Source organism: Peromyscus maniculatus, chromosome 2 (genome assembly GCF_049852395.1).
Source record: "Peromyscus maniculatus bairdii isolate BWxNUB_F1_BW_parent chromosome 2, HU_Pman_BW_mat_3.1, whole genome shotgun sequence".
NCBI classification, from domain to species: domain Eukaryota; kingdom Metazoa; phylum Chordata; class Mammalia; order Rodentia; family Cricetidae; genus Peromyscus; species Peromyscus maniculatus.
Window position 1 is genome coordinate 130,350,686 of NC_134853.1, and position 72,089 is coordinate 130,422,774.

General features: G+C 42.4%; 1 protein-coding gene and 1 long non-coding RNA gene across 3 annotated transcripts; one reads left to right on the forward strand and one right to left on the reverse strand.

Annotated features, from left to right (window-relative positions):
- Positions 1–12,269: 12,269 nt before the first annotated feature.
- C2H1orf185 (chromosome 2 C1orf185 homolog) lies at positions 12,270–46,365 on the reverse strand. Of its 2 annotated transcripts, none has more exons than XM_076564727.1 (5): positions 46,215–46,365; positions 26,222–26,327; positions 21,699–21,834; positions 17,541–17,577; positions 12,270–12,791 (listed from the first exon to the last, which is right to left on the reverse strand). In XM_076564727.1, exons 1-5 carry the CDS (start codon positions 46,321–46,323, stop codon positions 12,406–12,408), a joined length of 774 nt encoding a protein of 257 aa, XP_076420842.1. In that variant the 5' UTR covers positions 46,324–46,365; the 3' UTR covers positions 12,270–12,405. The 2 variants fall into 2 exon arrangements, with proteins under 2 accessions (XP_076420842.1, XP_042127534.1); XM_042271600.2 differs by lacking the exon at positions 46,215–46,365 and adding an exon at positions 28,652–28,785.
- Positions 45,940–48,143, forward strand: LOC143271935 (uncharacterized). The gene is made up of 2 exons (XR_013049276.1): positions 45,940–46,560; positions 47,203–48,143. It is a non-coding gene; the product is annotated as an uncharacterized LOC143271935 (long non-coding RNA).
- The last annotated feature ends 23,946 nt before the right edge of the window (positions 48,144–72,089 follow it).

Below are 72,089 nucleotides of genomic sequence, written 5' to 3' on the forward strand. Positions count from 1 at the left end.
TCATACTTTGTAGTCTGGGCTGAATTGGAACTCATCGTGTAGCCCAGACTGGCCTCAGGCCCATGTTGATCCTCCTGCCTCAGCTTCTGGATTACAAACGTGTACCTCCACGCTTAGCTATGGTTTTCTTAAAAAACAAAACAAGAATGACTGTAAAGATCCAGAGACAGCTCCGGGAGCATCAAATGACTGCTGTTTGGCTGCTGCATTGCCAACAGAGGGAGCCCTTGCTACAAACCTAAGGCAGTCCCTACAGACTTGAGGGTGGTGGACGGCCCGTGGATGGAGGTAAGAAATAGAAGAGGAAGGCTCAAGTGTTAGGAAGGTTGGTGTTGGGAATCAGGAATCTTTTCCCCCTTTCTTCTCTATATTTTATTTTTTTTCCTTTTTAAAAGTTTTATTCATTTATTTTATGTATGAGTGTTTTGTGTGTATGTATGTTTGTGCACCAATGTGTGCCTGAAGTGTCAAAGGCCAGAAGAGGGTATGGGATCCCCTGGGACTGGAGTTAGAGACAACTGTGAGATACCATGTAGGTGCTGGGAATTGAACCTGGATCTCCAGGAAAAATAGCCAGTGTTCTTAACCACTGAGCCATCTCTCCAGCCCTGGGATCTATTTCTTGAATGATGATGTTAGTTACAAAGGGATAATGTTAAGTTACAGGTATTTTGAAATAGTGTGTGCATGTGTATGTAAGTGTGTGTGTATATATATATATATATATATATATATATATATATATATAACATATATAATTTATAAACATACATAATAGTGTGTATATGTATGTGTGAATATATACTATATACACAAATATTAATATACTAATACATAGTTTTTGAAAAGCCCTTACAAGCAACAGCATAATAATAAAAAGCCTACATGCTGATACAATGATCTCCTTTCCTCTCTCCCTCTCTTCCCTTCTTTCCTGTGGACATGAGCTGATCAGACAACCAAATAAAATACCAGGACACTCTGGCAATAGACCTACATTACTCAAAATAAAACTGTCTCTTTTGTGTCCTCTTGCAACTCCAATTGTAGTTGTGTTCCATGTTTGCATAAATGCGTGATTCGAATTCTCCAATGATGCTATAACATTTGAGCGGATTCAGTGGTTATGGGTTACTTTCCCCAAAGTTTTAATGTACATGACGTTCCCATGGAAGCTGCTGAAATGAGATTCCTGGAGTCTGTTCTCAGACATTCAGTGCTGGCTGATGAAGGTCAAGAACCTGTTGTTGTCTTTGGCGTTATGGGTTGAAACCAAAGCCTCATTGGTTCTCTGTGCTAAACAGTCACTCTGGTACTGTGCTGTGGAATAATCCGTTTGTACACAGTGAAGATTTGTCGCTGTGATTGGTTTAATAAACAAGCTGACTGGCCAATAGCTGAACAGGATAAAGTTAGGTGGGAAAGCCAAACTGAGAATGATGGGAAGAAGGAGGATGGAGTCAGGGGAGTCACCAGCAGATGCAGAGAGAAACAAGATGAGCATGCTGTGTTGAGAAAAGGTACCAAGCCATGTGGCAAGGCATAGATAAGAAATATGAGTTACTGGGGAGAGAGCTTTTGTTTTCACAGGAAATGAGAGGCTATGGATTTATTCTGGGTTAAGGAAAATCAGGTTTGATTGCAGAAGACCCCCTGAAATCCTGACTATAGAAGAAATAAACCTAGACGAACTACAAAACACATGGTGTATATTTTACCTGCTCAAACATAAAACAAAAAAATCACCTTAGGCTGACTTGTGTACAATGCACAGTCTATACTTGTATTAATGCAGATATGTATGCTACCTTTAAAGTTTATGAATTTTCAGAACTTTATGAATTTTCAGAGCAAGGAGACCAGACACCAGTGAGAATAAATGGCCCCGGTGACCCAGCCTCTCAGATGCCTCTGTTACAGTCTTCTCAGAATTCTACATCCAGAACAGCTTCAAGGCTGCTGGCTGAGAGGATCCAGTCTCACAGACACTCCAGTCAGGACTTGACCATAATCCTGAATTTTCTCAGGGTCCACCAAAGATTACCAGTGCCCCCAATCAACAGGAAGTACTCTAGAGAACACATCCATATTCCAAAAAAAATGCATTATGGATATTTACTATCATTTAAGGGGGGTTGGTTACAAGTTATTATTGGTAATGATCAGGAAAAAGCTGAACAAAGGATATTAGATTCAGGGATCTTGTTCTGAAAAAGAAAAGGGGGGATATAGAAATGATAGGATAAGCTGGGCGGTGGTGGCGCACGCCTTTAATCCCAGCACTCAGGAGGCAGAACCAGGTGAATCTTTGTGAGTTCGAGGCCAGCCTGATCTACAAAGTAAGATCCAGGACAGGCTCCAAAGCTACACAGAGAAACCCTGTCTTGAAAAAACAAACAAACAAACAAACAAACAAACAAAAAAGGAAATGATAGGATAAAGGGGCAGATTATTGAATCACTTTAATTAAAAAAAAACTATTAATCTTAAATATTTTACATTGGTGTGGATTTTGGTTTATTGATACAATTTTTTTGTTGTTTTTTTGAGACAGGGTTTCTCTGTGTAACTTTGGTACCTATCCTGGAACTCACTCTGTAGCCCAGGCTGGCCTTGAACTCACAGATATCTGCCTGCCTCTGCCTCCTGAATACTGGGATTGAAGGCGTGTGCCACCACCGCCCAGCTATTGATATAAATTTAAAATTAATTTTGTTATACTGTATGTATATTTCTATTCTTTTTTGGGGGTATTGTGTTTATGCTGTTCATTTAAAAATGTAATATATAATTAAAAATATAGATTAATAGTCATCTATAATAGTCAAACTTATAGTCATGTTAGGTATGTTTTCAAGGTCATACACAGATATATTTAGATAGATAGATGGTCTTCAAACACTTCAAAGACCTACAGAATATGGCATTTGATATGTTTAATAACCTAAGTCTTTTCATGACAGTGAGACACATCTGCTCCTGGCAGCACCAATCTACTTCAGAGAAGATAATGGGCATCGAAGAAACTCCATATGGAGTTTGTTTTCTTTATGGCAAAAGCTAGCAATGTGGGCAAAGAACTGCCTTTGCCTCAGTTGCTGACATTATACTGTCCAAACTGGACCAGCAGGATGCAAGAAAGGCAATTGCTAAACTTTACCAGGATAAGGTAGGATAGTCCCCAGAATTCCTTGCTTCACAGGAAAGTCTGAAGTGTTAATTTAACTAATCTTTATCAATAAAAACTCAGGAGTCAGATATCTGGGTAAAAACCTGAAAGATCAGAGAAGCAGGGGGGCAGCCACAGTTGCTTCACACCTATTTAGTTCCTCCATCCAAAAAGGCCGAGATCCTCTTTCAGCCCCGCCTTGCTGCTACTCCTGTATGCTATCTGTCCTCAATCCTCCAAACCTCTATGGTCAACTAGTGGCTAGCTCTGCCCTCTGACTCCAGACAAGCTTTATTTTCCAGAAAACAATCAAAATATCATACAATAAAAGTCTGTCAGATATACTAGGCCTGTAGGCCAGAGGTGGATGCCCCAATGTTACAGAGAAACTTTGAGCCACTGACCAGGCAGTCTGATGTCCCTGTCATTAGGTAATATTTCATCCTTCTGGGGTCTTTGATCGAGTTAAAGATGAAATAGTTAAACTTGCAGTCTTCCTTAGTTATGATAGAAAGCAAATTAGGTGTAAAATTTTAGACTCACCAGGAAAAGATAGATAGTATTTTCTCTAATTTTGCCAAACACAAATGGAATAGATATTGTAACTGTAATTCTTTTTTTTTTTTCTTTTCCAAGACAGAGTTTCTCTGTGTAGCTTTAGAGACTGTCTTGGAACTCACTCTATAGACCAGGCTGGCCTTGAACTCACAGAGATCTGCCTGCCTCTGCTTCCTGAGTGCTGGGATTAAAGGTGTGTGCCACCACCGCCTGGCTGTAACTGTAATTTTTACTTAATAATTGTTTTTGTAGTATATAATCTTACTACATTAAAGTTAAAACTTTACTTTTTAATTAGACAAAAAGGGGGTTGGGGATTTAGCTCAGTGGTAAAGCGCTTGCCTAGCAAGCTCAAGGCCCTGGGTTCGATCCTCAGCTCTTTAAAAAAAAAAAAGGCAAAAAAAGGGGTGTGTGTGGGGGAATGCTATGGAGTAAACCTTTTGTACACTGTGAAGATTTGTCACTGTGATTGGTTTAATACAGAAGCTGACTGGCCAATAGCTGAACAGAATAAAGTTAGGTGGGAAAGCAAAACTGAGAATGATGGGAAGAAGGGCAGAGTCAGCAGAATTGCCAACAGACACAGGGAGAAGCAAGATGAGCATGCCGTATTGAGAAAAGGTACCAAGCCACATGGCAAAGCATAGATAAGAAATATGGGTTAATTTAAATGTCAGAGTTGGCTAATAACAAGCCTGAGCTATTGGCCGAGCATTTATAAGTAATCTTAAGTCTCCTTGTTGATTATTTGAGAGCAAGGGGTCAGGACAGGAAAACTCCACCTACAGTTCTGAGCCCAGTTGTAGTACAAGCCATAGTGGCTTTTTTCCCCCAGAGGGCACAGACCAGAAACTTTGATAGTATCAGCAGTCTGACTTCTGAAGGCATACAGGAGGCATGGGATGAGGGGATGTGACTGTCTTCATTTGTAAGTTGACAGATAGAGCCACCAGGAACCCTGAGTGGCTTCAACTTAAGAGTCTCAAGGCATGAAGTAGAGGCTTAGTAGAGGAGAAGCCCGTGAGAGAGCCTCTGTCACATAGATCCCAAGCAAAGCACCCCAGCAGCACCTTCTGCCAAGCTATGGGGGTCTAGGAGGCAGTACACAAAGCCAAAGAAATCCAAACGAGCCTTAAGAGCTCTGACTTGTAGTTTGGATGGAATGTGACCCATTTCTACTCTCTTTGTATATATGTCTCAGCACAACACACACACACACTTGACAGTCTCTGTTCTCTCCTATTTATCCCTTTAGAATGAACATGTCTATCCTATACCCATTCTGTATTTGTATTTTGGAAGCATATGATACTTTTCTTTCTTTTTTTTTTTTCTTCTCCTATTTTATGTACATAGGTGTTTTGCCTGAATGCATGTCTGTGTGGAGGTGTCAGATCCTCTGGAACAGGAGTTTACAGACAGTTGTGAGCTGCCGTGTGAGTGCTGGGAATTGAACCTGGCTCCTCTGGAAGAGCAGCCAGTGCTCTTAACCACTGAGCCATCTCTCCAGCCTTTTCTTTTTCTTTTTTTGTTTGTTTTTGTTTTTTGTTTTTTTCGAGACAGGGTTTCTCTGTGTAGTTTTGCACCTTTACTGGATCTCGCTCTGTAGACCAGGCTGGCCTCAAACTCACAAAGATCCTCCTGGCTCTGCCTCCTGAATGCTGGGATTAAGGGCATGTGCCACTGCCCGGCCCCAAAACTAGTAATTGTCTTTTTCTTTTTTTCTTTTCTTTTTTTTTTCCCTCCTAGAGCTGAGGACCGAACCCAGGGCCTTGTGCTTGCTAGGCAAGTGCTCTACCACTGAGCTAAATCCCCAATATGATGCTTTTTTATGAGTTCATAGCCGGAAAGAACTTTGCCTCTGTATGGAGAGTGCCTTGAATCTCTCCCACATCTGTTTGAGCCTGGTACTCAAATGGTTCAGCCTGACTTTGAGCTTGAATTCTTTAGCTTTCCTAGTGCTGGGGTTTACAGGAATGTGTCACATCTGATTTTGATGACATTATGAGAAACTTTGGATTTTGGCCTTTTCTTTTTCCTTCCTTCCTTCCTTCCTTCCTTCCTTCCTTCCTTCCTTCCTTCCTTCCTTCCTCCCTCCCTCCCTCCCTCCCTCCCTCCCTCCCTCCCTTCCTTCCTTCCTTCCTTCCTTCCTCCCTCCCTTTCCTCCCTTCCTCTTCCTCCTTTTTTGAGTGCTAGAGATTGGACCCAGGGCCTCTCCCATGTTATGGGAGTGTTCTATTCCTGATCTACATTGCAGGTTCCTGGGTTTTAGGGTTGATAATGGAATGACTTAAGACTAGGAAATATTGGGATATACTGAATGAACTTAGCATATGAGAAGGACATGGATTTGAGGGAGCTAGAGGTGGAATGATGCTGGCTATGTGTTTATGGCCTTCAAAATTTGTATGCTGAAATCCTAGCTGCCATTGACTAGCAAGTGATTTGGTCTTGATGGCTCTGTCCTCATAAATGGGATAAATAAAAAAGACCCCAAAGCCAGATATGATGGCATACTGGACTATAGTCCCAGCACTCAGGAGGTGGAGGCAGGAAGAGCAGGAGTTTGAGACCAATCTGGGATAAAAGTTTGTTTGTTTTTTAAACAAAGGCTCTAGAACAGTGGTTCTCAAACTGTGGGTTAGGACCCCTTGGAGGTCAGACGACCCTTTCACAGGGGTCACCTAAGACCATCAGAAAACATATTTACATTATGATTCATAACAGTAGTAAAATTACAGTTATTAGGTAGCAACGAAATAATGTTATGGTTGGGCATCACCACAACATGACGAACTATATTAAAGGGTCGCAGCATTAAGAAGGCTGAGAACCACTGCTCTTGGGAGCTTGGGATGTAGCTTAGTGGTAGAGCACTAACCTCATGTACCCAAAGTCCTAGGAATGGGGAGCAGGAAGCCTCAGCTCTTGAGTCTTCAGCCAAATGCTGATGCAATAAAAAGACAACTTTCTCTCTCTTTCTTTCTTCTTTGCTCTTAGTTTTTTCCCTTTTCTTGGTAGTACTGGGGATTGAATTCAAGGCCTCATACATGCTAAATGCATATTCTACATTGAGCTACACCCCCAAACCTAAGACAACCTTCTATAAACCAGGAAGCATATCCTCACTGGCACCTCTGCCAGTGCCCTGGGAGAACACTTCTGCTGTTATAAACCACATAGTCTATACTATTTTGTTATGGAAACCTGAATGGACGAAGATGGTCTCTATAAATTTTTTAAAATGTCAGCATGAGCTCATGGATTCTTTTTTATTTTATTTTTTGTGAAACATAGTCTCATGATGTAGCTTGGCTGGCCTGGAGCTTGCCATATAAATCAGGCTGGCCTTGAACTCATGGAGGTCTGATTGTCTCTGCCTTCTGAGTGCTGGGATTAAAGATGTGTACCAGGTCCTGATTTGATTCTTCTTTTTCCTCCTCCTCCTCTTTTGTTTTGTTGAGACAGGGTTTCTCTGTGTAGCTGTGGTAATTTGAAAGTAATTGGCCCCATAGGGAGTGGCACTATTAGGAGGTGTGGCTTTATTGGAGTGGCTTCCTTGTTGGAGGAAGTATGTCACAGTAGGGGTGGGCTTTGCAGTTTCCTATGTTCAGAATACTGCCCACTGTCTCAGTTGACTTCCTGTGGCCTGCAAGATATAAGACTCTCAGCTATTCCTCCAGCACCACGTCTGCCTGCACGCTGCCATGCTCCCCTTCATGATGATAATGGACTGAACCTCTGAGACTGTAAACCACTACACTTAAATATTTTCCTTTATAAGAATTGCCATGGTCACGGTGTCTCTTCACAGCAATAAAAACCTTAACTAAGACAGAAGTTGGTACCAGGGACTGGGGTATTGCTGTGATGTGTTTGTTTGGAGGAAAGCAGAGGAATGCTTTAAGCACTGCTTAATGGGCTGTGCTAGTAGAGTATGGAAGACAGAGGTGCTAAGAGTTATTTGAACTGTTGAGGCCTCACTCAAGAAGATTCAGAGAAGATCTTTAGTATGCCTAAGGATCTTTCTCGTGGTATTTTGGTGAAGAAAGTGGCTGCTTTTTGCTTTTGTCTGAAGACTCTGATGTATTGGGTTTCTCTTTGGGCCACCAGCTCACAAATAATAGCATGGAGACTTCTTATTGATTATGAAAGCTTGGCCTATAGCTTAGGCTTGTTCCTAACTAGCTCTTATAACTTAAATTAATCCATTTATATTAATGTATATTCTATCACGTGGCATTACCTCTCTTACATCTTGCATCTCCTGTTTCCTCTCTGTGTCTCTTGGTGTCTCCCACATGCCTAGATTCCTCCTCCTCCTCATTTCTCTCCTTGGAAATCCAGCTATTACCTCTTACATAGCTATTGGTCATTGAGCTCTTTATTAAACCAGTCAGAAGGTACCTTGGCAAAGACACATCTTCACAGTGCACAAATATTCTGCAACAGCCGGGCGGTGGTGGCACACGCCTTTAATCCCAGCACTCGGGAGGCAGAGGCAGGTGGATCTCTGTGAGTTCGAGGCCAGCCTGGGCTACCAAGTGAGCTCCAGGAAAGGCGCAAAGCTACACAGAGAAACCCTGTCTCGAAAAACAAACAAACAAACAAAAAAAAAAAACAAAAAACAAATATTCTGCAACAGTCTGATTGAGGCTAAAGTGAAGAATTTTGAATTAATTCTGTTGGCAGAGGAAATCTCAAAATAGCCTAGGATAGACTCTATCATGTGGTTTTCAGTGGTAACTCCAGTGAAGATTTATAACGAAAAGGAGCAAGCTGAGCAGGGTAAATTACAAAATGTAATTGAAGAGAAAAAGAGCACCAGGAAGTGGAATAGAGCTAAATTCTGTGTTCAAGGAGATAAATGGATTAAGAAATGTAATAAATGGTGTAATAAATGTGTAAATGGTGACCTCGGGGCAAGATCTCACCCAGCTAGTGGAAAGGAACTAAAGCTTAGAGTCAGATGTGGTGGCACATACCTCTAATCCCAGCACTGGGAAGGCAGAAGATGATGGATCTCTGAGTTTGAGGCCAGCCTGGTCTACAGAGCAAGTTTCAGGACAGCCAAGCTTAGGCAGTGAAGGACAGAAAGCTGGTAAAGATGTAATTGAATGAGGGGACCATGTTCCAGGCCCTAGCAAGCAGCAGAACTTGGCAGCTTTGACCACGTGGTTCTGGCTTTAGAGTCAAGGGATAGAAGAAACGGGTTATGAAATTTGCCTCTGTGCCTAAAGAAAGCCACTGAGGCCAGGCGTGTGTCAGGGGTGTACCTGAGTGGAGGCCTAGTAGAGAGAACATTGCATGAAGCTGTGAAGTTGACCCCAAGATGTTAGCGATGCTAGAATTGAGGGATACCTGCTGAGGAAAGCTGCTAACAGGGAGTGGAACCAGCCCAAGAGAAGTGTGTTGAAGTCAACAAAACTGAATAGATTTGGAGATCTGAAGAGTGTTTTGACATCAGACATTGGAGTTTGCCCAGCTGGTTTTTGGTCTTGCTTTGGTCCAGTATTTCCTCACTATGCTCCTTTCTCTATGTTTTGGAATGGTAACATATATTCTTTGGCACAATATTTTGGAAGTATGTTATAGATGTAACAGTCTGTCCCCCTTCCCCCCAGACCTGGTTTCTCTGTGTAGCTTTGCGCCTTTCCTGGATCTTACCCTGTAGACCAGGCTGGCTTCGAATTCACAGAGATCCACCTGCCTCTGCTGGGATTAAAGTTGTGTGCCACCACCGCCCAGCATGTAACAGTCTTATTAAATAAGAAACACAGAGCCAAATGCAGAGTTAAAAGCCCAAGAGGTCAGAGCAGTAGCTAAGAGCTGAGACTTAAAACCCTTCGCTGATGCTGCCGTCCTTCCCCTGAGAAAGAGGCCTACTTCCTGTGTGTCTGTCTTTTTACTGACTTTCTGTTCTGCCTTCTCATTGGTTGTAAACCCAACCACATGACCTCCTTGTCACTGCCTGTCTATACAGATTTCCAAGTCTTCTATGGTTTGTATTGAGATTAAAGGCATGTGTCTCCATGCTGATGGTGTCCTTGAACACACAGAGATCTGCCTGTCATGTGACCAGGATTAAGGGCGTGTGCTGCCACTGCCAGACTTCTGCTATGGCTTGCTATTACCTCTGACCCCCAGGTAACTTTATTAACATACAAATAAAAATCACATTTCAGCACAAAGAAAATATAGTATATGATCTGTTTTTTGATTTTACAGGGGATTACAGTTAAGAGATTTTGTGAGTCTCAGAAGAGACTTTGAACTTTGGACTTTTAAACATCATTGAGACCGTGATAGACTATGGGGACTTTTGTAATTGGACTAAATATATTTTGCATTATGATATTGTTACAAGCTTATGGGGGCCAGGGAGTAAGAATATGGTAGTTTGAATATAATTGATCCCCATAATCTCATAGGGAGTGGCATTATCAGGAGGTGTGACTTTGTTCACTTTCCTATTGCCTGCAAGATGTAGGACTCACAGCGATTCCTCCAGCATGCCACCATGCTCCCCTTTATGATGATAATGGACTGAACCTCAAAAACTGTAAGCAGCCACCTCAGTTCAATGTTTTTCTTTATAAGAGTTGCCATGGTTATCATGTCTGTTCAGAGCAATAAAAACCCTAAGACAGTAGTCCTGAAACTTTCTCTCTAGACCAGGCTGGCCTTGAACTCAGAGATCTGCCTGCCTCTACCTCTGTCCCCCAAATGCTGGGATTAAAGATGTGTGCCACCATAGCCCCACATTTTGGATTCTTCTTTTTTAAGATTTTTAATTATGGTATGTGTTTGTGTGGCAGAAGGGCAGGGTTATGTGTGCCTGCAGAGCCCAGCAGATGATGGTGGATCTCCTGAAGCTGGAGATCTAGGATGAATTACCAGTATAATAGATACAGTATGAATATATAGGTTTGGATATATCATAGAAAATAAATGTACCATTGTGAGCCACAGGATGGAGGCACTGGGAACCAAACTTAGGTCCTCTGCAGGAACAGGAGGAGTTGTTAACTGTGGAGCTATTTTTCTAGCCCCTCGTGGATTCTTTATAATTCAATATATTATTATATTATAAACTTCTGCAGTGTGCATAATAAACATAACCATTTAAAATATTTAAAATTTTTATTTTGTATATCCCCCAATTTGAACAGAGGAATCTTTTCATAGTGGCTCAGGTGTCTCTTTGGCTGGGTACAAACAATTTACAAGCACTTTATCCAAGAGGACACATGCTAGGATTTCTCTCGGCTTTCTTTGGTCTGGCTATGCTAACAGCCGTTTCTCAGCAGAGAAATGTCATAGTGGATAACAGTTTTCACCAAGATCCGAGCATTGCCTGTGTCCATGGCCACTGGGAAGAATCAGTATCAGTATAACGGATACAGTATGGATAGATGGGTTTAGATACATCGGAGAAAACGAACAGTAAACATACAGACGCATAATGCACGCACAGACACCCTGCTGCCTCTCTAATTCCAATGCAGTACCACACTGCCGTGTCCTTTGGATCCTGCTTTGTGTGATGGTCAGCCTAAGTCTCTTTTAGAAACCAACACTTGTGATGAACTTGAAATATTCAAGAGCCAGTCATGCAAAACTCTAGAAACAGATGTTTAGAGTCAGAAGGAAGAGCAAGCACAAAAGCCCGAGGCGGAAACAAACAGTGTTTGAGAAGCAGACCAGCCAGTGTGGCCGGATCGTGCCGACTTCCCGAAGAGAATGGTTTGAAACGAAATCAACCCCTCAGGAAGGAAATGCTGTATATGAAGCTGTGTACGATAGAACAAAGATGCTTAGAAGTATTTTAGTAAACTATGAAGATGCCGCAAGGTTTTAAGAAGAGGCTGTGGCCGGGCGTTGGTGGCGCACGCCTTTAATCCCAGCACTCGGGAGGCAGAGCCAGGCGGATCTCTGTGTGTTCGAGGCCAGCCTGGGCTACCAAGTGAGCTCCAGGAAAGGCGCAAAGCTACACAGAGAAACCCTGTCTCGAAAAACCAAAAAAAAAAAAAAAAAAAAAAAAAGAAGAGGCTGTGGTGACTTTTTTTTTTTTTTGTCTCAAAAGATGACTTTGGTCATTGTATAAAGAGTGAACTGTTAAAGAAGAAGCACAGATGATGAGGAGACTTGTGGTAATCTAGGCAAATGGACGACATCGATGAGGGTAGCAGCAGATGATGCAGAAAGAAAAGAACAAATTGGTGTCCCTGAAGGTAGAGACGTACTGATTCTGAATCCTCAAGTGAATTCTGGATGTATATGTCTATTGCATGCTGTCCTTGCATGAAGTTCTCAAGTCAAAATATCAAGCAAAGATACAAGTGGGCTGGAGAGATGGCTCAGTGGTTAAGAGCACTGGCTGCTCTTCCAGAGGACCCAGGTCAAGTCCCAGCACCCAGATGGTGGCTCACAACTGTCTGTAACTCCAGTTCCAGGGGATGACACCCTCATACAGACATACATTCAGGCAAAACACAAATGCACACAAAATAATAATAAATAATTTAAAAATAAAAACCAGTAAGGGCTAGAATCACTTTATGGTAAAGAACAAGAAAAGCAAGATTAGTAAGGACATGGTAGGAGGCTCAGAAGTTCACAATTCAGATTCAACTTCCCCTGATTTCACTGGATACCAGGTTCCAAAAGAGAAAAAGTCATTCAATATCATACTGAAGGCTGCGGATGCCGACCTCTGCATTTGTTTGTGTAAACATTTCCTTAATGCTGTCATCTTTTTGATTGCTACAAAATGTCACATTCATTGTGTTTCCAGGCCATTCTTCTAATGAAATGGTTGACAGGTATGCCAACACCTTTTCTGCCAGGGGTTCCCCAAGTAAAGGCTCTGGGGGATGCTTGGCTCCTAGAGAATCGTCGGAAAACCAGTCATCAGCTGCTTCCACACTTTGGCTGCAATAAGAACTAGTGACTGACGTTGACAAGCTCAGTGTCACACTGCTGCCATTTGCTCCTGAGGTCATCTCAGGCAACTCACGGTCAGCGGGGTCTGGAAGGCAGACTTCATCTTCAGAGTTGACGGCTGTTTAAAAAAAAAAAAAAGCCTACTATTACATATTGACAAGTCAAGTCATCTTTTCTTTCTTTCTTTCTTCTTTTTTTTTTAAATACAGGGTTTCCTCTGTGTAGCCCCAAAACTCACTCTATAGACCAGACTGGCCTCAAACTCAGAGACTGCCTCTGCTTCTCGGGATCCGGGATTAAAGGTGTGGACCACCATGCCCGGCTTTTTCAAAATGACTATGTATTTATCTATTTATTTATTTGTTTTGGTTTTTTTGAGACAGGGTTTCACTGTGAAGCTCTGGCTGTCCTGGAACTAGCTCTGTAAACCAGGCTGGCCTCAAACTCAGAGATCCACCTGCCAAGTGCTGGGATTATAGGTGTGCACCACCATGCCCAACAGACAAGTCTTAATTAAGAGTATTTTTAGGGCTATCATGGGTAAGACAATGCTAGAAGGGAAAACACCAAGTTGCTATCATCTGTACAATATTAAATATATGATATTTAAGTATTCTAATCCAGGAAAATATTCTAATTAGGTCAGAAACCTCAGTTCTACAGTGTACCTTTAAAAAGTTTCTTAGAGCCAGGAGGTGGTAGCACACACCTTTAATCCCAGTACTTGGGAGTCAGCGGAGGTGGATCTTCAAGTCTGAGGTCAGCCTGGTCTACAGAGTGAGTTCCAGGACAGCCAGAGCTGTTATACAGAGAAACTCTGTCACGAAAAACCAAAAACCAAAAACCAAAAACCAAAACCAAAACCAGACAAAAAAAATTCTGGTACCACTATAGAAAACCACAACCAATCAAAACTCAGCATTGTCGAGCACAGTCCCAATGGATACGTCTATAAAACACTCCAAGACCTAAGGCTCAGGGAACACTGTGGAAAAGGGAGTGGAAAAACGACAAAACCCAGAGGATCTGGGGGTTTGCCGTGACAGTGTGTCTGAAGCTGCACCCATGAAGTCTCACCAACATGATGGCCCAAGCATGAGCTGAACACGGATGTCACCTATGGGCATGTCAAAGTGGATGGGAACAGCCCCCAAGGCCTCAACCCTACACGAAGAACTATAGGAAGCAGAGGGAAGCTGGGTGCAGGAGAGATGCTCTTCCCCGGGAAGAGCACACCAGTTGGTTGTCCAATATCAGATGGTCAGTCCTGGAAACACAAGTAATGCTCCAGGGACTGAACAGGTTGTGCTTAGGAACATATATGGATAGCCATATAAATATTTGCAGACAATAACAATGAAAAAAGAGGAGGTCATGGATTTGAAGGAAATTGGGGAGAGATCCATGGGAGAATTTGCAGAGAGGAAAGGGAAAGGAGAAATGTAATTATAATTGTTTTTTTAAGCGGTGTCCCGGGCCTGGAGAAATAGCTCAGTGGTTAAGAACACACATTGCTCTTGGGGAGGACTTAAGTTAGTTTCCCAGCACTCTAGTCACGTGGCTTACATCCACCTGTAACTCCAGCTCTAGGAGATCTGACACCTTCTTCTGGACTCCATGGGTGACTAAACTCACTTACACCCTCCCACCCCCACCATTAAATTTTTTTTTTTTCAGATAGGGTTTCTCTATGTAGTTTTGAGTGGCGTACTGGCCTTTAACTATGTAGACCATGCTGGCCTAACTCAGAGAGATCATCTTTTCTCTTCCTCCCAAGGTGCTCGGGTTAAAGGCATGCACCATCAAGCCTGCCTTAATCTTTTTTGTTTTTTTTTTTAACTTTTATTCTTTGTGGATTTCACATCATGTATTTCGATCCCACTTACCTCCCTGTCCCCTTGCATCCGCCCTCTTGCAATGCCCACCCCCCAACAAAACCAAATTTAAAGGAAAAACAAAATCCAAGCAATACAAAGAAACAGAACAAAAATAAAAACAAAAACAAACAAACAAACAAAAAAGAAGAATCTTGTCGTGGAAGCTGTGGTGTGGTCTCTTGAGACACAGTTCACCCTTTAGTCTGTTCGTCTTTACTGGCAAGTGTTCATTACCACTAGTCATTGGTCTGGCTCGAGGCCTCTGGTTTCTGCTACACCACCGGTCATGGGCTCTCCCTGGGCTTCCTCTTGGATATTCTGTTGTGGTCCTGTGTCATGGAGATCCTGCTATTTTTTGTATCTGTAGGTTTGTCTTAACAGTTCATAGATCTGGTGGATGTTGGGGTGGGCCAGCTCGTAGTCCTGGTTCCGGGTCTGGGTGGTAGCTGGGTTGGTCTGCTCGCTAGCTTTTCCTCATCATCATCACTACCTGGATAAGCTCTTTCTTCAGCGTCACCTTGGCTAGCTCACCCAATGCAGCCTACAGCAAGGAGGGGCGGGGGAGTTCTCCTGTTCTGGGGTCCTCACATCTGGGTCCCCCACATTCACATCACCAGAGCCGGCTCTACTGTTTTGTCCAGGCAAGGTGCAGGACCCTCTACCCCGATTGCTGTAGGGAACATGGAGGGGCCTGGGGTCAGCTCTCCTGCTCTCGGGGCTGGCTCACCTGTGACCCCGACAACAGGGTCAGCTCTAGTGTGCTGCCCAGGCAGAAATCAGAGGCTGCTTTCTCTGCAACCCGGTGAGAGTCAGAGCTAGCTCTCCTACTCTTGTGACCCCAGGGTCACCTCTCTCACTTGCCACAGGAGGTAATAGGTGGGTGGGGAGGGCGTCTTTCTCTCACCCATGCTACCACATGGGAGATTGGGGGAGGGGGCGGGGTCAGCTCTCCTAATCTCATGCCCTCAGGGTCGGCTCACCTGTGTCCCCGACCACAGGGTCAACTCTAGTGTGCTTCCCAGGTGAGGTGCACACCCATAGTGAGGGGTGGGGCCATCTTTCCCGAATACAGGGGCAAGCTGTCCCCTGAGGGGTAGGGACAGCTTACCTGCTGCAGTCCAGCAAGGGTCAGGGCCAGCCACCCCAGGGCCAGTGAAGGGCAGGGATGGCTCAGCACAGCATGGTTCCAATGACCTCCATGCTAACACAGTCCGTGGACATCACTACAGACCCCAGTTGCAGCAGGACCATGGACCCAGACATGGCCCTGAGCAGCAGCTCTGACTCAGATGCCACCACGGCCCAGCAGCCCCATGGCCCTCGGGCATCAACATGGTCCCAGGTTGCTGGCCAGACCCCGGGCATCTGCAGAGGCCTTGGTGTCAACTGGAGCCATGGACACCACCCCAGATCCTGACCTCCCCAGATCCATGGACCCAGACATGGCCCTAGGCAGTGGCCTGTGCCCAGACATCTCCATGGCTCCAGGTGGCAGCACCATAATTTTTTTTAAGCTTAATTTTTTCCTTAATGATTTATAGTTGAATATTGCATTTTTTTATATCAATGAGTGGGATTATAAATAAAAAAAGCCATTTGGTCCACAGTGAGTGGTAAGAATCCATGCATGGAGGCATTGCTTCTTTTTAAACTTTCCTTCTTCCTTCCATCTTTCTTTCCTTCCTTCCTGTCCTTATTTGTTTATTTGCTTGTTTATGTATGTATGTATGTATGTATGTATGTATGTATGTATGTATGTATGTATCTTGAGACAGAGTCTCTCTACATAGGTGTGGCTGTCCCAGAACACACTGTATATCAGGCTGGCCTTGAACTGATAGAGATCCTCCTGCCTCTGCCTCCTGAGTCCTAGGATTAAAGGAATGTGCTACCAAGACCAGCTTTGAATTAAAAAAAGAAATATTTATTTTGTTTTGTGTGTGTGAGTCTTGGTGTTCTTGGAGGTCAGAAGAGGGTGGCAGATCTCTTGGGGCTGGAGTTATGGAAGGTTGTGAGCTGCCATGTAGGTGATGGGAATCAAACCCTGGTCCTCTAAAAGAGTAGCTGATTCTCTTAACTGCTGAGCCATTTCTCCAGCCCCAGTAGGTATTTCTACAGAGCTTTGTGGTCTACAAAGCATCTTTTCATCCCAGATCTTACTATTATCTGAACAATTCTTCAGGGAGTTATTGTTGGTGCCACTTCACAAACGAGCAAACCGTGACACAGAGAAACCACCCACCATCAATTAGACACAAGGTGGATGTCAACCTAGATAGTAAGTTGCGTGCTTTTCCTATTAGACTCCACAGTGGACACTTTAAAATGTGTGTGGCTGGGAGTGTTGGTGCGATCCCTGCCCTTGGGAGGCCAAGGCAGATCAGAGTTAGAGACCATTGCTCCAGGCCGGCTAGTGGTAAGTAGTGAGATTCTGTCCCCAAACAAAACAAACAAAGCCAAAAATGAAAAACAACATTAAAAAAAAAAAAAAACAAGTAAAACCCCCCAAAACCCAAAAGTTAAGTTTTAGAAAATATCACAAAATTCCTAAAATACATTTTATAAGACTTTACATGTTAATCTTTTAACATATTTTTTTCACATTAAATTCAAAATTGTTTAAAATATATTCTATATTCGTTCCTAAAATTACATAGGACAAGTTTTGAGATATAAAGACATGGCATAAACATCTAAATACCCAAAGTTTTTGTCCCATACCCTGACTCATTTCAACCCTCGGCTTTACTGCATGGTCACCATTATGCCTTTGAATTCAAATAAGAAAAATTTTTTTTCACATTTTAAGACAGGTTACTACATTTTCTTTTCTTAAAAAAATATGCCAATTCACATACTAGTAGATTGATATTTCTTTTGAATTTTCATGGAACATAAATAAGATTTAGGATAGCCTCTTGATTCTTTAAGATTTAAGAAAATATTTGCTACACAAATACTTCTAACAATTTCTTGAAAATAAAAAGTACCTTTTATTTGTGTTGTTTCCCTTTCTCTTTTCTCCGCCTACAAAAAAGTCATTTGCATTTTTTAAAAACAAAGCAAATTTGTATAGCTTCTATAATATATTTATATATTTATATTAGTAAGAGATGCAATATTACGAATTTTTGATAGAAATGTTTTTTCTACAATATGTTCTTTTTTCTCCCAAAATATTTTAACAGAAAAGAAAACCAGTTATTTGAAAATCTGGAGAGATGGCTTGTCGGCTAAGAGCATACACTGCACAGTATTCCTTTTCCACCCCTGTGACACCTGGTCCACTCTGAGAGACTGCATCGTCCACTCACGTGAGTGAGGCGCCTGCAGGAGCTCTACCTCCTAAGGCTCCTGCCACCTCAGTGCTGTCCTTCGAGGACCAGTCTTTGAGCTCATGACCATCCGGGAGACGGGCCACCTCTAAATGTTGGGAGCAACTGAACTGCATCTCAATGAAGCTGTTATGTGCAAAACAAAAGTATTCTGAAAATAAAGCTTTTCAAAGAGAAAGCAAATATAATCCTTGAGCTCTATTGTTAGTCTGACTTTTGGAACATTTTATTAACAGTATGACCCAAGAAATAAAAACAGAAATTAAGCAGGGTGGTGGTGGCGGTGGCTCTTGCCTTTAATCCCAGCACATGGGAGGCAGAAGCAGGAGGATCTCTGAGTTGGAGGCCAGTCTGGTCTACAGAGAGAGTTCCAGGACAGCCAGGGCTACACAGGTTCACCACCACCTCCCGGCTCCACAATATATGAAGAACTCTTAATTTCAATGTTAAGAAAATAATCCAATTAGAAAATATAAGAGATTTAAAGATATGAAAAGATATGCCAAACCACTTACTGGGAAATAAAAATTGAAATATATATATATATATATATATATATATATATATATATATATATATTATGTTGTCTTATACAGAGAGGAACATGGATCTTGCCTTGGTGTGGACTACTTCTGACTGATCTGGGTAGTGGCTGCTAAAGGCTTGGATGGCTATGGAGACTTTTTTATTCTTATTATATTTGTGTGTGTGTGTGTGTGTGTGCACTCACGTGCTTGCTTCCGTGCAATTGCACACACGTAGAGGTCAGAAGACCCCTTTTTGGACTTGATTCTCTCCTTGCACTGTGTGTATCCTGGGGACAGAACTGAGGTCATCAGACAGGGTTGCAAGCACCTTTACCCACTGAGACATCTTACTGGCTCCAAATTTCTTAGAGTAAGATAATGAAGGGGCTGGGGTGGCGCTAGTGGTGGAACGCTTGCCTAGCATGCACAAGGCACTAGCACTGCAGGTCAGGATTGAACATACACATGCTCATGCATGCACACCTACCCCCACCCCCAACATGGGTTGGTCACCATAGATGACTCCTCTTTTCATTAAATCTTTTTCTGTAGCATGGAGAACTTTACCTTGTTGCTATTCTGTCATCTACATTTATGTAATATTCTGAATTCTTTTGTTGTGGTTTCAACAATGTTCATCGCATCTAAATCAGGGGTAAACCCCATCTCAAGAAACCACTTTGGAGAGATTCTGGGTTTGACGGAGGACTAGACGCTGCTTCAGTGTGATCAAGTGAGGAAGAACTGTGATGTGTAAGCACAGAGAGTATGCCAAAGAACAGAAGCGAGGGAAGAGCTTCACCACAAGAGGTGCTGGGCCAGCGGTGAAGTGTGGAGAACCAGGAGGGGGAGGCATCAACCCGAAGGCCAAGCCCAACACAGCTCCACCTCCAGGCTCCCAGCAGAGGGAGGGGAAGCAGAAGCTTCTTCCAGCAGGTCATCCAGGGGGTCCTGGCGAGAGGCCACTGGCATTCCTGCTCACAGGCTACATTCACAGCTCTCGCAAACCTCAAAACCAGTGACTTCTCTTGTGGGATGGGTCAGCAGTGGGAAGGGATTTCCCTGACTCAAAGGGCTGAGGCTGAGTGTCATCTTTAGAGGGGACATACTGTTTAAAACCGAACTACCCTTGGGTCCTGAGAACAGAAGCTAATTATGTCAGCGGCCTGAATTCAATCTGTCACAGCCCCAGCCTGAGAGACGGCTGTAGGAGGCCACTGTAGGGTGTGGAAGGCACACACTGAGAAGCCCCAAAGGGCAGGCGTCTGTTAGCTCCGCCAGTGGTCCCTGGGGGCAGATATTATCAATATAACTTGGAAGTCAGCAGGCAAATCAACTTCTGGAGTCACCTGTCTGCGTGAGGTTAACTACTGTCGAGTCTGTGCACCTTGAAACTCCAGCTAGCGCTTTTCTAGAGGACCCAGGTTCCCAAGTCAAGTGACTCAACAACCACCTGTAACTCCAGCTCCGGAGGATTTGAACCCTCCGGCTAAGACCACGCACACATGTGCCTGCACACAGACAATTAAAAGTCAAGATTTATTTTAATTTACAATTTTGTGTATGTGTGCCTCTCTGTATGTGTGCAGTACTCACAGGGGCCAGAAGAAGGCATTGGATCTCTGATCCTCTGCAATAATGCCATGTGCACCCAGCCATCTCTCCAGCCCTGCTAAGTGGATTTTGAGAAGATGAACACGGGTTTGCCTGTATGGAGCTCAGTGCTATGGATGCTTCCCCTACCTCTGGTGAAACAGGCAGAAAGAAACCACTCAACTGGAACCTTCACCATCTAGAGGGTATGAATTGGGAACTCTTGGGATGGTGGGAGACTCTGTCCAGCTCACAGACTGAAAAGGCTAAGTGTGTCCAGCAGATGCCTGTGGTACCCAGAGAAGGAACACTACTGACGTGCAGATGGCCCTGGCTGACATCAGACATTCGTACAGTACTGACTCCTCAGCACCAGCATAAATCACGGTCAACAGAGCTCAGATCCACAGTTTAACCGGCCCCAGCCCTAGACACATATTCAACATCATACGTGCATGGAGAACTGTGACGACTGTGAGCAGTTACTCTGCTTCTCTTCTAATGGTGAATGCTAAAAACACTGAGAGCAGCCAGTGTTGATGTGGATGCATGGTGAAAGAATGGTTCTCCTTCCTGGCCAGTGGGGATGCAACATAGACAGTTTCTCATAAAACCACACATACAATATGATTAATAACAATTCTCTCTGGTATCTTCCCAAGTGAGTTGAAAAGTCATGCCCATACAAAAGCCTCCACAAAAGTGTTTGTAGCACCTTCGCTCATAATGGCCCAAACTTTGAAGCAACCAGGATGTCCTTCTGTGGGTGAAAGGACAAACTGAGCTGATAGTTCCTTTTTCTTCTATCTTGACTGTAGTCTATCTAGGTCTGGGATCACTTCTTTTTGTCTGTGTAGGCTCCATGGCAAAACAGTGTTGCCAGATGGTTACTAGACACGTGGTTGCTAAGTTCAACTTGAATTCAAGGCGAAGGCTGTGTAACCAAGGCCTGCCATCTTATCTGTCATCAGTCTTTATCTGAGTGCCGTCAGCCCATCAATTCCTTTGTTTAGCTCGGCTCTGTCATAGCTTTCCATTTTTACCTTGCCATGCTCTACTTTGTCCTTCTGATGCTGTTTTGACACAGAACATTGTTAATTGTGGTCCTGCTTTTCTCATCAGTACCACACAAGCATCTTGAAAGTAGGGGCAATATCTTAATCTCCCCAGCAGGGGAGGGGCAAGATCTTCAAATATAATATGATATGGATTAGTAGATCTTTACCAAATTGAATTAAATTACACTTAAGTGGTTTGGTCGGGCTATCTGGTTATCTGAGCATTTCTTATCTCCAAATTTCTTTTTTTCTTCTAGTCCCAAGAATGTTTTTGCATGCACCCCCCCCAACAGGCCATTATCTTTGTCCCTCTTCTAAGCCTAGTATGGAGAGTATAGGGTTTTGTTTGTTTGTTTTTTGCTGAAAGGTATATAAAAGCAACTGGAGATAGAATATATTTTCATTTAATTTTTCTGTTCTTTTAAAAACTTTATCACCCTCCAGAATATAAAAGAAAACCAGTTTTCCTATTGTATGAACCTTTGGTTTGGATAACTTAAATTTTAGCTCCATGCTTTTGTATCTTAAACTAAAACATAATAATAGTGGGTCTATTAGCCTTCTAATGGAAAGACAAAATGCTGGTAACATGGTCTAGGGATCTCCAAGGAGTCTGTCTTAAAACATGACGCTACCTGTGGTTGAGGTTGGCCAGCATGAAAGTTTCGGGAAATGAAAACACACTGAGAATGAGATTTAATCTTCGGTTTGGATGGTCTTTGCTTCAGCTTTTCATCAGCTAATTTAACTTGGGAACCTTGAAATATTTCCCTGGAAAACATTGTACAGAAAATATTATTAAACAGGAATCAGATTATATGATTATATATGCCAATTGAGATAATCATCTCTAACACTTTTACACAGGAGTTTGAAGTCAGAATGTTGCAGACCTTTAAAAGCAGCCATCCAGCCTCGTGGACTGAGCAGCTACTGGGTTCTTAGACTTTCCTTTGAGAGACAACCATTGTTGGACTAGTCAGACTCTAACCTGTGAGACATTCTAATAAACCACACACACACACACACACACACACACACACACACACACACACATACACACATACACACACATACATATACACACATACATATACACATATATAATGTATGTGTATAAAACCATATATATGTACATATAAACAATATATACAATATATACACATTATTATATGGTATATAATATATAATATACATATACACATATATATTCATTATATCAGTTCTGTTTCTCTTGATAACCCGGACTACTAACAGTATTTTAAAAAATGATGCCAGAGAATGAACACTATTCAGTGATACAAAGAAAGGAGTCATCAAGCCACAAAAAGACACAGAGAAGAGCTGGACATAGTGACTCACTGTCTAAGAAAAAGTCTGAGAAGGCTACATTCTGTATGATTTGACATCTGGTTGCAACTCTATGAACTCACTCTGGAAAAGACTGAACTACTGAGACCTGGAAAGACCAGTGATCGCCAGGGTTTAGGGAGGGGGAGGGGCGGATAGATGAAGCACAGAGGAATTTTAGGGCAATGACAAAACTCTGGCTGATACTGTAACTGTATGTGCAAGTCACTCTACATTTGTGAAAACCATGAAATATACATGAAGAGGAAATCTTCATGTCAGATGGATGTTAACAACCCGTTGACATAAGTTCTTCAGTTTTAACTCCCCCCAAACAATAATAATGGGGCCATCTATTTTTCCAGAGGTACTAGAAGTTTCCAAGTTAGTTCTAGAGATCATCACATTGGATTCCTTCATAAGACATGAACAATTAAGATCCAGTCACTCATTGAATTCAATCCACTGAACAAGCATTTAACCTATATGTCAGAAATGTTGGATGTTGAATATTTAAGAGTGTGCTGGGGGCCTGTACTAATAAGGAAGATAGACACTACGAGAAGATGAATTATGGCTGTGGGAAGTGCCTTTGAGGGAAGTTACCAGGTGCTGTGTGTGAGTTTGTACAAAGGGAATCAACCTGGCTAGGGTGGTCGTGAAGGGTTTCCCGAGGAAAGGGTGATTGAACTAGGCTGCTAAAGAGTAAGACTAGCGGTTAGGTCAAATCTGGTAGAAAGGGAGAGATGTGGAAGAGACGTTATTCTAGGCAGATGAAATATCAAACACAAAGCTATGAGGGCCGGAGTTCTACCATGAAGGAGAAACACAAAAAACAAGACAGAAAATAGAAGACAGAGTGAGGAGTGTGAAGGGGCAGATCACGTGGGGCCTGAAAAGACAGGCCACTTGGGTTTCTCCTCAAACCAATGGGAAGTCCTCTGAAAAACAGTGGGCATGGGAGAGAAGAGGCGAGCGATCTGATGAGATTTGCATGTGGGAAACATATGGCTGAAGTGTGGAGAAGACATGAACTTGACATTGAAGGCAGGGTCAGCTATGAACCCCGGTGCAGCTGTCCCAGTGGAGGATGAGGAAGATGCGAAGGGTACAGCAGCGGCTGACGGAATGAAATGGATGTGAGCCGTTTACAAGGGGGAAAAATTGAACTTGGCGATAGTTCAAGTGTGTTAGGGTGGGAAACAAGAGAGACCTGTCGGGGTGTCTTCTGCTTTGAGAAGAAAAGCATCCCTTCTTTGACTCTTGTTACGATGACTCACATCTGAAATGTCACCCACAAACTCATGCTTTGATGACGCTGCTTGGGGGAGGCTGCGGGACCCTTAGGAAGTGGAGCTTGATAGCTTTCTACTTTCTGGCCCACAGATGCCACACACTCCTGCATCTCTGAATGCATCTGTGAATCCGTGCCTTTCCCACTGTGGCAGGCTGGAATCTCCTGAAACCACGAGCCAAAATAAGCCGCTCTTCCCTTAAGTTATTGTGTCAAGTATTTCAGCCACTGCGATACAGAAGCACCTGATACAATTCTATGTGCACCTCCAGCTACTGTCCCCTGTATTAGTTTTCTAAACACACACATACACACACACACACACACACACACACACACACACACACACACACTCCTCTTGAAAGAGACATCTATACTTTTCTCAATTTTCTCACATTTCATTGTCCTCAAGGATCAACTTTGGAAGCTATCATTGCACTAACACTTCATTAAGGTTACCAGTGACCTCCACCTCCCGAAATCAAAGAGTCACTTTTTTGTCCTCATCATCCTCAGCTTCAGGATTTCAGTATAACTGGATCACATCTCCTTCTTGTAATATTTTTAAATTTCTACTCCCTTGACTATCCACCCTCTGGGTTCTTCTAAGATACTGATTTTCTCTAATTAGCTGCTAAGTTTCCAAATGCAGGTAGTGTGAAGGGCACAGCCACAGGTCATCTTCCTTCCTTCCTTCCTTCCTTCCTTCCTTCCTTCCTTCCTTCCTTCCTTCCTTCCTTCCTTCCTTCCTTCTATTTCACGACAGGGTTTCTCTGTGTAACCACCCTGGCTGTCTTGGAACTCGCTCTGTAGACCAGGTTGGCCTCAAACTCGCAGAGATCTGCCTGTCTCTGTCTCCCGGGCACTGGTCTAAAGGTGTGCTCCACGGCCCGGCTGCCATAAGTCATTTTTTCATCAACCACTCCCTGGTTGGTCTCATCCAGTTCTATGACTTTGGAATCTCTATACCTAATCTTCCATTGTGGCTTCTCAGTTTCTACCAGCACACCCAATTGCAACACAGCATTCCCATTCCGGACTTTAAATAGGCTTTTAAACTCATGTTGAACACACAACTCCTAGTTTATCACACACACACACACACACACACACACACACACACACACACACACACACCACCGATCCCCTTTATGATAATTTCCCCATCCCAGAAAATGGCAGGACCCACTCAGCTGCCTGAGACAAAATCCCAGGTGTCAGCCTTCACGCTGCCGCCTCACTCTTCTTCCTCACGTCACTCATTCTATCAAGTCCCAACTCCACCTGGGAAACACATCTCAGGCCCAAACCCTTCTTTTGTCTCCTCTAGTCGTATTAGTTCAAAACAGCCTCAGTTCTCATGGATGAAAGCTAGGCTGCTCATTTGCTCACCTACTCTCTCGTTGCTCCAGTCAGTTCCAGGCTCTACAGAGGAACGTCATTTGAAAATACAAGCCAGAACTGTCATATCTAGTTATTAAGAATGCATGTTCATTTTTATCAGCAGTCTCTTAAAAAGCAATCATGTGCTGGGCATTGTTGGCACATACCTTTAATCCCAGCACTCGGGAGGTGGAGGCAGGTGGATCTCTGTGAGTTCGAAGCCAGCATAGTCTACATGTGCTATTATGTGCTAAGCCATCTTGTTGGCCCTTAGGAAAATTTGCACAAGGTGTTTTTAATAAATCTTATTATTTGAACTCAAGTCTCAGATTTAACACAAACTCCTTGTACAGGCCCCCTGGTACACCTTTTATGTTTGCTCATTTATCTGTCTCCTGTCCCGTCTAGGAAACAAAAAACTTTCTGTCTTGTTCACAGTTGTGTCCTGAATTCCAATAACAATGGAAGACAGTTAACAGATATTTCCTTTATTATTTATGTTTTATTGTGCATTAACAAAATATTTGTTGAAACAATGAACAAATGAATACTTTCTGACTTGTGCATGGTACAGAGACAGCTGCTGAGGTAAGATCTCTAGGAGAAAATGTGGGAAGACGATCTTACCATTTATATTTTTAAAATACCAGAATGCAAATTCTGAGCTCATGAAATAAGTAGAAACACAAAATTTTAGAGTTGAAAAGAAGAAGGTGTCAAATAATCTTTTGTGTGTTTCTGGAGGGAGAGCATTTTCAGACCACATCAGAGCACTCTGTCAGTTCTCTTGGCTCCTAAAGAAAAGGGGATCTTGCCCTTCAGTCATGTGCTAACCTCCAAACTGGCAGGGTCTCCCCTAATTTCTAGCTTTAGATTATAATCAGAACCAAGTCTTTCAGTAAGTAAAATAGGACTTGTTAATCCCTCAAATTTTTTTCAGCACACAAAGATTGCTGTTATATTGCTCCAATCCTTCTATCAGGCTATTTAATGCATGCAGTCTTTTCCAACCACAGGATCTCCAACCAAACCCCAGACTGTAGAATCAATTCCATCATAATGATTTAAATTTAATAGTTGTGGAAAGAGTCCTTCATTGAGTTTTCAGGTAAACTTTCTAATAAACCTTACCTTCGTTTGCAAATCAGGAACCACAAAGCAGATGCCAAAGCAAAGAAACCAATTCCCAGACTAACGGCACCAGCAGCCAGAAAATAGATTAAGTAATTAATAAAACCTGTACAAATAAATGATAAAAGATCATTTCGTGCACATGTCTCAGTTCATTAGGTAAATAAGTGAGGTGATATTTACAATGATATAATATGTTATATTAAGACTGACCAAGGAATCTGAGAGCCTGAATTCTAGTCCTATACAATCCAAACAAATGGGAGGACCCAGAGTTAGGGAACAGCATGGGATGCATCATGGATGGAATTGGGAAAGCGTGCAGGGATCTCACTTTAGAGATGGCACAGTCGGAGCCCATGGCACAGAAGTAACTGAGCCAAAGCTGAACAGCAATTGACACAGTGTTCTGATTTTTTCTATTTTCTTTGCTAGCAAACATCTCCCAGCATCTCATCAGGTAGCTCACCACCATCTGTAACTCTAGCTACAAAGGGTCCCATGCATCTTGCCTCCAAAGATACCTGTATCACCTGCACATATCCACATCTAGGCGAGAAAAGAAAAACAAACCTTTAAAAATCTTATTTCTTTTAGGACTGGGCATGGTGGCACAGGCCTTTAACCCCAGAACCCAGGAGGCAGAGACAGGACAATCTCTGTGAGTTCGAGGCCAGTCTGGTTTACATAGTGAGTTCCAGGGCAGCTAGGGTTATATAGAGAAACCCTGTCTCAATAAAATAAAATAAATAATTTAAATTTTACATGTATTTATTTAGTGATGGGATCTCAAAGAATAAATTAAAATAAAAAATGAAAAGGAAATAGTTTTAATGTGCTGAAAATAAAGATAACACTAGAAACTTAAAAAAGAGAGAAAATGGCGAAATGGCCAATAATCATGTAAAAACTTTACTAATTATAAATGTAGTATACATTAAACCACAAATAAAATGCTATGAAGGCTACACCCAATATATAATGTGGAAAATGAAAACGACAAAATTTAAACTGTTGACAAGGGAACAGGAATCCGAAAGTCTTATTCACTGACGGAGGGAATACAATTTGGGAGAAGCTCTGGGAAACTGGCTGCATTATTAAGCTGAATAGATGTACACTCTACAATTCAGCAATTCAACCAATGAGAACACACACAACTCAGGTCCACACACATGTTAATGAAATCTGTAGCAGAGTCTTTAGAGCAGGGTGATTTGAGGTAGCCCAACATTTGGGAAATGTGTATTGTGTATTGAGACTTCAGCAAACTCAGCACTCAATACTTAGCAAGACATCAAATTTATGATGGCCATTATCTGTGGATGAACAAGAGAAATACAAACTGACTTTTAAATGTTCCATCCTTCAAATGATACACAGCTAATATGACAAAAATGTTCATTTAGGAGATTTTGTGGGTCTTTGTTACTGTCCTTTTTTTCTATTTCATTCTTTTGACTTTTCTCTACTATTTAAACATTGTAAAAAATAGAATGTTCTAAATTTTGAAACAAAAAAGATGGAAAAAGAATATTTACATAAGGAAAAATGTCAATGGCTGTTACTGGGCACAGGCTTCTAGAAACTTTTCTACATTACCACATTCCTTCCCGGGGTAGAGTACTTCCTTAATGTAAGTAAGCTCCTGGGGGTAATCCCCAGCAATAGTAAAAAACCGAGACTCGGGGAAAGAGGGACAAAATCAACAAGTTTATATTAATCTTATAGCCAAGTGAAAAATTTGAAGCATAAATTAATATATTAAAAATGAAGAACACAATTACAGACACAACGGAAGTGGGAATAAGAAAATGCTATCAATAATGAACATTAATAAATTTAAAGATTATTAAAATAATGAATACCTAAAAAAATAAATTTCTAAAAAGTGAATCAAGACGTGAAGAACCTCCTGTGCTGACCACGCTCCAACAGTGAACGTTCCTAAGACCTGCGGGAGTTTCTGATTGAAACGCGGCTAGCACCGGCCCCACAAAGAGACACAGCACGAGAAGGGCGAGGATTCTTTGTTTGCTCAGGGAAAGGCGTTATGACCGGAAGCCGAGTGGCTACGATGGACAGACTAAGACTATTTTCCACAAAAAAAAAAGGTTAAAACCCCACGGAAGATTGTGCTGAGGCCTGAGTGTGCTGAGCCCAACTGCAGGTCTACGAGGGCACTGGCGAGCAAGAGATGCGAGCGTTGTGAACCCGAGGCTAAGAGAAAGTAATTTGGTTCTAAGCTGATTTTGTTAGGAAGACAATAAAATCATGAGCTTTTACTCAAAATAAGAAGAAAGGGGATAAAAAAGAAAGAAGTAACAGAAAATCCAAGGGAACACAAATTCGTTACATTGAAGCAGCAGTTACAAATTTCCCCCAAAGTAATTGGTGGTCCCCAAAAGGTTACAATTTCTACTTGTATACCCATGATGCTAGCATTTCTTATCTTATACAAGTTCTTCCAGAGAACAGAGAGCCATTGCTGGCTGTTCCTCCAAACACATTTTCTTCTTTGTGGGCAAAACGCTAGACTGTCTCAGCTTCCCATACCATCAGATGAAGCAATGTAACAGAGTTCTGACCAATGGAATCTGAGGGCAATGATGTCATAAAAACCTTCTGCAGCTCTTTCTTCCCAACTGTTGGGGACAGAGGTGATCCCCAAGGGAACTGTGGAAGTCACAGGTTGATAGCCCCTCTATCAGTCTACTGGATCTGATTGACATCATAGAAAATTCATCCTCACAAGATCTCATATTCTTTGCAAGAGCGTGTTCTATATTCTCTAATATAGAATAGAAAGAAACACTTGAAAACCGGTAAAACTTGGAAACGATGCATTTTGAAACAACATATGGGCAACAAGAAATCTCAAGGAGACAGAGAAAAAATTTTAATGAGTATAATGAAAATATGATGTCAAGCCGGGTTGTGGTGGCTCAGGCCTTTAATTCCATCACTCAGGAGGCAGAGGCAGGTGAGTCTCTGTAAATTTGGCGCCAGCCTGGTCTACAATGAGTATTCCAGTACAACCAGGGATGTTACACAGAGAAACCCTGTCTCCAAAAATCAAAAACAAAAACAAAAATAAAAAGTATATTTCACAGGGGAAAAAAAAGATTAAAGTTTTATTCTCAGTGAATTACAGAACTAGAGTCCATAGTCTAATAGCTCATGTGAGAGATGCTCTAAAGATAAACTATCATTTCTCTTGTGATTTCTGCTTTGCTTGTTTTTGTTTGTTTGTTTGTTTGTTTTGTTTTCTTCCTTTTTTTTTTTCAAGACAGAGTTTCTCTGTAACAGCCTGGATATCCTGGAACTTGCTTTATAGACCAGGCTGACCTCAAACGCAAAGATGTGCCTGCCTCTGCCTCCAGAATGCTGGGATTAAAGTCGTGCACTATCACTGCTTGGCTTTCTTTGCCTGTGTGTGTGGGTTTTTTTTAATTAATTTATTTTTTATTTGCATTGGTGTTTTGCCTCCATGTATGTTTGTGTAAGGGTGTTAGATCTTGGAGTTACAGACAGCTGTGAGGTGCCATGTGGGTACTGGGAATTGAACCCAGGTTCTCTGGAAGAGCAGTCGATGCTCTTAACCACTGAGCCATCTCTCCAGCCCTCTTTGCCTGTTTTTTTTTTGTTTGTTTGTTTGTTTTTGTTTTTGTTTTTGTTTTTTTGAGACAGGGTTTCTCTGTGTAGCTTTGTGCTTTTCCTGGAACTCACTTGGTAGCCCAGGCTGGCCTCAAACTCACAGAGATCCACCTGTCTCTGCCTCCCGAGTGCTGGGATTAAGGCATGTGCCACCACAGCCCGGCTCTCTTTGCCTGTTTTTAAAGTGAATGAACTCAAATGAATTACATAGGCACTCAGTGAGCTCCTTCTGCTATTCCCCGTGGAGAGTCTAAACCTCCTCTTTTTTGATAGTGTTCAATACCATCTACTTACTATTTCTCATTTCAGAACTTTTATCTCCTGCTCTCACATTATGCATCTCCTTTCATGTCTGAAAATGCTATCATTCTTTTCTTTTCTTTTTGAGATAGTGTCTCACTGTGAAACTCTAGTTGGCCTGGAACTTGCTATGGAGACCAGGCTGGTCTCGAAATCACAGAGATTCACTTGCCTTGGACTCCAGAGTGCTGGGACTAAAGGTGTTTGCCATCACAACTGGTTAGAAATATTTTTTTAAGATTTATTTATTTATTATGTACACAGAAGAGGGTGCCAGATCTCATTATAGATGGTTGTGAGCCACCATGTGGTTGCTGGGAATTTTGAACTCAGGACCTCTGGAAGAGCAATTGGTACTCATAACCTCTGAGCCATCTCTCCAGCCCTGGTTAGAAATATTTTTTAAAAAATTATGTGAATATGTGTGGACCAGAATTTACACATGTGTACCGTGTATACAGGTGCCAACAAGCCAGAAGAGGGTATCAGATTTCCCTGAAGCTGGAGTTACAGGTGGTGGGCCACAGGGTATGGGCGCTGTGAACCAAATCCAGGTCCTCCTGCCAGAGCAGCAAGTGCTCTCACCCGTATCTCTCCAGACCCCCAATTCCATTAACCTTATAGTTACATTGACTGGGTAAAAACTTACCTCATATTACACAAGGCGATATCTGAGCCTTCCCTCTTAAAATGATTCTTCAATAACTTGGGACAACTTCTGCATGAATTTACAGGCAACACTAAGATTTTTATTGTGGATGCATTTTTACAGTTCACCAAATTGTTCCTCAATAGAGTTCTTCATGAGGAAAGAGGAAAAAAAAATTTTTGATCAAGAAGTATGTGTTGGCTGGACATGATGGTTCAGGCTTTTAGTCCCAGTACTTGGGAGGCAGACTTAGTCAGAACTCTGTGAGTTCAAGGCCAGCCTTGTCTATGTAGTAAGTTCCAGGTGAGACCCTGTCTCCAAAGGAGAAGGGAGAGGAGGAGAAGGAGGAGCTGTGGTTGACATATTTCCTTCTACATTTGGCCTGTAGGAGGCTGAGAGTTAAGTTTTACTTTAAATATATCTATTATGTAGATTTTCCTATTTTATAAAATATTCTGCCAATCATTCATTTTGACTTCTTGCTGTATTTTTAAATGTCTTCTTTAAGTTTGGCTATATTCCAGACATAAGGAATATCGGTGACTCGGGAGATGGCCCAGTGAGTAAGGTGTTCACCACCTACTGCAGAAAGACCTGGGTTTGGAGTCCAGTCTCCATGTCAAAAGCAGAGTTCAGCAGCATGCGCCTGTAGTTCCAGCACTGTGGTGGCAGAGACAGGCGCTCCCTGCAGCTTCCTGGCCAGGTAGTCTGCCAACAAGCAAACTCCAGGTTTAGGGGGAGACCCTACCTTGGAAATTAAGGTGGGCAGTAATTGAGGAAGACACTCCACATCAACATCTGACCTCCACATGCACACACACACACACACACACACACACACACACACACACGCACACGCACACGCACACGCACACGCACACGCACTCGCACAGACACCTGTACTCACATAAGCACACAAAGGAACATGTATGCACACATACAATCATGCAAAGAATATCATATGTATTAAAGACAATGTTCAGGCTTTACCATCATAAACCCGAAAGAAGAGCTTAATATTTATTATGCCCAAATCAATATTTCTAGTTACAAAAAATATGTTCCATTTTCCAAATGGACAATGTAAGTAGTTTCCTTCTTTAGATTTATGTTTTCCATTATAAGCTGTATAGCTAATTCATCCTAAGGCATCGATCTGGACATGGCATTACATTTCAGTACAAGCAAGTTTCATAATAGATGCCAAGACAAAACAATAACTCTTTGCCATAAAATGGAAGTCCAGACAAAGACAACATATTCCATATTCAATAACCGAAACAGTAACTGTAATAAACAAAAACTACAAAGAGAAATTCCTCTGGTCAAAAGAAAATGTAGCGTTCATTGAAGCGCCTCTAGAGACTCATTTCCCCCTCCAGAAGCCAGTCAAATATTGGTGGAAAATGTACTGAGCTGCATTCTGATTCTGCATCTTGACATCTACCTTGGAGAATTACAGGAAAGATGCTTGGAGCTAATGAGTTTTTTTTAAAAAAATTAAATCTTGAAAGAACTATTAAATATTTGTTACTAATCCTGTGAGGATAAAACCCAGCCATTCTTAATTCTCAAAATAGAACACCCACTTTATTACCTGTGCATGTTCCATATAAAATATACTGAGTTCTTTTGAGAAATAAGTGACTTTGTATCCTTGCCAGATCCTTGTCTTAAACTGATGGCTATCTGACCCTTTGAAGTCAGTGTGGGCAAATGAAATCTGAAATATTAACTACGCAATAAGTAAACATTACAAGCAGTAAGTGACCCTCTAGGAAGTGTATCAATATGACAGTAGATTTCTCTTTCTAAAGAAATGCCTCGGGGCAGAGGGGGGGCTTGGGGGGGGGTGGAGAGAAGATGGTAGATTAGAGATGCCCAGGACTTTCCTTTGCCTCCAGAAATCTGAAATAAAACCTCAGGTACATGACTGCAGTGAGGTGTGGATGGCATGGAAAGACCAGGAAGGGAGGAAGTAAACAGCAGACAGAAAAGAGGTAAAATCCAGAAATAGAGGCCCTCGAAGCACTCGGTAAAATGGTGGGGGTGTGGGGAAGTGTAGGGGGGAAGACAAACCTCCCTGGGCTCCGTGGGGCACCAGCTGACAGCTCTGCAGAAATGCAGGTCGGGAAGGAGCATCTACCACGTACAGCGAGCACTGGAGAGGGAGCCCTGCATCTCCTAGCTGGCCCACTACCGCTGTGGAAGGGGATCATTCTAGGGGAGCTCCTACATTCATAGTTTTCATTCAGGGAAAGCAGAAGACCAACAGCTCCCCGACCTCCAGCTAAATGAGTGACCACTGGATGCAACTAGTACTGTGATTTACACACACACACACACACACACACACACACACACACACACACACACAGATCTACTTGGGTTGAAAATGTGAGTCTTTCTGAAGAGGGAATCTGGGGGTGATTACGTCAGGGCAACTTTTGTTGAAATTCTGGTAAAAGGAGAGATCATGGCTGTGTGTCCCACTTGAGGCCAGGGCACTCAGGATTACTCTTGACCCTCTGGCGCAGATGGATCAGCCTTACTCCTTTCTACATTCTCAGAGGGCCAGAGAGACTTGGTGGAAAGCAGCTGCTGCTCTGGGATTTCTGGGGCCAAACACACACTGGCTGGTAGGAGGGGGCATCCAGGAGGGGGCTGGGTAATGTGATCCTTAGTCTCAGCTGGTTGGAGCAGTGGAGAGGGGCTGCTCTGTGCCCTGTTTTGGCAGGTCTGCACACAGAAAAACACTCATAGGAATTCAGCCTAGAAACTGGCATGGTGGCATGACCCTGCAGGAGGGCAGGGCAGGTAAAGACCTGCAAATATCCCTTAGTGCTGTAATCCAGTTGGGCGTCAGAGAGAAAACACCTGCCCAGCACCCCAGTAAAGTGCTTAAGGACAAGCCTGGGGAGGGGACAAAACATTTCCACCCTCTTTCTCTTCAGCAAAGAAGAAATAATGACTTTTGCATTTTCTTTCTGCCTAAATTTGTTTTTTTCCCCTCATTTCTACCATCGTTCCACATGCTCGTCTCTTTATCTTTTTATGATATCCATTTGTTTTATTTAAAAATTATTTTTAGATTTATTATACATGTGTGAATGTTTTGCCTGAGTGTATATATGTGCACCATGTCCATATCAGGTGCCAGAGAAGGTCCGAAGAGGGTTTTAAATGCCCCGGGACTGAAGTAACAGAGGTTATGAGCTGCCATGTGGGTGTTGGGAATCACCCTTGGGTCCTCTGCAAGAACAAGTGCTCTTAACCACTGCACCGATCCTCCAGCTCTACATCCATTTATTTTATTTGCGAGGGCTAGGGGAAGGGTTCAGACACATGCCGTGGTGTACGTGTGGACGTCAGGGGACAGCTTGCGGAAGTCAGTCCTTGCCTTCTACCACATGGTTCCTGGGTTTGGAACCAAGGTTGGCAGGCTTGGCGCAAGAACCTTTACCTACTGAGCCGTCTTGCTGCCCCCCCCCCCCCCCGCTTCTCTTTTCCTTTCCCCATCCTCTGTTCTTATTTAATCATTAGCATCTTTAGTTTGAATAATGTTTAAACATCAATGTTGTAAGTATTCTAACTCTTTTCTAACCTTACTAGGGATGAAGTTCATGTATCTGGCTGTAGACTGGAAGCCAGAGAACAGACGATCTTTACTTACAGAGTAGCAGACACTCTAAAGAGTTAGAAATAAAAGCCATACCCAGGACAACAACAGCATTAGTGGAAGAAAATGCTGGGGGAAAACCCCACTCTCCTCATCAACTGGGCCCCTGAAGCTGCTTCACAAAGACGCCCCGCTGCCTGGCATCTTGGTGTCCTGAGACCCTTCGTAAACCACTCTCAGGAAGTTCAGAGCGAGTATCGGGGACTGTACACTCAAATCTAGCTAGCAGACTACGACTAGACTGCAGGGGAAACAAGCAAACAAACCTTGGATCAGGACCATGCAGCATTCCACGAGCTAAAAACTTGATGGAACCAGTATACAGGGGGAACTTTACATAGACTCTAAGCAGTATGTGGGAAATAATTGGAAAGGGCACACAGGGGTGAGGCCAGCTTTGAAGGGATGACAGAGGTGTGGCCAGAATCTGAGACTCCGCTGGTGAAGTCATCACCCATGGACTCGACCAGCATCTATAATCCAATCAGCCAAGGGAAGGCCCAGATGGGAGAACCCAACACAGAAGAGCTACAAGGAGTGAGGCAGGCTTCTGTGAGCTGAGGAAGATGTACTGACAGACTCCAGACCGAACCCCCACTGTCAGGCCACATCATACGTATATCTCCACCCAGATTCCCACCCCCATCCGTTCCTCCCTCATTTGATACCCAGTGCCGACTCAGCAGTCAGTTTGGTTCTGCTCTGTTCTTGCCCTGTATCACCTGTCCTTCCCTCCTTACTCACTCCCTTTGTCATTTCCCCTCCTGCAGGACACAGATTGGCCATGGTTCTAAAGGTCTCTGTGTCTCAGCCTCCTGAGAGATGGGACTCTTTTACATTATCTGACTGCATGCATACCTTTCTCCTCTACAGTCTACCATTAGTAGAAATTTCCTCAGCTCTCTGCCTCTTTTTGGTCCTAGAATTCCCCTCTTTCCTCTAATTTATCAACCCAGTACTAATCACTAGCCTTATTCTATTTTTTCTTTTGTTTTCCTTTCTAGTCATACCCACAGTAAATAATTTATTAAAACACAGTTACCAGTGGCCCTTTACTCCATAAAATGATTGGCACTTAGGGGGTAATTGGCTTGTAGTTGACGGTTTGTAGTTGTATTTTCATAATGGACCTACTCTTTTTTTTTTTTTTTAAAGATTTATTTATTTATTATGTATACAGCATGTATGACCAGAAGAGGGCGCCATATCTCATTACAGATGGTTGTGAGCCACCATGTGGTTGCTAGGAATTGAACTCAGGACCTCTGGAAGAACAGTCAGTACTCTTAACCTCTGAGCCATCTCTCCAGCCCTTGACTGCCATTGTAGGCTGTAGTGGTTTGATGGAGAATGTCCCCCGTGGGCTCTGCTGTTTGAATACTTGATCTCCAGTCAGTGGCGCTGCTGGGGGAAGTTTCGGAAGCGTGGTCTTGCTGGAGGAAGTACATCACTTGGAAAGGACCACACGGGGGGTTTGAAGTTTCAAAGCCCAGTTGGCTGTCCCTGTTTCGTGCTCATGGTTGGAGATGTGAACTCTCAGATCTTAGCTTCCAGATCCAGCTGCTGTATCTGGCGCCTGCTGCCATGGTGTCTTTGTCATTATGGACTCTAAAGCCTTCTGGGATGATAAGTGCAAACAAACTTTTCTTTTATAATTATTGTGGCCGTGGGTTTTTTTTTTTTATTTTAATCACAGCAATAGAAAAGTAACTAATACACAGGCAGGGGAATGCTAAGGATGGACCCCGGTGAACTGCAGACCAGTCTAAAAGAAAAAAACGACATCATGATCCTACTTCAGCCTAGTCCCTCCTGAACACTGCAAACACTTCAGCTGAAAGAAGAAAGGTGATCTAAATAAAAACCAAACTGCATCAATGACCGAACTCCAGATGCACAAATCTCAACACAAAAACAGAAGAAGCATGAGAAAAGAAATCTCTTCCAAAAATGAACCGCCCAGCAGTAATGGCTCCTAAGAGAATGACATAAACAAAATCCCTGACAATAAATCCAAATGAATGGTTATGTATTCAAAGAAACCAGAGCACACAAGTAAACTCCTGAATTCGTTCTGTGAGAATCCAAACAGCTGAACCAAATAAGAAAGTATTTACAATTCAACAAAGAGATAGAAATACTGAAGAAAACCAAATTGAAAAAAACTCAGTGGAAAGACTCACCAGGAGAGTAGGACCACTTCTGGAGGCGGTCCGCAGTTTGGGGGTGGGCACTAGGAGTAGCTTTTCCTAGCCTCAGGGTCTCCTCTTTCTCTGGGTCTGCCGGAGCCTGCCACCTGCTCAGCTTCTGCTAGATTCTATCCCCCCCTCCACACACACACAGTGTTCTTTTCTCTCTGTCTGACAGAGCCTGTCTCCCGCCTCAATATCCTTTTTGCTTTTCTAAGACAGGGTTTTGCTCTGCAGCTGAGGTGGCCTTGCAATCTTTCTGCCTCAGCGTCTCAAGTGCTGGCGTTTATCAATATACTCCTATTTATTTCTAGTCGGACCTTGATGTTAGTAAGAAAATACTTTATTAAGGTTCATTGCTTAAACTAAAATTTCTCAAACACTCAGAGTTCAAAGACAATAAGGTACCTATTTGTGATTGGTTGCTTTACTGTAATCACCTTAATAAGTATGATGGTTAATATAATACTTCTTAGTGTTAAAATGCTAAAAAACAGAAAGACCAATTAAGATATTTCTAAAGCAGAAGCTGGAGAGGTGACTCAGTGCTTAAGACTGCCTGGTGCTCTTTCAGAGGACCTGTGTTCAGTTCCCAGCACCAATACAGCAGCTCACAACTGTCTATAACTCCAGTTCCAGGGGACCAGCACCCTCCTCTGCTGGCCTCTGTGGGCACGTGATACACAGACTTACCTATAAGTAAAACTACTCATACACGTAAAATAAAACAAATACATCTTTTTAACTAAAAACATGTATTTCCATGGGGGAATAGAATCTTCAGTGGTGAGAATTTAGCAAAATGAGAGTGACGTTAGTGCCATGGTCTACCGTTTTATTTCCCCCTCAGAATTAGAAAAGTGATGACTGGTAAGCACATTCAAAGTGATGAGGTGAAAATCTATGTAACATGAATGTATACATGCTGTCTAAGAAGGGAGATGGCAAGAAATAAAAAAAAATAAAGAAAGCAAAAAGAATGTAACTTAGAACTCCTTGAAAGCGCATCGCTTCTGATTGCTCTCCAGCTCAGCTCACCCTTTAACTTCAGAGAGTGGAGTGCAGAGAGGGAGGTAGCTCACCACTGCTTCAAGAAACCAAGGCTGGGGCTGGAGACATGGCTCAGTGGTTAAGAGCACTGGCTGCTCTCTCAGAGGACCCGGCTTCCATTCCTATCACTCACATGGTGGCTCACGACTGCCTGTAACTCCAGTCCCAGGGAATCCTCTTCTAGCTTCTGTGGATACCATGCATGCACATGGCACCCAGACGTACATGCAGGCAAAACTCCCCCACACATAAGATAAAAATCTATAAACCTTTAGGAAAAGGGAAGGTTACCGCTGTGTACTATAGGAGGCATTTTTGTACGTGGAGGGCAAGTGGCAGAACAGTTGATTTATCCCCAAAGGAAGTCTCTGCAGTGACAGAGGTACATGAGGACAACAAAGAAGAAAATCCTGGTACATAGTTTCACTGGCATGATATTACTGATAACTGGTTGTTATACAAACTACATGGTCATGTTCAGCATGATGTTGTCTACAGGTTTGTCGTATATGGCCTTTCTTATAAAGATTTTTTTTTTAAAAGATTTATTTCTTTATTATGTACACAGTGTTCTGCCTGCATGTCAGAAGAGGGCACCAGATCTCATTACAGATGGCTGTGAGCCACCTTGTGGTTGCTGGGAATTGAACTCAGGACCTCTGGAAGAGCAGCCAGGGCTCTTAACCTCTGAGCCATCTCTCCAGCCCGTATATGGCCTTTCTTATGTTGAGATATTTTCCCAATATTCTGGGTCTCTTCAGGACTTTTATCATGACGAAGGTATGGTGTATTTTGTCAAAGGCCTTTCTTGCATCTACTAAGATGATGGAATGATTTCTACCCCTGAGTCCATTCATGTGATGCATTACCTTTACGGATTTGCAAATGTTGAACCATCCCTATATCTGCAAAGAGATGGAAAAAGGTATTCCAAGCAAATGAAACTAGGAAATAAGCAGACATCGCTTTTCTACTGTACAGCAACATAGACTTCAAGCCAAAAGTAGTTAGAAGAGATAAAGGTCACACCAATTAAAGGAACAATCCATCAAGAGGATATTACAATTCTAAACATGTATGCACTGTACAACTACTAAATATAAAGTTACAGATGAACCCCAACACAGCAATGGGTGACTTCAATATTTTAGACTCTGGCTATGTAGTCAAGGCTAAGTTTGAACTTGAAGTGCTCTGGCCAACTGCCTCAGCTTTGCAGTGTGTGGTTACTATTTCCCAAATGGCATCCTTCTGAAGCGCTTTTCACCCAGTTGTACTTCTTGCAAACATGCCTGTTTTTAAGGTTGTGGTCAAATGCTACCTTCTCTAACAAGGCTACCCCAGTTTTAGCAGTTGGAGTGAATTCAGCTTCTTCTCTCCTCATCTCCACAGTTTATCTAAGGCGCCATCAGCCTATCTCTTGAGTACATCTCCTCACAAAGTCACATAAAACCAGAACTGGAACCTGAAAGGCACTGGCAGCATGAGAAGCTGTCTGGTCACTTCTCCCTTAATTTCAGCTGGCTTCCACCCAATCCCTCCTAAATAAATACACAGTCTAAAGCTCACCACACAGCTTGCTCAGTGAGCTCAGCTTCAGGGGAAAATCCACCAAACCTCACACCCAATCAGAATGTTTACTTTTACACTCCCTTTCCTTGAGGAAATTAGGAGTTTTTGCAACTGTGATGGTCTTTCCCACTATATGGTAAAGGTTTTCAGAGGGGGGGCTCAGTGTCCTCCATGGTGTCCAGACTGCAATCCTTATTTGCTGTGCTCAAGGAAAAACAACATTCCCTCAAGCATCATGAGGAAGCTAGTGGGTGTGTGCATGCAAAAACAAAGCAAACAAATTAAGTTTGCAATATAATTCGAAATCAAGACAGACAAATACCATTTTAGCACTGAAAAAAAAAATCTAAAAATGTCCACTACTGAGAAGAACCGTGAATACGGTTACATGGTAGATTGAGTGTTATTGATAGAAGATTAACCTTCATTGTAAGAGATGTCTGATTTAATTCTTTCTTAAAATTACATTTGTGTGGGGGTGGGTAGGGTGGAGTATCCATGCATGCTTTAGCACAAGTATGGGTCTGTCCTCTGTTTCCACTGGGAGGGTCCTGGATATCAAATTTAAGTCATCAGGCTCAGAGGCAAGTGCTTTTATCCAATAAGCAATCTCACTAGCCAGCTCACAAGTTTGTTTTTTTTTTAATATCCAATAAACAATCATAAAGGGACTAGAAAAAAATGAAGTTATTTCTTTCTTAGGGCAGGAGAGTTGGTAAAGACAAGGCACTACCGAGTGATTGCGCCTTGATGTGTCTAGGAAACTGCAGTGGACTTGTAGTGGAAACTGTTAGTTTAATGTGGTGAAGGGGAAGCAGTTATGAATATTCCACAGCATGATGCCAAAAACCGAAGACTTGTATGAATCCTACAGCGAGATTCCCAGTGCTGCTTGCTCAAACTCTTCCTTCAAGGAGCCCTGTCCCGAGTCGTTAATCTAACAGAAAGGAGTTTGGACAGAGGTGGACACTTTCATCATTTTTCACTCAAGACAGACACAAAAACCTCCAGTGTTCATACCGTCACAGTGCTTCTACGTTAGGAATGGGAAAATAATGTCTCAGAAACTTTCTCTAGAAACCTAGGTGTGTCAACTGGCTACAGTCACCGTAACAGATATTTGAGAGGAAGGGCTTGAAGGAGGAATGTATTTTCACTCCATTCCAGAGTCCATGAGTAACTGGGATCATTGCTGTAAGCTTGTGCCATTCCAGAGCATCAAGGCCGGAGGACGTGGCATAATGAAACTGTTCAATGGGTGGGAGCCAGGTGGGTGAGGCGGGGAGAGAGGAAAAGAGGGGGTGTATTTGCACATCAATGTAATGCCATTTTACATCATTTGAATATGAAATAATAACCTGAATATGATGCAGATCATATTCATAACCTGCATATGACGTACTTCAAATTTATACCTGTGTATTTTATTTCCTTTTTAATTAAAAAAATTCCAGGTGTCTCTTTCGAAACTCATCTCCATCACTTATCAATTTCAACATTTCATAGACAAGTTCTGATTCTTTGGGGGCATTTTGGCTTTAGCAACTATGTTAGACAGCTAGGTGGACTCTTACGAAATGTTTGAAGAGTCATCATATGGCTGCATTTCAGTCTCATTTTCTGGTAGTTGAGAGTGTCAAGTTAAAGGGCATAAGGCTTGTAGTGTTTCCTGAATAAATTCTGAAGATGCTGCTTTCTTTCAATTTCTAAAATAAGTTGAATAACCATTCCAATATGCTTGCTTTATCCCTAAGTCCTTTTCCTATTAACAAGCAAGTCTCCATTCTCTACAATTTCACTCTTGAGTTTTTGTTGACATTTGTTCAGTAGAGGCCAGGAAGACTGAAGGACATTCAGTAATGTTTGCATTTGGGGAGTGAGCTTAGGCAATTTTTTTTTTCTGAGACCATTTGTCAAGTGTTTCTTTTATTAAGCTACTTACAGGACTCAGTGGCAGAGTACTTGACTTGGTGCTTGCTGGTAGAGAAGTGTCCCTTGCAAAGCTGTGTGTGTGTTGATGGCGGTCCCCAGCTCTTGGTGCCATTGAGAGGTCATCGAGTCTCTACGCGTCTGTCTTCATCAATAATTAACCCTTTGACCATCTGTTGACAAGTTCATAGCTGAATGGACTGTGTTGGAGGAAGTGGGTCACCAGAGCGTGCCTTGATGGCACATGGGTTCCCCTGATGCTTCCTCCACCCCTCTGCCTCCTTCCACCATGAGGTGAGCCGCTTTCTTCTTCTGTGGCTTCCCGATGGCCTGCCTCATGGTGCTCGGGCCCATAAGCCACAGTGCTAAGAAGCGACAGAAGTGACCACAGACCGACATCTCTGAAGCAGAAGGCCAAAGCAAGTCTTTCTTCTTTCAAGTACATTTCTCACGCATTTTGTTACTGCGGCAGCAACACAACAACAACAAAATGACTCACATACTCGTGAGGGTGGGACCGTGGGTGACCTTGGGCACGATTCCCATCACCACAAATGCTAGACCCCAGCCTTCCATGACACGCTTAAATAAAACACTGTGAGATAGCCCCCTTTATTTCCTTATTTAACACATAAAACAGTTTCGAATGAAGTGATTGGGTAGATCACAAGCTTTTAATGTTGTCAAACTCCCCTGGATTTGAGTTAAAAAAAAATGTTAGCTGGAAAGAAATCTATTTTTCATCATTGGTTTGAAATAACTGTTTCTGACATTCTGAAAATAATTGGCTCAGTGGGTAAAGACACTTGGTGCCAAGCCTGAGTTCAATCCTCGGAATCCACGAGGTGGAAGGAGAGAGCATACCCCCACAAGTTGTCCTCTGACCTCCACATGTGTGCTGTGGTGTGCTCCCACACCCGCACACAGAGAAAAGAAACAAACATGATAAAGAACAGAGTAGGTTACATTTAATGCCAAGGGAGGGATTTACTGATTCCTTTTTATTTAATTTATTATTATTATTATTATTTTGGTTTTTTTTTTTTTTTTTTTTTCGAGACAGGGTTTCTCTGTGTAGTTTTGGTGCCTGTCCTGGATCTTGCTCTGTAGACCAGGCTGGCCTCGAACTCATAAGAGATCTACCTGGCTCTGCCTCCCAAGTGCTGGGATTAAAGGCATGTGCTACCACCGCCTGGCTCCTTTTTATTTTTAAGGACTTTTCTAAATGCATCTATGAACCAGGTATTGGATCACACTGTCAGTATCAAAGTATGTTCAGTAGATATTCTTGTCAACTACCTTCTTTTACAAATTCATTATTATTATTTTTTCAAAGATTTATTTATTTATTATGTATACAGTGTTCTACCTGCATGCCAGAAGAGGGCACCAGATCTCATTACAGATGGTTGTGAGCCACCATGTGGTTGCTGGGAATTGAACTCAGGACCTCTGGAAGAGCAGACAGTGCTCTTAACCACTGAGCCATCTCTCCAGCTCCTTCCTTCCTTCCTTCCTTCCTTCCTTCCTTCCTTCCTTCCTTCCTTCCTTCCTTCCTTCCTCCCCTCCCTCCCTTCCTCCCCTCCCTCCCTCCCTCCCTCCCTCCCTCCCTCCCTCCCTCCCTCCTTCCCTCCCCCCCTCCTTCCCTCCTCCCCTCCCTTCCCCTCCCCTCCCTTCTTTCTTTCTTTCTTTTTTTTAAAGACAGGATCTCTCTACATAGCCCTGGCTTTCCTGGAACTCACTCTGTAGTCGAGACTGGCCAGGCTGGGCCCTGAACTCTGGATCATCCTGCCTGCACCTTAAGAGTGCTACGATTACAGGCACATGCCACCGTACTCAGCTTGTAACATGTAATCTGATGCCTTTATGTTCCTTCATTTTTATAATTCCTTTTGATGGTTAAAGGAGAACTGAGTCTTTTTTATTGTTTATACATTTTATTTTGTTTATACACAGCACAGGCTTGCCTTTCATCTTCCTGTCTCGGCCTCCTGAGAGATGGGATTACAGGAGTACAACACTCCATCTGGCTCTGTAAACAGATATTTTAATTTAATTGGTGTTTTCTTTTGTTTGCTTTACAATTTCTAAACTATTTCTAGGGAAAGGTTTTGTTAACAGTTCTTTACTTTATCTCATATTTTGTGTTGAAATCCCCACCTGTTCTAATAAAATCACCTCCCAACCTTTAAATAATTTAATCTTCAAAGAGTGGTCTGCTTTGAATATGAAAATAGTAGTTAACCAACCTACAAGTAATTCAGCTTAATTCTGATCATCAGTCTCCTTCATTTTTTATGAAAAGCATTATAAAACAGAACCAGAACATAATAGAGCCGATGTTTTAAATCACCTCACCTTCAATATTAGGTAATTAATTATTATGATACTGTTTTGATTTGAAATTTTTAAATTTGTTTTTTATTTTGTTGTATGTGTTTGGGTGTTTTTGCCTGAATGTAAATCTGTGTACCACAAGTGTACCTGGTGCTTGAGGAGGCCAGAAGAGGGCATCAGATTCCCTAGAACTGGAGTTACAGACTTGTGAGCCACAGTAGTAGGTGCTGTGTCTTGCACCTGGATCTTAGGGAAGAGCAGTCAGTGATCTTAACCATTGAACCATCTCTCCAGCCCTCTTCCCTTTAAAAATTATTTATTCATTCTAAGTTAAAAATTATTTAAAAAATTTAGTTTATTATATATATGGATGTTTTGTGTGCATATATGTATTTGTGCCACAGGCCAACAGAGGCCAGTAGAGTCAGATCTTCTGGAGCTGGAGTTACAGATGGTTGTGAGCAACCTTGTGAACACCAGGAACTGAACTCTGGTCCTATGGAAGAGCATATGTTCTTAACTGCTGAGCCATCTCTCCATCCCTCTTTTAGGAAAAGAATTTTTATTTTTAGATACAGTCTCACTATGTAGCCCTGGCTAGCCTGGAACTTACTATGTAGATAGCTGGCCTTGAACTCAGACGGCCACTTGCCTCTGCCTCCTGGGTGCTGGGATTAAAGGTGTGCACCACCATGTCCAGTTATGATTTTTTTTTTAAATCTGAAGGAATAGTAAAAATATTGGGGAAAATATTCTAAACAATGTATAAGGAGATTAACTACATGTAAAATGTAGCTCTTTTATGAAAGTCTGATTCTATTAGCTTAATTTGGGAAAGGTTTTAAAAAATTACCTCCTCAAATGAAAGTCATGTGAGTCCTTTGCTAAAGAGTATGAGGAGTCAGTGGGACTCTGTGCATGAGGAGCTGATCAAAGTGCATGATGGTACACTGAAGCCGTTAGCCCCGCCCACTTCCGGTGCTGCTCTAGCCTCACTGTACCTCACAGCAAACTGACATCGATGAAAATTTAACTTCTGCACTTTTTGACTAAATTATGTTTTTCTCTGATTCTTTTTTATTTTTCTTTCTTTCTTTCTTTCTTTTCTTTGGGGGGGGGGCGGGGTTTGAGACAGGGTTTCTCTGTGTAGCTTTGCGCCTTTCCTGGGACTCACTTGGTAGCCCAGGCTGGCCTCGAACTCACAGAGATCTGCCTGCCTCTGCCTCCCGAGTGCTGGGATTAGAGGCGTGCGCCACCAACGCCCGGCTTATTTTTATTTCTTTTTAAAGATATATTTATTTATTATGTATACAGAAGAGGGTGCCAGATCTCATTACAGATGGTTGTGAGCCACCATGTGGTTGCTGGGAATTGAACTCAGGACCTCTGAAAGAGCAGTCAGTGCTCTTAACCTCTGAGCCATCTCTCCAGCCCCTCTGATTCTTTTTTAAAAAAATAATATTTTATTGTTTGAGAAATTTTAAAATTTAATTTTATTTAATTAACATTTTTCATTTATTTATTTTACATGTTTCTCTGATTCTTACTTCAGGTTTTACCACTTAAATCTAACTATACTTTTTTTGTGATATTTTCGAAGTCTTGCCCTTATCTTTCTCCCCCTTAATTTGCTATTACTCTCTGACTCCAACTCCAGATCTATCTCTGCCCCCCACCCCCACGCCAGTCAGCATAAAACTTTACAGTCCATAAACATAAGAGTATGACTTTGGGCTTCATTAAACCCTAAAAGTACATCAATCATAGGCTCTGAAGAAAAACAACAACAACAAAACCCCAAACCAAAAAACTTTGGGGTTCAAATTAGGCTCAGAACTTAATTAACTTTGAGAACTAAACAGGATGTTTTAGCCTATCTTGATTTCCTATCCATAATGATTCTTGGAATTGAATGCAATAATGTAGTGTACAAAGCATTTACCGCATACAGTGGCATACATTAGACTTAAATAAAATAACTTAAATAACTTTACTTTTCCTGAGTGGCACAAATGATTACATGTTTCTTTTCGGTTTTTTGAGACACGGTTTCTCTGTGTAACAGCTCTGACTGTCCTGGAACTTGCTTTGTAGACTAGGCTGGCCTTAAACTCACAGAGATCCACCTGCCTCTGCCTCCCAAGTGCTGGCATTAAAGGTGTACACTACTACCTCCTGGCCTATATTTTTCTTTTCTTTGCATTTTCCTCTTAAAACATCTATGTAACAAAAAATAAAGAGTAAAAAGTTCTCTCCCCAAATTGTTCACACACACACACACACACACACACACATCCTTCTCCACTGTTGACAGTCTGCTCTACATCTTTTTCTCCCAGAGCTGAGAACCGAACCCAGGACCTTGTGCTTACTAGGCAAGTGCTCTACCACTGAGCTAAACCCCGGACCCTTGCTTTGCATTCTTCTACAGGGATTCACTTTACCAGTCGCCCCTAAGCTTAGGCATCATTTCCCCCTGAAGTGTTCTTGGACTGCCATGGTCAGTAGTAGTTTTCACCTTTCCTTACTTCCACCAGACCTTGGGCCACCTCTATCACCTATCAGAATATATTTGTTACGGTTTGGGTGTACCCCAGCCCCAGTCTCACGGGTTTGAAATTCAAACCCTACCTGGTGGTTCTGTTTTCAGAAGGGTGCAGACACCTTTGGGACTGCGGCCTGGCAGAAACAGAGTTCCTGGGGTGGGCTTTGAAAGCCCCACTGCTTCTGGGTCCAGCATTCTGCTTCTTCCTCTGCTAAGATGCGAGAGCTGCCACACTGTGCACCCATTGTTGCCGGCGAGCTCTCAGTGTGGTGCCTCCTCAGCAGGGCGGACGGTATCCTCTGGCTCGGTGATGCAAAACGAACTTCTGTTGCCTTAAGTGGCTTCTGTCCGTAATTCTCTCACAGCAATGAGAAAAAGCAACCAAGGCCAAATTTTAGGTGTTTAATGTTTTACTTACACCTGGCCTCAATTGTGAGTATTCCAAATGGGAGATTTCTTGCAGTCTTTATATCTCAGTTCGTCAGAGTGCTTTACAGATTTTTTTTTAAAGAATAATGTCTTACTATGGTCTATTGGAAACCCATGAAAAATCCCACAGGGATTTTTTTGTCAGTGGACAAGGTGCTGGCTGAACAAACCTGAGGATCGGGGTTCAGATCCCCAGAATTTATATAGAAAGTCAGGCTGCCTGTAATCCTACAACTCAGCATTCGGAGACAGAGGATCCCCGGGGCAGGCAAGCCAGCTAACCAGATTAGCCAGAAGTGTCAAGCTTTGGGTTCAGGAAAAGATCCTGCTTCAGTAAATAAAGTGCATAGCAACTGAGGAAGAGACCCACATACATGCATGCACACCCCCACCCCCACGGGAAAGGAAGGAGAGGGGAGAGGAAGGGATGGAGGGAGGGATGGAGGGAGGGAGAGGGGGAGGGGGAGGGGGAGGGGAAGAGGGAGGGAGAGGGAGAGAGAGAGTGAGAGAGTGAGAGAGGGAGAGAGGGAGAGAGGGAGAGAGGGAGAGAGGGAGAGGGAGAGAGGGAGAGAGGGAGAGAGGGAGAGAGGGAGAGGGAGAGAGGGAGGGAGGGAGAGAGAGAGAGAGAGTTGCTCCTTCTTCCAGGAATTCAAGCAAGAGGAAAGCCACTGATTTCAAAACTCGACAAACCAGTGGACTCCACGGAAAGGGGGACGCGAAAGCAGGAGTACCAAAGGGTGCCCTGTGCTTGTCTTTGACCTCTCAAAAGGAGATCCCTGCAGCGGCGTCTCCAACAAAGAAAAGGGGACCGAGTCTTTTCCCCCACCGAGAGTTTGAAGCTTGCTGTGGCGGCAGAAATGGAGAGAGGGGGCCAGGCTGGGGCGAGGCGGGAGTGCTGGGAAGATAACCCGGACTGCCTAAAAGGCTTTAGAGTTGAGCTGGGCACTTTGGTAACTTGGCAGCGCCTCGAAGACCAGCTGAAAATCAGCCAGAGCCTTGCACCGGAAGCTGGCTCAAGGGGTAAAGATGAATTCCAGGGAGGAAATGCCAGGGCTAGCAAGAGGCTAAAGCCAGTCCTTGTGAGCCGAAACCTGGGGTTCAGATCGGAAACTTGTTTCTGGGGAATGGTTGGCCACTGTCCCTTGGCTGATGTAGAACGGAGGGGATCAAGCCTCCTTCTCTTAGCCCATTTTCACAGTTCGCTGTCTGGACTCGGGTTCCGGATAATCTTCCTTGGCAGTTCATCAGACCCAGGGAATTGTCCAGTCCTTCCAAGGGCCCGCCCTGGGGAACTTCGCTCTTGCCCCTCCTAGGTAATTAATGGCCAGACTGAGGGACCCCAGACTGGGTCCCCGGAGCACAAGGCGTATTTTAGTCACTTACTATTCACATGCAGTGTATTTTGGACGCATGCAATCGATTTGTGTGTGTGTATTAAAATCCTAGGGGAAATTAAGGGTTAAACAGCTGGCTTTGGTCTCATTAACTTTGACATTAATTTTGGTAATTTTTTTTCAACCAACATGTAACAGTGAACATCCATATACCAAATCTTGACAAAATTAAATGATGCTTTTTGCCCTCAAGGAGCACTCAAATTAGGTAAAATACTCAATATGAGCATGTCAGTTCACATATATATTAAATTCTATGAGCATTTATTAAACATCAGTCATGTCTTAGGTTCCAGGCTACGTAGTGGGCATAAGAATGGAATCATTCTTTGTCCTAATGTCTGAGCTCACAGTCTTGGGTGAGGGACAGGACAGGACAAAGCAGACAACCATGATCTTTCAAAGTTCAGGACAGATGCTGTTAAATGCTGCTGCCCAGGTTCACACAAGCAGAAACACAAGGTACAGAGTTATTGTGGTTGAAGGGTCTTGGAAAAGCTTTGTGGAGGAAGCAGCGTGTGAAGTAGGTCTCAAGGGAATGGATGGATTTTCAGGCAGAACTCTGGCCCCCTGTTTTGGATTTCCTAACAGGCCTTAGTTGAGAGACTTTATCACTCTTTATCTTTTATTTTCTATTGCTGTCCAGTTGACTTTGTCATCCACCTACCAAGCCAGCCCTTGGTTTATTTTCTTGGAAGTAGCCTCGGCCAAGGTATTGCACTTACAAAAGAGAGCTGATCTTTATTAGAAAAAAAAGAAAGAATTTTCACTTTTATGATTTTGTTTTAGCCAAGTCGACAAAGTACTGTGGCCCCATCTGCTAGAAAAAATAACCTCAGTATGTAGAAACAGATGTTTAAAGTTCAACTCATCAGAATGAGATTCCACCTGTAATAGGAAGCAGAACAACGTGGAGGCGAGAGGAATGCTGTGAGCTGGCAGGTCCTTGCTGTTGCCTTCCATTTCCTCAGGAATGTGTAGCTGCGGGTGAGAGCTTGCTAGCAGGAGTATGCTCCTGGTTTTGTTGTCTGGTGATAGGGATCATCAGTACTATTCAAACACAACTACCCTAGCATTGTTAAGAGGGCAGTAGTCACGAGACAAAGTTATTTCTCAGCTAGCAAATAACAGGGTTATCTTAGACAGAAAATTCATGACTGCTCTGTACTGGGGACAGAAACTGACACTCTGATTAACTCTGTTTCAAGTGCTTTACTGCACATTTTACAGGAATCCTGTGAAGGGAATAGTCTCCTTTATAGGTGACTAACTACATCAGCATCCTAAGCCAGTGTGTTCTTTCTACTGGGTAACAAGTGTTTCCAATAGTGGAAACATGGTGGTTAAATTACACGCACTATCTGCACAGCTCTGGAGGGAAAGGGATCCTGACTTGTCAGGAAGTCAGGCTATACCTGGATCTGCAAAAGGATAGTTCTGGAGGGAAAGGGATCCTGAATTATTGGTTAGTCAGGCTATACTTGGAGCTGGGGTGTGGTGGGGGATGGTCTTCCCACGGGATGTAGCAATCCCACTCCTCTCCTAGAGAGAGCCATTACAGCTGAGCTCTGCTCTACCCCCCACTTAAGGGGGGCTTCCTAGCAGAGGTATTCTTTTCTTCTCTCCGGCCTAAGATGTTGCTGCTTCTGCTTCACTCTGCTAGAGGTGAGAAACCGCTGCAGAAATGTAGCAATCTCCTCCAGCTCCTGCCATAAGTTATTACTTTTTCTGCTCAGCCCCCCCCCCCCAAAGGGGATATCTCAGCAAAGGTTCTGCTCCATCTGCAAAAGATCTTCACCCAAAATTCTTTTAAGAAAGAGATTTATCTGGGAAGGAGGAATCCTGGAGAGTGGCTGCCTCTGCCAAGGTGGAGAAGGACAGCCCATAAGTGAATAGGCAGAAAGGCTTTATATAGGGCTTCTCAGGGGTGGAGTGTTACCAGGAAGAAGATTTTCTGCTCAGGGATTGGTTAGTTTTCCTGATCAGGGATTGGTTGGTTTCATGCTCAGTTGGTCAAGGGTAGAGTTGGCTCTGGTTTCAGGGCCAAAGTGTGTTTCTTTCACTGGCCCTTTTTAGCCTTTTGGCTCTAGTTTCAGGGCCAGGATGTATTTCTTTCACTGGCTCTGGTTCTAGGGCCAAAGTGTGTTTTTTGGCTCTGGTTTCAGGGCCAGGGTGTGTTTGTTTGGCTGGCCCACTTCCCTACACTATCAAGTGGAATATCTGAGATATAAATCCAGGTCTGATTTTGTGGGCCTAAGCCCATGTCCCTTTTCTTTGTTTCTGACTTTGCCTCCAAGTTTATTTAGCCCCAGACAATATGTAGTAGAATAGACTGAGTTTTAAGTTGTAATTAGCAAGACGAGGCTGGCATTAATAACCACACTGTTCGAAAAACGTACAAACAGAAAACACATGAACATTATGAATGAATATGGAAGATACATTAACTTCATTACTTATTAAATCACAGCCTTTCATTCATGAATCCAAGAAATGTTTGTCAATTCCTTACTTTTGTAACAAAAGTTCTGGTTGTGAAGTTTACATTCTTGTTGGAAATGGACGTGGTAAGATAAATAACAGCTTGTTAGATATGTTGCACCTTGGTTGGTCAGTGCTGGGTAGAAAAGTAAACTGGTGAATGGGAGTAGAAAGGGTGTGGGGATTTCTGCAATTTAAAAAGGGTGGCAAGAGAAGGCTGTACCTGAGAGAAGGTGGAGACGGAGCCAGCAGACGTTGTAGGAAGTACAATCCAGTAGATGAGATGCAGAGAACAGAGGCTTTAGGGCCATTGTGGTTGGGAAAGAATTTCTGCTCCATCTGCAAAAGAAGATCTTCACCTAAAACTCTTTTAAGAAAGAGAATTATCTGGGAAGGGAGAGTGGCTACTATAAGGTCGAGTGATAATGAGAGTGTCCTCCGTATGTTGAAGAGCCTTGAGAATCTTAAGGGCTTTGACTTTTGCTGTCGTTACTGGCATGTCCTCCGGCAAGCCCGAAATACCCGTGAGCCGGTAAAGGGCATGGAGATAAATAAACCGTTGCAAAGACTGTTTCAAGGAACAGCATCTGCTTTATTGCACGAGCGACCACTTGTGTAGTGGAAACCTGTTGACTGGGACTGGATAGTGAGCACTCTTACCACCAGGGTCTTCCTCAGTGCAGGAGAGGAGACCTGGAGAGTGCAGACCCCGGCTTAGGCCTGCTACCAGCAACCGGCTACTCATGCTACTTCAGAATTCAGCGCTCTGACTTCTGTGGCATGGTGTGCCATGCTTCCTATTTGGAGGTGCAGTGTGCCCAGTGCCTACATTTTCTCCTGTAGACTTTCACTATGAGTAAAGTGGAAGTCATTGGAGGATGTTGAGAGGATGATGGCCTGATCTTCCCTGTGTTATAATAGTATCAGCACAGCCACGGTTTTCAGGCTATTAAAAAACAGCATGGGAAGAAGCACAGACCCCATTAGGAGGTTACTGCAGCAGGGAGGCTGGGTGAAGATCAGACGAGATATTAGAGGGAGACTCAGTTCATGCTAAGAATTGCCCTAGATCGCCCCGTTTCCTCACCTGGCTGCATCTCTTCATCCAAAGGTCATTATCTCCCCCCCCCCCAAGTGTCACTAATTCCATCTATTTCTGTCTTTTCAAGTTACCCCTCTCCTCCCACCGTGTCCTTGGGGACAGATGATGACAGCTTTCCTGCTATTAAACCCAGAACCATCTCTTGTGGTTTCCTTATTCTTACAGCTTCTATGTATTCCTTTATAATAAGCCCTGTTGAGTTATCATCTTTCAAATGTACCATCTGTTTCCTATTGAGACCCTGACTAATAAAATCAAATTTTTAGTTTAAGATGCAATCAATGCTTTACATACACCTATTAAGTCAACCTTGCTAATTTAGTCAATCCATACATAAATATTTGATATTATTGTATTTTAAAATCTGATTTATCAGTTACTGACATATTACATTAAAGTTTCCTGTTACTATTGGTAACATCTGCTGTATTTTTAGAAACCAGGATTCTCAATAGGAAAGAAAGGAACTAGAGAAATAATACAGAAGACGGAAGGGCCTTACAAAAAGCCCATAAAGAGTTTTCCTGACTTGAAATGGTTTGACTCAATGATTTTTTTGTTTTACTACAAAGCCCAAACACTGATTGCATTCATCAGGAAATATATTTTGATCTTTGCCAGGCTGGTGACAGGAGACGCGCTATCCTCATGCATTGGGCAGCAGCCACGAAACTGCAGCTTTCTGTCAGCTAATATTCTATGGTGTGCTGTGGTGCTAAGCCATGGTGTTTGGTGGACTGGATTAAGTATGTTTTGCCAACTTCCAATGGTTTTAACAAGGTGGGCATATGTGGTACTCAATTTGAACTCAGGGTACTAGCATAACTTTTGAGATATCACGTGTATATGTGTGTATCTTAGCTCTGCCCTTCAAAAAAAAGAATAAGCACATTGGCAACCATCACAGCCAGATACTCAGACTGTGGTCTTGAACTAACATGTACTGCCTAAAGAAACCAGGGCTTCTAAGCATTCAACCCACAGTCCATAGCTGGGCAGCCCTGCCAGTCTATTTAGCAAGGAAGCTAGCAATGAGTTCCAGAGTTAAAAGGACACACACCCAAATGTGACATGGTTTTCACTTTCCCAGATATGATGAACTGAGTTTCAGCAAGGTTTATAATCACAAAAATCTCGAACCCATCAAAAATCTGTGAATTGAAAATGATAAAACATTGCCCACATTTAATAATAGGGGACATTTGTATTGCTTTGGAAGGTCAAGAATTTATAGTGTCTTTCCTACTACACCATTGGGAGACCAAATAATAGATGCGGAGAAGTATCACTTTATTGAAGCATTTCAACAGGTAAAAAAGTAAAATTAAAATTAGACTATCAGGCTGGAAAGATGGCTCATCAGTTAAGAGCACTGGCTGCTCTTCTAGAGGACCCAGGTTCAATTCTCAGCACCTACATGGCAGTTCACATCTGTCTGAAAATCCAGTTCCAGGGCTTCTGACTCCCTCACACAGGCATACATGTAGGCAAAACTGTAGCACAAATACTAATTGGCCTTAATAACAAAAACCCAGAGCCAGATATTGGGGTAAATGATGAAAGATCAGAGAGATAAAGGAGCAAGCCACAGCCACCTCTTGCCTCTAGGACTCCTGAGTTTGAAAAGGAGACCAAGCTCTTGTCTCTGCCCGCTTTATATTCCTCTCTCCACCCAGCCATATCACTTCCTATTTCCTCCTCCCAAGTGCTGGGATTAAAGGCTTGTGTCTCCCAAGCACTGGGGATCAAAGGCATGAGATCCCAAGTGCTGGGATTAAAGGTGTGTGCCACCACTGCCTGGCTTCTATGGTTAACTAGTGGCTGCCTCCACACTCTGATCTCCAGGCAAGCTTTATTTGTTATCGCACAAACAAAATATCACCACACAAAACACCAATGAACATAAAATAAAAATAAATTATATGTTTAATAATAATTATGATGATGATGATTATGTGTCTACTCGGAAGTCAGAGAACAACTTTTGGGAGCCAGTTATTAATATGGTTGGTTTTAATGTCAATTTGCCACAAATTATACACACCTAAGCAGGGAACTTCACCTGAAGAAGTATCCTGATTGCCCTGATGGATGTGGAAAGACCCACCTTGAATGTGGGCAGCATCTTCTGGTAGTGTCCAGAATAGAAAGGGTCAACAGAAGGAAGAGCATCTCACCTTTTGCTCCTTGGCCTTCCCTCCTGCCACTGAGCAGATTTGCCCTGTTGCTGCTGATGCCGGACATAGAGTTTCCAAACTCTCATCGTAGACTAGGGACCAGCAACTCTCCAGGTACCTTTCAGCCTTTGGGCACCAGGTTGGAATGGCTGAGGCATCCGCATGTGGACAAAGCAGCCACTAGTTGTCTGGCTGCCCACCCACTGAGGACAGCCACTGTGGAACTACTCCAATTGCTGAGGCACTGACCTCAAGACCAGGTAACTATTGGGTTCTCAGCTCACAGGGGTTGTGTTGTTACTATTTTAAAGGAGCCAGAAGAAGACAGCAAGTATTTTGATTTGAATTGTTCGAGTTGACTGGAGAAGTTGATTTGAAGCTGAACATCAGGCCAATTTTTTTTTTTTTATGAGCTTCAGTGTTTTGCCTGCATGTGAGGATGTCAGGTCCCCTGGAACTGGAGTTACAGACAGGTGTGAACTGCCATGTGGGTGCTAGGAATTGAACCTAGGTCCTCTGGAAGAGCAGTCAGTGCTCTTAACTGCTGAGCCATCTCTCCAGCCCCCCAGGTTAATTTTTTTTTTTTTTTTGTTTTGTTTTGTTTTTCGAGACAGGGTTTCTCTGTGTAGCTTTGCGCCTTTCCTGGAGCTCACTTGGTAGCCCAGGCTGGCCTCGAACTCACAGAGATCCGCCTGGCTCTGCCTCCCGAGTGCTGGGATTAAAGGCGTGCGCCACCACCGCCCGGCCCCCCAGGTTAATTTTTTAATGCATAAATTTTATAACATTAAGTATCTGAGTGGTGAAGCCAAGGAGGCTATTAGATAAATAGGTCAAGAGTTGAAAGAGGGATCTGGCGGAAGTAATAAAAAGGAGATGTGGCGAAAGCATGGGATCCTCAGGTTCTTTGTCCATTAGTGTGTTTTTATGTAGTGTATGCCTAAAAAGAAATGGCATCCATGGGAGGGTGTGCAGAGAAAAGAACCACAGGTTGAGAGGCAAGTGGAAATCCTCATTGGTTATGTGACCTTATGAAAGTAAGGTCTCCTGTGGGCCTGCCCTCGACTTGAATCAACACTTTCAAAATTAACCCCTGACCTAGTATCCTGGCACACCCAGAGCTTGGAGAAGCAGTATTAAAAAGAGTTGGGTCAGAGGGAAACCGGGGACCAGGGCAACTACTCTGCAGAGATCAGTCCCAGCACACAACTGGAATTTTCAGGGAACACAGTGACCTTAGACACCCCAACTCAGGTCTGCAACCTTTGGGAAACCAGAGCTGGGAGACAGAGTGGGCTTGGGAAGCAGAGGGCGACTTGTTATTTATATTTAAATTGAGATGGCTAACTTTCAACAGATTCAAATGTGTGAACAGTGAAAGTCTGCCTTCTACTTGGGGTCCCTTCTCACACACTCAGTGTTAGTAATTTCATAGTACGGCTGTAGTTTCTGTCATATTATTGGTTGTAACCTAACAGCTTCCAATTCATGAAGATCAAGTCATTTCTAAATTTTGCCAATACAAACTCTGAATAATCTTTTACACACATCATTTCTAACACACGTAAATTGTATGTATGGTAGAAATTTAGGTTAAAAATGTGTGTGTTTGTAATTTTGATAGGTTTCACCAAATGGCCATTTATTACGTGCTAACATCAACGCTGTAAGGAAATAAACATCTTCACATCTTTGCCACCCTGGTAGAATAGTCAACCTTTTCCTTTGCTTGTTTAGAAGAAAATTCTCATCATGGTGTGGTTCTGATGATTTTTTTCCTGATTTAAGGAAGATTTTTCTAATGTGCATGTGTCTTTTATCTGCTTGCATGTGTGTTCCTTGGAGCCTCTGGAACTGGAGTTATAGACAGTTGTGAGCTACCATGTGGGTGCTGAGAATTGAACTCTAGTCCTTTGGAAGAGCAGTCAGTGCTCTTAACTGCTGAACCATCTCTCGAGCTCCCAGAAAGATTTTTTTTTTAATGTATTTGAAATATTTCTATATTCTTCCTGTGAGCTATCTGCTGCTTAAAAACTTTTTTTTGGGGGGGGGGGTGTTTCGAGACAGGGTTTCTCTGTGTAGCTTTGAGCCTTTTTCCTGGAACTCACTTTGGAGACCAGGCTGGCCTCAAATTCAGAGATCCTCCTGGCTCTGCCTCCTGAGTGCTGGGACTAAAGGCGTGCGCCACCACCGCCTGGCTTTTTTTATTTTTTTTATTTATTTTATTTTTTTTATTTTTTTGAGACAGGGTTTCTCTGTGTAGCCTTAGCCATCCTGGAACTTTCTCTGTAGACCAGGCTGGTCTTGAACTCAGGGATTTGCCTGCCTTTGCCTAATCCTGAGTGCTGAGATTAAAGGTGTGCACCACTACCACCTGGCACTTGAAGACTTTTTTTTAAGAGAAAAAAGAGTTTCAAGGCATTTTAAAAAATGTCATAGACAGTAAAATATTTCTGTTATTCAAATTCACATTTTTTTAAAAGAAAGTATTTCAAAGAGACCTTAGGAAAAATTCAAGGATAAAGGTCACAGTTTTATAAAATCTTATAAATATCAGTGACAATTCCCCTCAGGACCTGCTCAGCAAGGCTACCATGAGAAGCCACAGAAATGGGTCTTTGAACTGGGTAAATCTCTCTGAAGTGTTACCTAGCCTCAGGCATTTCATTAGAACAACACAAAATTGACCAATATTATGTTCATTGATGGTGAGCGATTAAAGGTTTTTTAAAGATTATTTCTCAAAGGTTTTTCTTTATCTCTTGAAGTTTTTACCATGTATCAATTCCCTTTGCTTAACAGATCCTAAAGTTAAGTCATGAAAATAACAATAGCACACACACATAATTTCATGTGTAAACTTACATCTACTCTACACACTAAAATGCCTCATATTAAAGTATCCGTTTGACGTTTTCATCGCCAACTGGCCAGTTGGAGATTTTATATAAACAGTTAATAGGGAAAATACTTTTAAAAAGAAACATACCTGTGCTGAAGCTGGCTGAATCGGTTCCTTATTTAGCTGAGGCTCTTGGAAGGAGAATAAGGAAGATTACTTGCAGCATTAGGGTAAGTTAAATGTCGTTTTAAAGCTTTACTTTCAAAAAATAAATAACTTGCATTCATATGTCTCCCTATAAATGTTTGCATAGCCCCAGCCATTTGATGAAACATCCACAAGATGGTGCCATGGTCAACATGTTGGCATAGGAATTTGAGAATTAAATGGGGGCACACTGACACATCATTGTATGGAAGAGTGCCATCATACCTTCACGACTCCACTGTGATACTACCCGCTAGTGCACGTAGTCACTCAGACGAGTGCATTTCCTACCCGTGGGTTCTGTTCTTTGTAACCAAATTTCTCCATTGGTCCTATTAAGTAATGAAATATATTTTAACGATCTCTTGCTCAATCTTTAATGTCAGAATTAAAAATAATATCCAACTGGATCCCTCTAACTAGTATAAGTTAAACCTAGATACGGCCAAGGCCTTTGCTGTGGATGGAAGTGAGTTCCCCCAAATCCATAGTTGAAGCTCTAAGCTCCAATGTGAAGATCTGTGGAGATGAGTTTTCAGAGAGATGATTAGGGGTAGATGAGATCTTAAGAGTGAGACTTTCATTAGTGGGCTTGCTGCGTTTAAAAAGGAAACACACAAAGGATCTTAACTCTCTTTCTCTTTCCATCAGGTGAGGACATCACCAGAAGATAGGCACCTGTAAGCCTGACTGTGCTGTTACCCTGATCTCAGACTCTTACGGCCTGTAACTATGGGAAAATATGTCTGCTTCTTTCGTCCTGTAGTCTATGGTATTTTGTTTTAGAAACTCAAGCAGACCTCTTTCCTCTCCTCCCACTCCTCCTCCTCCTTTTCCTCCTCCCCCTCCTACTGTTCCACCTCCTCTCTATGCATGCTGGGGATACCCAAAGGCTTATGACTACCACAAAATAACTTATTCACTGAGCTACAGATCCCATCCACAGACAACTTCAGCGGAAAAAAAAAAAAAAGTAAAATTTCAGAAAGCAATTTTTTAGAAGACCTGTGTAGCAGTTTGCTTTCTATAGGTGTAATAAAACACTGACCAAAAGCAAGCTGGAAAGAAAGGGTTTCTTTGGCTTATGTGTCTTGACCACAGTCTTGTCATTGAGGAAAGCCAAAGCAGGAACTCAATCAGGAACAGAAGCTGAGGGTGTGGGGAGCTGCTTGCTGGCTTGCTCGGCTTTCTTTTTCTTTAAAATATTTTTAAGATTTAATTTTATGTTAATGAGTGTTTTGCCTGCCTGTAATTATATGTACCATGTGCATTCCTGGTGCCCATGGAGGCCAGAAGAGGGTGTTAGGTACCCTGGAACTGGAGTTACAGACAGTTGTGAGCTACCATGTGGGTGCTGGGAACCAAACCTGCATCCTCTGTAAGAGCAGTAAGTGTTCTTAAACTCTGAGCCACCTTTCCAGCACCTACCCCCCCCCCCAGTTTGCCTTCTTATATAGCCTGGGACAACCTGACCAGGGTAGCACCACCCACCGTGGGCTAGGCCCTTTCACGCTAATCATTAGTCCAGAGAATGCCCCATAGGTCAATCTGATGGAGATCATTCTCCAGTTGAGTTTTCCTCTTCCCGATGACCTCAGTTTCTGTCAGTTTGAAAAACACTAACCAGTATTACAGAATGGATAGGACTGGTGTAGTTAATAGTGTTTAGCTATTAACTATTATTTATAATTAATGATATATAATTACTAGTCCTACTGAACTGTTGGCAGTGTAGGTTAACACAGCTGTAAGGATGGTGATGTTAGTGAAGCACCTTATGTAATTATTTATTAGATTTATTTATATTTTATGTGTATGAATGTTATGCCTGCATGTATATTCAGTGCCCACAGAGGCCAGAAGAGGGCATCAGGTCTCTTGGAATTGGAGTTACAAAAGGTTACTAGCCACTTTGTGGGTGTTGGGAACTGAACCTAGGTCTTCTTGAAGAGTAGTCTGGGCTCTTATTATTGGGCCATCTCTTCAGCTCCTAATATAATCACATTTTTGTTGTTTTTCCACACAAGGTTTCTCTGTGCAATCACTCTGCCTGTTCTGAAACTCACTTGTAGGCGGTAGACTGAGCTGGCCTCAAACTCACGGAGATCCACCTGCCTCTGCCTCCCGAGTGCTGGAATTAAAGGTGTGCACCACCACTACCCAGATAATATAATCATTTTAAGAGCATTTACTTGAGGGAAAATTTGGGGTCATTTTTCAAAACAAGCCAGTGGTGTGGAGGGGGGATAAATTAAAATTTAGGAAGGCAGCTGAAGAGAAAAGTGAGGGAGTGGGCAGAAGTGAAATGAAAATTCTGATTATGATGAAGAAGTGCAGAAATGTCTCTGGATTTCCTACAATCATTTGTAAGTTATTATTTTAGAAAATTATCACTCCGAATATTCCCATTGGGGTGTAGTCATTATTAGTTAACTCTGCTTGAAATCTGCAAGCGTTCTTTGGTTCTTCAGTTTTTCACCAGTGTGGCACAGTCCTTCTGGCCAATAGTTTTTTAATTAGTATTTTTATTTTTAATTTTGTGTACACATCTGTGTCTCTGTGTGTGCACATGTGAGTGTGGGCGCATGCAGAGTCCAGAAGAGAACATCAGATCTAGAGCTGGAGTGACAGGCAGTCATGAGCTTCACAACATGGGTGCTGGGAATTGAACTCAGGTCCTTTGCAAGAGCAGTACATGCTCTTATAACTGCCAAGCCATCTCTCCAGCTTGTGTGCAGCAGTTATCATTATACTTTCCGTCTCACTCTTTTTGTGTGTTTGTTTTAAGACAAGGTCTCACTATGTAGCCTTGGCTGTCCTGGAACTCACTTTGTAGACTAGACTGGCCTTGAACTCACAGAGATCCGCCTGCCTGTGCCTCCTGAGTGCTGAAATTAAAGGCATGAGCCACTGCATCCAGTGTTTTTACCTCATTCTTGAGTCACTGAAAAAAAAATCTAGATATACTTTCAGATTTTAACTAGTCGCCTGTTTGCAAATAATTGATTGCTTAAGAATCACCTTTCATAAATTCTGTTTTGATGATGCAACTGTTCAGAAATCTTGGTTCCTTTTAGACATAGTCTGAACTTGCAACCCTTTAATTACTGTTTCTTTTTCTCTATCTTCTAATGGCTAGATCTCTTTAATTATTATCAAATCATTGTTTATTTAATGCAGACACAATTTTTGAAAATTCAGAGGATTTGATAGATAGTGTTAGTTGGTATCCTTTTAAGAACTTTAAAATCTACACTGGGGGGTGGTGACACATGCCTTTGATCTCTGTGAGTTCAAGGTTAGCCTGGTCTACAGAGTGAATTCTAGGATAGCCAGGGCTACACAGAGAAACCCTGTCTCAAAAAACCACAAAAACAAAACAAAATAAAAAACTTTAAAATCAGAAATAATTCTCAAATTTAAAAGAATACTATTATCTTACACATCCTTTACTCAAATGCACTAAATGTAAATGTTTTGCTATTTTCATTATCTTTCCTGTTCCTTTCCTCTATACTCCTCTCTCCCTCCCTCCCTCCCTCCCTTCCTCTCTCTCTCTCTCTCTCTCTCTCTCTCTCTCTCTCTCTCTCTCTCTCTCTCTCTCGTGTGTGTGTGTGTGTGTGTGTGTGTGTGTGTGTGTGTGTGTGTGTGTGTGTAGTGAGAGGGGATTTAGGAATACATACATATATTTGAACACGTGTACAATGTTCTGAGTCATTCGAAGAATGAGACTTGCAGATATAATATTATCATTAAATAGTTCTGTGTGTATTCCATAAGAATAAGAGCCGGGTGGTGGTGGTGGTGGTGGTGGTGGTGGTGGTGGTGGTGGTGGTGGTGGTGGTGGTGGTGCACACCTTTAATCCCAGCACCCGGAAGTAGAGGCAGGTGGATCTCTGTGAGTTCAAGGCCAGCCTGGTCTACAGAGCAAGATCCAGGGCAGGCACCAAAACAACACAGAGAAACCCTGTCTCAAAAAAACAAACAAAAAGAAAAATAAGAAAACATCCTCCTAATATATTCACAATTGCCAAGTTTAAAATAGTCAGTACTGATTCATGTGTATTATCAGTTATTACCTGTTGTCTCATTAATGTTTTATGGTGTTTGCCATAATTTGGATATAGTAGGTGTTTGTTCCCAAAGGATTCTTGGGCTGGAAGTTTGTCCCCCAGTGTGGCAGTATTGAGGGGTGGTAGAATGTAGTTGGATTTTTCTGCCAGCTCTCAAATCATAACAAGGAAACTTCTAATTAATTATAAAAGCCCAGCCATAGCTTGTTATTAACTAGCTCTTACAACTTCAGACTTAACTAATTTCTATTAATCTCCATATTGTCATGTGGCTCATGGCTTTACCTGTCCTCCAGCATGTCTTGCTCCCTCAGCATCTCCTGGAGACCTGCCTTTCTTCTTCCCAGGGTCCTCTGTGTCTGGCTAACTAATGGCTGTTTAGCTTTTTTATTAGACCAATTAGAAAGAGCCTTGGTAAAAACACATTTTCACAGTGTACAAAAAGATTAGTCCACAACATTTCCTCCTTTTTGTCTAAATAAAAAGGAATGGTTTACTTTAACTCAGTAAAACTATATATAATAGGTATTGATGTAACCAACCATCTTATTAAATAAGAAACACAGAAACAATGTAAAAGAGAAAGCCAAGAGGTCAGAGCTCAGAGCTAAAATCTCACCCTTCCGCCTGCTGTGTCCCAGCTTCCTGAAAGAGGGCTATATCCTGTCTGTACGTCTTTTTTATAGTATTATTGTTCTGCCTTCTCATTGGTTGTAAACCCAAACACGTGACTGCCTCGTCACTGTCTGAATGTACAGCCCCCTAGGTCTTAAAGGCATATGTCTCCAATGCTGGCTGTATCCCTGAACACACAGAGATCTATGGGATTAAAGGTGTGTGCCACCACCGCCACACTCTGTCTATGGCTCTAATAGCTCTGACCCCCAGGCAACTTTATTTATTAACATACAATCAAAATCACATTTCAGTACAATTAGAATACCACCACAAATAAGAGCAATCATCAGGTAAGAATTACATGCACAATGTCCAATCCATTTGCATTTTGCTATTTTGGAGAAAATACTCCATTATTTATCCTATCTTGGTGAGTCCAAAGTTCTGTACTTAATTTACCTTCTATCATAACTAAAGAAAACTATAGCTATCATTATCTAGTCTTCAACTCCATCAAAGACCCCAGAAGTATATAATATTACATTAGTAAACAGGAAGTGTAGAGCAAGCAGCCTCCAAAACTAAAATAACAGAGACAGCTGGCTGCCTAGACAGTCACCCATGCTTCCTCTGCAATGTTGGGGCATCCATCTTCAGCCTAAAGGCCTTGAATATCTTATAGACTTTTCTGTGAAGGAGGGAAATTTTTTAAAGGACTGCCCTACCCTGTCTTGGTAAAGCTTGTCAGTTGCTTTTCTTTGTGTCCTCCTGGTCCAGTTTAGACAGCATACTGTCAGCAATTGAGACAAGGGCAGTTTCTTGCCCAAATAGCTAGCTTTTGCTACAAAGGAAGCAAATTCTATATGAAGGTTCTTTGATGCCCATCACCCTTTTTTGAAGTAAATTGCTGCCAGGAGCAGACAAGTCTCACTGTTGTGAAAAGCCTTATGTTATTAAAACATGTTGCTTGAACCTTAAAGCAATCTTATTAATAAAAACCCCAGAAGCCTGATATTGGGGTAAATGCTGAAAGATCAGAGAGACAAAGGAACAAGCCACAGCCACAACCTCTTACCTCACCAACTCCTCAACCTGAAAAACCTTCAGCCAAAAGGGCCTCTAGCTAAAAGGGAAACTTCTGCTGAAAAGCCTTTAGTTCCTGTCTCCTCACACCTTATATACCTTTCTCTGCCCAGCCATTAATTCCTGGGATTAAGGCCATGTGTGCTTCCCAGTACTGGGATTAAAAGGTGTGTGCCACCACTGCCTGCCTCTTTTTTTCTCTCCTAGACTGAGTCAATCTCATGTAGTCCCGAGTGGCTTTGAACTCACAGAGATCCAGATGGATCTCTTCCTTCAGAGTTCTAGGATTAAAGGTGTGTGCCACCACTGCCTGGCTTCTGTGTTTAATCTAGTGGGTTGTTCTCTCCTCTGATCTTCAGGTAAATTTTATTAGGGTACATAATATATCACCACAAAACATTTTAAATGCCATATTCCATAAGTCTTAGAAGTGTTTGAAGATCACCTATCTATCTAAAAATATATCTTTGTGTGACCTTGAAAACATGCCTAACATGAATATAAGTCTGATAGTTATAGATGACTATTAATCTGTATTTATTATCCTAAATAGCTTTCAAAGACTAAAACTTTACATAACCTTTAAAAATGAGCTGCTTAGGTGCAATACCTTAAACAAGAATAGAAACATATATACAGTATAACAAAAATAATCTTAAATTTGTATCAATATATAAAAATCCATACCAATGTAAAATATTTGAGACTAGTGGCTGTTTAAAAGTAGACTCAACAATCCACCCTTTTATCTCATTGTTTCTATACTATATACCCCTTTTTTCTTCAGAAAGAGATTCTTGATTCTAACTCCTTTGTTTAGTTTTTTTTTTCTTTCTGAACATGACCAATATCAACTTGTGACCAACTCCCCTAAATGATGACAAACATCTATAACCCATTGAATGGCCAAAGCCATTCACCCCACCTCCTGGAAATTTGAGCCTGTTGTCTGGGGGTGCTGGCATATTTAGGAGACCCTGGGAAAAATTGGGATAATGGTCAAGTCCTGGGAGAGTTAGCAGAATTATCTGTTGTCTAATCTCTGTGCAATGGGAAAGTGCAAGACTTATCTGAAGTTAGGGCTGGAGTAGTCTGTGAGGCTGGACCATCTCATCCAGCAGCCTTGAAGCTGTTCTGGATGCAGAACTCTGAGGAAACTGCAACAGAGGCATCTGAGAGGCTGGATCACCTGGGCCACCTGTTTTCATTGGTGTCTGCCCTCCTTGCTCTGAAAACACATAAATTTTCAAAGGTAACATACATATCTGCTTTAACACACGTATGGAATGTGCGGTATGCACAAGTCAGTTAAAGATGATTTTTTTTTTGTTTTATGTTTGAGCAGGTAAACAACATCTGTCAACTTTATAAGCCCATTTATAAGTACATAATGAAACTGTAATATAAATCTCTATCCAGGCCATATGAAAGGGTGATGTGTAATAATATGTCATGAGGGCTCTGTAACCAACAAGATTTATCATGTCTCATCTCATCTCAGAGCTGTTTCCATGTCCAGGGATCAGATAAAAGGTCACCTGTCCGGTAGTCTTTTTTTGGCTTCCTCCCCCATGTCTGTAGCCAAGATACTCCAGAAGTCTCCCCCAGTTCAATTTGATCTCTATTAATCTGGAAGGAATCCATAGCCTTCTGTTTCCTGTGGAAACAAAAACATAATCTCTCCCCCAATGCAACACATTGTCTAACTTCTATTTTGAAGTTAAGACATTTTTAAATTATATAGGTTGATTTGATTTAGAAGTTTCCTGTTATAGAATATTATTTTAAGATGTGTTACATTTATTTATGCTTTGGAGTATTTGTTTAATGATGTAAAGATGTGTTGCTTTCTTTTATGTTGCATTTGTTTAACTCAGTGAAGCTGTGTTCCTTTGCCTGTCTAAAACACCTGATTGATCTAATAACGAGTTGAATGGCCAATAGCTGGGCAGGAGAAAGAGATAAGTGGGGGTGGCATGCATTGAAGATGAGAAGGAGCATGAGAACAAGGAGAGGAGGACGTTGGGGGCGGGCAGCCACCCAGTCAGCTGCAGAGTAAGAGTGAAATTAAGATATACAGAAGTAAGAGAAAGGTAAAAGCCCAGAGGGGAAAAGGTAGATGGGATAATTTAAGAAAAACTGGCTAGCAACAAGCCAAGCTAAGGCCAGGTATTCATAAGAAAAAAAATTAAGCCTCCATGGGTGATTTATTTGGGAGTTGGGTGGTGGGCCCCCAAAAGACCAAAGAACAAAAGAGTAGAAAAAATAACCAACAACAGTTTCCATAATCCAAAAAAGATTATTCCATGACAGCTGCAATGTCTTTCAGCATCTATTGTTTTTTGTATATTAGCATTTAAAAATTTCAAAGTTAACAAGACACCATAAAGGATCCAGACTCCCTGTGTATTTTCCATCCTTACATGGCTTATTTTTTTTGTTACTTTACTCTCTCTTTAGAAACTTTATTGTTTGTAAACTATTTATTTTTCTATGACTATCTATAACCATTTTCTTTCTTAAGCCTATGCACATTGTTAAACACACTGTAACCTGTTTAGAGGTTTTTCCCGTCTGCTTTACTGTGTATCTGTAACCTTTTTTGTCTCCATGAGCAAAACCTTAAACCTGCCACATGGCTTAGCTCATGGCACACAGGCAGCTGCAGGGAGACGTGTCTTCGTACTGCAGCCAGTATGAGAGACATGAGACTAGAAAGGCACGTTTGGCTCCATTTTTGTGTGTTTAGAACCCTTTTTAAAGCTTTCTCGGGTCTTATGTGGATATATGTGGCTGGATGCTGGGCACCATTTGTAGTTGGACCTTTCCCTTGGGATTGCTGGTTCCCCAATAATGACATAGAGACATTATTATTTATGAAAACTTGGCCTATAATGAGGCTTATTTTTAGCTAGTTCATAACTTAAATTAACCCATTTCTATTAATTTATATATTGCCAAGTGGCTCATGGCTTTAGTATCCTCCAGGATGCCTTGCTCCCTCTGTGTCTCCTGGCGATGCCGACTTTCTTCTTCTTGGTGTCCTCTGTGTCTGCCTGTCCCTCCTATACCTTCTGCCTAGCTAATGACCATTTAGCTTTTTATTAAACCAATCAGAAGGTGCCCTGGCAAAGACACATCTTCAGAGTGTACAAAAAGATTATTCCATGACAGCTGCATCATTAGGAGGTGGAGGCTAGTGGAATGTATTTAGGTCTTTGGAACCAATACCCTAGGAAGGGATTAATTCATTTCCCATGAGACCAAGTTAGTTCTACAAAACTGAGTTGTTATGAGAAGAGTGGGTTTGACTTATTCTTCTAGTGTACTTTTGTTGATAATGGAACACCTGAGGTTTATTTAACTCACAGTTTCGGGGACTGGAAGTCCAGATAGTGCCAACTCTGGCAAAGGTCCTATGATAGATAGCAGAGCATGTGCAAGAAGAAATCAATCCTGGAAACAGGGAGGAGACAGTGACTCCTATAACCCATCTGAGTGTACACCCCCACTTTACCTGATCACCCTATTAGAACTTCTGCTACCATCACAACTGACTTCCAGGCATGGAATAGCAGCTTTTGAACCCACAGCAACCGTGATTACCTGCTCAAGGTCTCCACAAGGTCAACCCAACAGCACTGTCTTGGAAGGGAAAGGGACTCATGGTTTCCCACACCTTCCAGATCAGCTCTTGGCAGTTAATGATTGATGGGGGAGAGAGACATTTTCTTCAGTGATGTGGCCATTGGTAAGGTACCCAAACTCCTATAAATAACCCTAATTAAAGTCATCAGGTCTCTTTCCCCCTCCTTCCCCCCCCCCCACACACAATGTGAAAGCAGAAAGAAGGGGTCTAGTTGAGGAGAAAAGCTTCATGGGAAAGGGAGGGGAACAAGAGAGGTCATTGTGGGTGGGGGTGGTAAATATGGTCAAAATATATTACATACATGTATGAAACTGTCTAATGAATTCAGTTATTATGTATTAATTAATATATGTTAATTAAAAATTTTCAGACTTTCCACAATTATCCCAATATCATTACTGTAGGAACTGAGCCTCTGACACATGGGCTTTTAGAGGGCACCACACACTTTCAGAAGGTCAAGGATTTGGGGGAAGCTTGTAGTTCTGGCCTGGGATTTCTTACAGAGTTCTGTTGAGACACCAGTTATCTGCAGATTTGACTAGATCAATAGCATCTTCTCAGTGCTCACTTACAATGGTTAGCTGTTTTCTGATCTCTGTACATCAACTTTTACCTGGGGTTGCCTGAGAATTTTCAGAGCCTTTTGGGTTGTTTCTCTTGAAGTAAAAGTTCAAAGCAAATCCCAAAAAGAAGCTACCATACCTTTTATTTCTGAGAGTCACATATATATTACCTCCAGCGTATTCTACTGGTTACATTGACTAGCCTTACTCATAGTAATAGACTAAACAAACAAACAAAAAAAAACATTAACATTAAGACACAGTGGGGTCTGTCGACGTTGAAGACAAGTCTACCTTATTTTCTCTCACCAACTCTAAGTAGATTTCATTAGTTATTGACTTATTCTTTCTATGAGTGGGGTGTAGAAGAAGCCCCAGGCGAGGGAAGTCCTGAGTGAATGTGTACTGTTGGCATGGGCAAGGCCATGTCAAAACTCCAATGCCTCAGGCCCATGGGAAAATGGCAAATTTTCCTGCGGAGTGAGGCTCAGAGGGATGACAAAACCTTTCTTGTTTTTTGTGCAGATGTTGACAGTGTTTTCAGAAAATGTCCACTACAGCCTCCTCCCTTGGAAATTTACAGCCTGGAGACTGGTCCCCGTAGACACTACTTCTCCAGAGATTAGCTAAACCTGCCTCTTTGTTCAACTATGTATCATAGGCTGCCTCCTTGTTTATCTATATGTGATAACCCCACCTCCTTTTTTATCTGTATTTAATAACCTTGCCTACTTTTTTATCTGTATGTAATAACCCGCCTCCTTGTTCAGCTATATGTAAAAACCCTGCCTTTCTGTTCAACTCTGTATAATAGACAGTCAGTGCTTCCAGGGTGCTGCAGTTTCTCCATCAGAGAATCCAATCTACTTGATCCCATGTGTTCTGTGTGTCTGCCATTTCTTCATTCCCTCCCTTCCCCAGTCAGGTCCATACCTGGAGCTGTGCGAGGAACAGCTCCTGTGCTTCTTTCAGACTTACTTTTATTATTCTAAATTGTGTGTATGTGTGGGCATCTGTACTTACGTGTGTGTGTGTGTGTGTGTGTGTGTGTGTGTGTGTGTGTGTGTGTGTCTGTCTGTCTGTCTGTCTGTCTGTCTGTCTGTGCATCTCAATGCAGGTACCAGCTGAGGACAGCACGCGGGATCCCTCTGAGGCTGGAGTTATAAGTGATTGTGAAATGCAGGGGTGGGTTCTGGGAGTTGAACTCAGGGCCCCTTGAAGAGCAGTACATGCTCTTAACCATTGAACCATCTCTCCAGGCCTTATGTTCTCTTTTAAAATATAGTCATATTCATATATTCTCTTTTCATACACAAAGTGACCATACTTACTTTTCTTAAAACTTCCATTTTATGTTCTGGAAACCCTTCCATTTCCTACGTGTCCTCCTCATTCTTTTTCCTGGCTGTTTACTTGTCTGTGTGTGTGAACCGTAATTTATCCAGCTGATCTATGTACTGGTGTGTAGTTGTTTTCAATGTTCTGGGATTATAAGTAAGCAATCATTTCTCCAATCTCCATCTCTTCCTTCCTTTTCTTTCTAACCCTCAGGAATTCCCATAGCACATGTATTGATCATCTCATCTCTCAGGGCTGTGAGACTGTTTATTTTTGTTCAATTTTTGTCTTTTTCTTTCTGTTTTTCAACAGAAGACTTTCAATTGAGCATTTTCATATGCATAATTGAATGCAATTGAGCCTCCAAATCTATGCTTTTGGGTTCTGTGTTCTCAATCATCTGCAGACTGATGTCACCTGTACTGTATTTCCTTGGCAATTTTTTTTCATTTCATCTCTAAACAACAATGGTATAGTGATCATTTACAAAGTATTTACATTGTATTAGTTGCTACAAGTAGCCTGGAAGTGATTTAAAATGTACAAGAGGAAGTGCAGAGGATATCTACCAACACTTTGTCATGTTATATAAGAGACTTGGCCAGGGCTGGAGAGATGGCTCCGCAGTTAAGAGCAGTGGCTGCTCTTCCAGAGGTCCTGAGTTCAACTCCCAGCAACCACATGATGGTTCACAACCATCTATAATGAGATCTGATGCCCTCTTATGGCATGCAGGCATACATGCAGTCAGAATAAACAAATCTTTAAAGAGAGAGAGAGAGAGAGAGAGAGAGAGAGAGAGAGAGAGAGAGACTTGACCAACTGTGGATTTGATTACCATGTGGGTCCTAGAACCAATTTCCCGTGGATACCAAGGGATAACTAGATATGGGCCATAAATTATTGCATAATTGTGGTCCCAGAAAGAGAGAGAAGGCAGAAAAAATATTTTTAAATTAATCATCAAGTTTTTCATGTTTGATTAAAAATATTAATGTCTACATCAAAAAAGTTCAGCGACTCAGGAAACTCCATTGAGGATATGTACTTAGAGACATCCAGAATCATAGGCTTCTGTAATTCAGGCTTAGAGAATTTTTTGGTAAGATGATTTTCTAAAATATTTTTAAACATTTGTTTCCAGATGGCTGTGTGTTTGCTACTAATTACACCCAAGGTTGCTTTCTAAAGAGTCTATTGTCTGCATATTTTGTGTGTAAAACATCCCTTGCTGAATGGCAGGTATTTTAGGTTCTTTTTTATTTTATTTATTTTTTTCTATGCTGGGGATCAAACTCAAGGGTTTGCACATGCTAAGCAAGCACTCTGCCACTCATCCATACCCAGCCCAGAGTCCATTTACGTTAATAAGTGACTTGGATGGAAGGCACCAACCCTAACTCATCTTTGGATTAGCTGCCTTTTTTTTTTTTTTTCTTTTTTCAGCAGAGAAATCTTCCTGAGGGAGGTTAGAGGAAAGCTTGGAGAGTTAACTGTCTTGCTTGGAGGAACACACACGTTTCAGTTTGTTTTTAAACTCCTCTGTAGGAGTTTAGATTGTGGTCTATAGCCAGAGACGAGTGGAATTCCCTTTCATCTTGGCTCGACAGCTGGCCAGTTCTTGCTGGCACCCATTCCTTTCTTTCACTGTCCTGCTGCAAACACCAAGAAACCACCAACGCACGTTACACACTGGCGTTTGTTAACCCCTTTACACTGATCTCCATGTCTATGGGTACACCAATTCACTCCCAGGACTTTAGAGGCAACGGTTTTCTGAAGCACTTTTCCACATGTGATGACGATCATCTTTCCCTCATAGAGTTGTATCCTTCTATAAGGTGCCAGGCTACTAAGACAATACTCAGTATTGGAGTATTTTTGTTATAGCATCGTCTCTTTCTAATACTGAAGACTCCATCAACCAGGTTCATCCATAACACACAAATGACATGCAACATTTTAAACACGAAGAGATTTTTGTTTGTTTGGTGGTATTTTTTCCTTTTATTGAAGATAGATTTGTTTTTCAGACAATATATCCTAATTACAGTTTCCTCTCCCTCTACCCCTTCCAGTTCCTCCCCACCTCCCCTCGCATACGGACCCACTCTATGTCGCTCATTAGAAAACCAACAGGCTTTTAAGGGATAATAATAAAATCACATACTATAAGATAAAACAAAAACTAACACATCAGAATTGAACAAAACAAACAGAAGGAAACGAGGCCAAGAGAAGGCACACGTTCACACTCAGGAATTCCACAAAAAAACTTGACTGGAAGCCATAATACATACGCAAAGGACCTGGTGAAGACCCATGCAGGCTCTATGCATGCCACCTCAGTCTCTGAGTTCATATGTGTGTTGTTCTGCTGATTTAGAGAGCCTTGTTTTCCTGGTGCACTCCATCCCCTCTGGCTTTTACATTTCTTCTGTCTCCCCTTCCACAGGGTTCCTTGAGCTCTGAGGGGAGGGATTTGATGGAGACATCCTGTTTCAGGCTGAGTGTTCCAAGGTCTCTCACTCTCTGCATAATGTCTGGTGGGTCTCTGCATTTGTTTCCATCAGCTGCAAGAGGCATCTTCTCTGATGACGGCTGAGCAAGGCCCTGACCTGCTTCAGTGGCTGGAGCGCTAAACATGAAGAGATTTAATACCGGGAACGAGGCACTTAGAAAATGTCTGGAAGGTCATGGGGTGTCTTGGAATGATGACTAGCCTAAGCCTGAAGTGATACACTGGGGACAGTTCCCGTGAAGGTCACCACAGCACCTGTGCTTTAGGTCACACAGTGGTTGAGGGAATCTTAGTGGTAGAGCATTTGTGTGGCATACACGAGAGTCTGTTAAAGGAGCTCAAGAATTAAGGTATAAAATGGGGAGAATACACTCACGGATACAGAACGAAATAAACACCACCGCTTACCCAGCTGTTGTCCTCTGTTCCGCCAAAAGGTGACGGGAACCCTCCGGCAGGTCCAACCACCCAAGCGAGAGAGTGAGCATGCCCTGTCCTCAGTTTTAACTGGTCACATATCCAGAAAGAGCCATGCCCATCGGGCCAGATAGCACAAAGGTCATTGGTTGAATGGAATGAATTCCCACAACACCTGGGTTTCAACAGTGCAAGCAAGACCAGAAAGACAGAGAGATAACTCTTAAATTTCCCAAAATCTTCTAATATACAGTGTGAGAAAATCAATCCAAGTAATGTATCATAACCCATTAATGTGAACAATTTCAATGAAAATTTCTTTATAGTACTAAGTTTAGTTGCATTTTTAAAGTATATTATTGGATTTGATTAGCAAATATTTAGAATTTTACATGTATTTTCTCAAGTGAAATTGGCCCGTGAGATATTTATAGTTTACTTAATTTTCTTTGTGTGTGTGTGTGTGTTGTGAATGCTTTTTTTCTGTATGTGTTCCTCTGTGTGTGGGCGTCCATGTATGCATGTGTGTAGAAGCCCAATGTTGATACTAAGGATCTTCCTTCACCACTCTGCATCTCATGCTTGGAGGCAGTCTCTCTCAGTCACACCCAGCACTCACTGATTCAGCTACTCTTCATACACAGCTCGCGCTGGGGACTTGGTTGTTTTTCTTATGGCTGGGACAAAAATGCCTGAGACAAACATCATAAGGATGAAGGATTTGTCTCGGCTCAACGTTTCCAGGCCCAGAGTCCATCATGGCGGCTGGGGTCTGTCCAGAAGCGGACCAGTTTTGGAGGCTCAGAAAGCAGAGAAAGGAACCAAAGCAGGGCCTGGCTCTGACCTTTAAAGCTCACTCGCAGTGACTTACCTCCACCAGCAAAGCCCAACAAACCACCACAACAGCACCACCAACTGGGTACCAGGAGCTCAAACATGAACCTGCAAGGAGACACAGCAGGTCCAAACCACAGTAGCATGTCAAAATGGCTTCCTGGACTAGCCTTCTAAAGTATATTATTTGTGGGGGACTCGTCCCCACCTTTTCTCCCAGGGTACTCTTTAGG

Bases quoted from the DNA above. Each gene is read 5' to 3' on its own strand.
- C2H1orf185 (XM_076564727.1), bottom strand. From the start codon at position 46,323: ATGCTGGACCCAGAAGCAGTGGGGCTTTCAAAGCCCACCCCAGGAACT. The intron at 21,835-26,221 runs GTAAGGTTTATT...AATGTTTTCCAG, and splicing joins TTCCTGATTTGCAAACGAAG to GGAAATATTTCAAGGTTCCC. The intron at 12,792-17,540 runs GTACTTTTTATT...TTTTTTAAACAG, and splicing joins GGAAACAACACAAATAAAAG to CCGTCAACTCTGAAGATGAA.